This window comes from Pristiophorus japonicus, unplaced genomic scaffold, assembly GCF_044704955.1.
Source record: "Pristiophorus japonicus isolate sPriJap1 unplaced genomic scaffold, sPriJap1.hap1 HAP1_SCAFFOLD_1243, whole genome shotgun sequence".
Classification (NCBI taxonomy): Eukaryota; Metazoa; Chordata; class Chondrichthyes; family Pristiophoridae; genus Pristiophorus; species Pristiophorus japonicus.
The window spans coordinates 10,708-82,796 of NW_027250908.1; the positions used below are offsets into that span (position 1 = coordinate 10,708).

Below are 72,089 nucleotides of genomic sequence, written 5' to 3' on the forward strand. Positions count from 1 at the left end.
GAGGCCCAACCTACTCAACCATTCCTCATAAGTCAACCCCCTCATCCCCGGAATTAACCCAGTGAACCTGCTCTGAACTGCCTCCAAAGCAAGTGTATCCTTTTGTAAATATGGAAACCAAAACTGCACGCAGTATTCCAGGTGTGGCCTCACCAATACCCTGTATAACTGTAGCAAGACTTTCATACTCCATTCCCTTTGCAATAAAGGCCAAGATACCATTGGCCTTCCTGATCACTTGATAGAGCTGGATGTCATCAGCGTACATGTGGAAACTGAGGCCACGTTTCCGGATGATGTCACCGAGGGGCAGCATGTAGATGAGAAATAGGAGGGAGCCAAAGACAGATCCTTCGGGGACACCAGAGGTAACGGTGCGGGGGTGGGAAGAGAAGTCATGGCAGGTGATTCTCTGGCTACGATTCGATGGATAAGAATGGAACCAGGCGAGTGCAGTCCCACCCAGCTGGACGACGGTGGAGTGGCGTTGGAGGAGGATTGATGGTCAACTGTGTCAAAGGCTACAGACAATCCAGCAGGACGAGGAGGGATAGCTTACCTTTGTCTCACTCACAAAGGATGTCATTTGTGACTTTGATGAGAGCCGTTTCGGTACTGGGGCAGGTGGGGAGACCTGATTGGAGGGATTCAAACACGGAATTGCGGGAAAGATGGGCACGGATTTGGGAGGCAACAACACGTTCAAGGACGAGAGAGGGAAAGGAGGTTGGAGATGGGGCAGCCGAGTTTTGGATGACCAACTTTACGGAGGGCAGAATGTGGGAGGCCAGCCAGGAGTGCGTCAAGTCTAAACACCAGCACAGCGCGGTTGGGTCGAATAAGAACATAAGAAATAGGAACAGGAGTAGGCCATACGGCCCCTTCAATAAGATCATGGCTGATCCGATCATGGACTCAGCTCCACTTCCCTGCCCTCTCCCATAACCCTTTACTCCCTTATCACCCAAAAATCTGTCTTATCTCCGCCTTAAATATATACAATGTCCCAGCCTCCTCAGCTCTCTGAGGCAGCAAATTCCACATATTTACAACCCTCTGAGAGAAGAAATTCCTCCTCATCTCAGTCTTAAATGGGCGGCCCCTTATTCTAAGATTATGCCCTCTAGTTCTAGTCTCCCCTATCAGTGGAAACATCCTCTCTGCGTCCACCTTATCAAGCCCCTTCATAATCTTATGTTTTGATAAGATCACCTCTCATTCTTCTGAACAATGTGTATAGGCCCAACCTACCCAATATTTCGTCATAAGTCAAGCCCCTCATCTCCAGAATCAATCGAGTGAACCTTCTCTGAACTGCCTCCAAAGCAAGTATATCCTTCCTTAAATATGGAGACCAAAATTGTATGCAGTATTCCAGGTGTGGCCTCAACAATACCCTGTATAGCTGTAGCAAGACTTCCCTGCTTTTATACTCCATCCCCTTTGCAATAAAGGCCAAGATACCATTGGCCTTCCTGATCACCTGCTGTACCTACATACTAACCCTTTGTGTTTCATGCACAAGTACCCCCAGGTCCAACTGTATGCGGCACTATGCAATCCTTTGCCATTTAAATTATAATTTGCTTTTCTATTATTTCTGCCAAAGTGGATAACCTCATATTTTCCCACGTTATACTCCATCTGCCAAATTTTTGCCTACTCGCTGAGCCGGTCTATATCCCTTTGCAGATTGTGTGTGTCCTTCTCACAATGTGCTTTCCGTGTATCTGTGCTGTTGTGTTGGTCTTGTCTTCTGAGTGCACGGTACGGCTAACATCGAGCAATTGCTGCAGCACGCTGCGACTGTAACACTGAGCTTTCTGTCACCACACACCCACTGCTCAGAGGAGACAACTCACTTCAACCCAAGACCTTATTGGACTCGGTCTGGTCATGTGCGTGTCGAGCGTGGATGAAATGTTTAACACTTCCCTCTGGGATTCTGCCACAAACATTTCACACCATCACTTCCAGACCGCTGCACTGCACTGTCGGAGGGGCAGTACTGAGGGAGCGCCGCACTGCGCTGTCGGAGGGGCAGTACTGAGGGAGCGCCGTACTGCACTGTCGGAGGGGCAGTACTGAGGGAGCGCCGTACTGCACTGTCGGAGGGGCAGGACTGAGGGAGCACCATACTGCACTGTCGGAGGGGCAGTACTGAGGGAGCGCCGCACACGCTGTCAGAGGGGCAGTACTGAGGGAGCGCCGCACTGCACTGTTGGAGGGGCAGTACTGAGGGAGCGCCGCACTGCGCTGTCAGAGGGGCAGTACTGAGGGAGCGCCGTACTGCACTGTCGGAGGGGCAGTACTGAGGGAGCGCTGTACTGCGCTGTCGGAGGGGCAGTACTGAGGGAGCACCATACTGCACTGTCGGAGGCGCAGTACTGAGGGAGCGCTGTAATGCGCTGTCGGAGGGGCAGTACTGAGGGAGCGCCGCACGCGCTGTCGGAGGGCCAGTACTGAGGGAGTGCCGCACTGTCGGAGGGGCAGTTCTAAGGGAGCGCCATACTGCGCTGTCGGAGGGGCAGTATTGAGGGAGCGCCGTACTGCACTGTCAGAGGGGCAGTACTGAGGGAGCGCCGCATTGTCGGAGGGGCAGTACTGAGGGAGCGTCGTACTGCGCTGTCGGAAGGGCAGTACTGAGGGAGCACCGTACTGCGATGTCGGAGGAGCAGTACTGAGGGAGCACTGTACTGCGCTGTCGGAGGGGCAGTACTGAGGGAGCACCGTACTGCGCTGTTGGAGGAGCAGTATTGAGGGAGCACTGTACTGCGCTGTCGGAGGGGCAGTACTGAGGGAGCACCGCCCTGTCGGAAGGGCAGTACTGAGGGAGCGCCGTACTGTCGGAAGGGCAGTACTGAGGGAGCACCGCGCTGTCCAAGGGGCAGTACTGAGGGAGCACCGCATGCCGGAAGGGCAGTACTGAGGGAGCGCAGCCCTGTCGGAGGGGCAGTACTGAGGGAGCGCCGCGCTGTCGAAGGGGCAGTACTGAGGGAGCGCCGCACTGTCGGAAGGGCAGTACTGAGGGAGCACCGCTCTGTCGGAGGGGCAGTACTGAGGGAGCGCCGCCCTGTCGGAGGGGCAGTACTGAGGGAGTGTCACACTATCGTAGGGGCAGTACTGAGGGAGCACCGCACTGTCGGAGGGGCAGTACTGAGGGAGCGCCGCACTGTCGGAGGTGCTGTCGTTAGGATGAGACGTTAAACCGAGACCCCGTCTGCCCTCTCAGGTGGACATGAAAGATCCCATGGCACTATTTCAAAGAAGAGCAGGGGAGTTTTCTCCGGTGTCCTGGGGCCAATATTTATCATTCAATCAACATGGCGAAGAAAACAGATTATCTGGATCATTTATCACATTGCTATTTGCGGGATCTTGCTGTGCACAATTATTCCGTCATGTTTCCTACACTACAAAAAAAGTACTTCATTGGTTGTGAAGCGCTTTGGGACAAATCACTAAAAGTTGCGACACAGGATAACAAAGCTATTAAAAAAAAACAAGCACGAGAGTTTATTTCTCGAGGTATCGAACTGAAAAGTAGGGAAGTTACGCTGAACCTGTATCGAACATTGGTTAGAACACACTTGGAACACTGCATACAGTTCTGGTCACCATATTATAAAAAGGATATAGAGGCACTGGAGAGGGTGCAGAGAAGATTTACAAGGATGATACCAGAAATGTGAGGGTATACATACCAGGAAAGGATGAAGAGGTTGGGTCTCTGTTCTCTTGAAAGGAGAAGGCTGATGGGTGACCTAATAGAGTTCTTTAAAATGATGAAAGATTTTGATAGAGTGGATACAGAGAGAATGTTTCCACTTGTGGGGAAGAGTTGACATCGGTGGTGAGGAAAATGCTGGAATCAATTATTAAAGATGAAATAGCAGCACATTTGGAAAGCAGTGACAGGATCGGTCCAAGTCAGTATGGATTTATGAAGGGGAAATCATGCTTGAAAAATCTTCTGGAATTTTTTGAGGATATAACTAGCAGAGTGGATAAGGGAGAACCAGTGGATGTGGTGTATTTGGACTTTCAAAAGGCTTTTGACAAGGTCCCACACAAGAGACTGGTGTGCAAAATTAAAGCACATGGTATTGGCGGTAATGTACTGACATGGATAGAGAACTGGTTAGCAGACAGGAAGAAAAGAGTGGGAATAAACGGGTCCTTTTCAGAATGGCAGGCAGTGCCTAGTGGGATGCCGCAGGGCTCAGTGCTGGGACCCCAGCCACATCAATGATTTAGACGAAGGAATTAAATGTAATATCTCCAAGTTTGCAGATGACACTAAGCTGGGTGGCGGTGTGAGCTTTGAGGAGGATATTAAGAGACTGCAGGGTGACTTGGACAGGTTAGGTGAGTGGGCAAATGCATGGCAGATGCAATATAATGTGAATAAAGGTGAGGTTATCCACTTTGGTGGCAAAAACAGAAAGGCAGAATATTATCTGAATGGTGACAGATAAGGAAAAGGGGAGGTGCAACGAGACCTGGGTTTCATGGTTCATCAGTTATTGAAAGTTGGCACGCAGGTACAGCAGGCGGTGAAGAAGGAAAATGGTATGTTGGCCTTCATAGCGAGAGGATTTGAGTATAGGAGCAGGGAGGTCTTACTGCAATTATACAGGGCCTTGGTGAGGCCACACCTTGAATATTGTGTTCAGTTTTCTTCTCCTGATCTGAGGAAGGACATTCTTGCTATTGAGGGAGTGCAGCGAAGGTTCACAGACTGATTCCCAGGATTGCAGGATTGACATTTTGAAGAAAGACTGGATCGACTGGGCTTATATTCACTGGAATTTAGAAGAATGAGAGGGGATTTCATAGAAACATATAAAATTCTGACGGGATTGGACAGGTTAGATGCAGGAAGAATGTTCCCGATGTTGGGGAAGTCTAGAACCAGGGGTCACAGTCTAAGGATAAGGGGTAAGCCATTTGTCGTGGTGCATATAGGTACCAACGGTATAGGTAAAAAAATGGGATGAGGTTCTACGAGACGAATTTAGGGAGCTAGGAGCGAAATTAAAAAGTAGGACCTCAAAAGTAGCAATCTCAGGATTGCTACCAGTGCCACGTGCTAGTCAGAGTAGGAATCGCAGGATAGCTCAGATGAATATGTGGCTTGAGGAGTGGTGCAGAAGGGAGGGATTCAAATTCCTGGGACATTGGAACCGGTTCTGGGGGAGGTGGGACCTGCACCTGGGCAGGACCAGAACCAATGTCCTAGGGGGAGTGTTTGCAAGTGCTGTTGGGGAGGAGATAAACTAACATGGCAGGGGGATGGGAACCGATGCAGGGAGGCAGAGGAAAATAAAAGGGAGACAGATACAAAAGATAAAAAGGAGAATAGTAAAAGTGGAGGGCAGAGAAACCCAAGGCAAAAAACTAAAAGGACCACATTACAGCAAAATTCTAAAGGGGCAAAGTGTGTTAAAAAGACAAGCCTGAAGGCTCTATGTCTCAATGTGAGGTGTATTCGGAATAAGGTGGACAAATTAACTGCACAGATAGCAGTTAATGGATATGATGCAGTTGCCATCATGGAGACATGGCTCCAGGGTGACCAAGGCTGGGAACTCAACACCCAGGGGTATTCAACATTTAGGAAGGATAGACAGAAAGGAAAAGGAGGCGGTGTGGCGTTGCTGGTTAAAGAGGAAATTAATGCAATAATAAGGAAGGACATTGGTTTGGATGATGTGGAATCAGTATGGGTGGAGCTACGGAATACCAAAGGGCAGAAAACGTTGGTGGGAGTTGTGTACAGGCCACCAAACAGTAGTAGTGAGGTTGGGGACAGCATCAAACAAGAAATAAGGGATGTGTGCAATAAAGGTACAGCAGATATCATGGGTGACTTTAATTTACATATAGATTGGGCTAACCAAACTGGTAGCAATGCGGTGGAGGAGGATTTCCTGGAGTGTATTAGGGATGGTTTTCTTGACCAATATGCCGAGGAACCAACTAGAGAGCTGGCCATCCGAGACTGGGTGATGTGTAATGAAAAGGGATTAATTAGCAATCTTGTTGTCTGAATCCCCTGGGGGAAGAGTGACCATAATATGGTAGAATTCTTTATTAAGATGGAGAGTGTCACAGTTAAATCAGAAACTTGGGTCCTGAACTTAAGGAAAGCTAACTTCGACAGCATGAGACATGAATTGACTAGAATAGACTGGCGAATGTTATTTAAAGAGTTGATGGTAGATAGGCAATGGCAAACATTTATAGATCACATGGATGAACTTCAACAATTGTACATCCCTGTCTGGAGTAAAAATAAAACAGGGAAGGTGGCTCAACCATGGCTAACAAGGGAAATTAAGGCTAGTGTTAGATACAAGGAAGAGGCATATAAATTGGCCAGAAAAAGCAGCAAACCTGAGGACTGGGAGAAATTTAGAATTCAGCAGAGGAGGACAAAGGGTTTAATTAAGAGGGGGAAAATAGAGTATGAGAGGAAGCTTGCCGGGAACATAAAAACTGACTGCAAAAGCTTCTATAGATATGTGAAGAGAAAAAGATTAGTGAAATAAACGTAGGTGCCTTGCAGTCAGAGTCAGATGAATTTAGAATGGGGAACAAAGAAATGGCAGACCAATTGAACAAATACTTTGGTTCTGTCTTCACGAAGGAAGACACAAATAACCTTCCGGATATACAAGGGGACCGAGGGTCTAGTGAGAAGGAGGAATTGAAGGATATCCTAATTAGGCAGGAAATTGTGTTGGGGAAATTGATGGGATTGAAGGCCGATAAATCCCCGGGGCCTGATTGTCTGCATCCCAGAGTACTTAAGGAAGTGGCCCCAGAAATAGTGGTTGCATTGGCAATCATTTTCCAACAGTCTATCGACTCTGGATCAGTTCCTATGGACTGGAGGGTAGCTAATGTAACACCACTTTTTAAAAAAGGAGGGAGAGAGAAAATGGGTAATTATAGACCGGTTAGCCTGACATCAGTACTGGGGAAAATGTTGGAATCAATTATTAAGGATGAAATAGCAGCGCTTTTGGAAAGCAGTGACAGGATTGGTCCAAGTCAGCATGGATTTATAAAAGGGAAATCATGCTTGACAAATCTTCTCGAATTTTTTCAGGATGTAACTAGTAGAGTGGACAAGGGAGAACCAGTGGATGTGATGTATTTGGACATTCAAAAGGCCTTTGACAAGGTCTCACATAAGAGATTGGTGTGCAAAATCAAAGCACATGGTATTGGGGGTAATGTACTGGCATGGATAGAGAATTGGTTGGCAGACAGAAAGCAGAGAGTCGGGATAAACGGGTCCTTTTCGGAATGGGAGGCAGTGACTAGTGGAGTGCCGCAGGGCTCAGTGCTGGACCTCAGCTCTTTACAATATACATCAATGATTTGGATGAAGGAATTGAGTGTAATATCTCCAAGTTTGCAGATGACACTAAACTGGGTGGCAGTGTGAGCGGTGCGGAGGATGCTAAGAGGCTGCAGGGTGACTTGGACAGGTTAGGTGAGTGGGCAAATGCATGGCGGATGCAGTATAATGTGGATAAATGTGAGGTTATCCACTTTGGTGGCAAAAACACGAAGGCAGAATATTATCTGAATGGCGGCAGATTAGGAAAAGGGGAGGTGCAACGAGACCTGGGTGTCATGGTTCATCAGTCATTGAAAGTTGGCATGCAGGTACAGCAGGCGGTGAAGGCGGCAAATGCTATGTTGGCCTTCATAGCTAGGGGATTTGAGTATAGGAGCAGGGAGGTCTTACTGCAATTGTATAGGGCCTTGGTGAGGCCTCACCTGGAATATTGTGTTCAGTTTTCGTCTCCAAATCTGAGGAAGGACATTCTTGCTATTGAGGGAGTGCAGCGAAGGTTCACCAGACTGATTCCAGGGATCGCTGGACTGACATATGAGGAGAGACTGGATCAACTGGGCCTTTATATACTGGAGTTTCGAAGGATGAGAGGAGATCTCATAGAAACGTATAAAATTCTGATGGGATGGGACAGGTTAGATGCGAGAAGAATGTTCGCGATGTTGGGGAAGTCCAGAACCAGGGGACACAGTCTTAGGATAAGGAGTAGGCCATTTAGGACTGAGAAGAGGAGAAACTTCTTCACTCAGAGAGTTGTTAACCTGTGGAATTCCCTGCCGCAGAAAGTTGTTGATCCAGTTCATTGGATATATTCAAGAGGGAGTTAGATATGGCCCTTACGGTTAAAGGGATCAAGGGGTATGGAGAGAAAGCAGGAAAGGGGTACTGAGGGAATGATCAGCCATGATCTTATTGAATGGTGGTGCAGGCTCGAAGGGCCGAATGGCCTACTCCTGCACCTATTTTCTATGTTTATATTTAGGACTGAGATGATGAGAAACTTCTTCACTCAGTGAATTGTGAACCGTGGAAGAGTGGTGGGGGGAGAGGGGTGAGGGGCCAGTCAGAGACTGAGAGATTTGAACAGATGATCAAACTCCCATCAATGGGTTCCATCCAGCCCTCAGTAACATCGTCCACCACCCCGACACCAGACCAACTCCTTCAACTTCAGCGCCTCCGAAATTTAGCGGCCCGGTATCTTCACCCCCTCCAGTCCCTACACCCCTCCCTATCTCTGTAAGCTCCTCCAGCCCCTACACCTCCCTATCTTTGTAAGCTCCTCCAGCCCCTACACCTCTCCCTATCTCTGTAACCTCCTCCAGCCTCTACACCTCTCCCTATCTCTGTAACCCCCTCCAGCCCTTACACCCCTCCCTATCTCTGTAAGCTTCTCCAGCCCCTACATCCCTCCCTATCTCTGTAACCTCCTCCAGCCCCTACACCCCTCCCTATCTCTGTAACCTCCTCCAGCCCCGACATTCCCCCCATCTCTGTAACCTCCTCCAGCCCCTACACCCTTCCCTATCTCTGTAACCTCCTCCAGCCCCTACACCCCTCCCTATCTCTGTAACCTCCTCCAGCCCCTACACCCCTCCCTATCTCTGTAACCTCCTCCAGCCCCGACATTCCCCCCCCATCTCTGTAACCTCCTCCAGCCCCTACACCCCTCCCTATCTCTGTAACCTCCTCCAGTCCCTACACCTCTCCCTATCTCTGTAACCACCTCCAGTCCCTACACCCCTCCCTATCTCTGTAAGCTCCTCCAGCCCCTAGACCTCTCCCTATCTCTGTAAGCTCCTCCAGCCCCTACACCTCTCCCTATCTCTGTAACCTCCTCCAGCACCTACACCTCTCCCTATCTCTGTAACCTCCTCCAGCCCCGACATTCCTCCCTATCTCTGTAATCTCCTCCAGCCCCTACACCCCTCCCTATCTCTGTAACCCCCTCCAGCCCCTACACCCCTCCCTATCTCTGTAACCTCCTCCAGCCCCTACACCTCTCCCTATCTCTGTAACCCCCTCCAGCCCCTACACCTCTCCCTATCTCTGTAACTACCTCCAGTCCCTACACCCCTCCCTATCTCTGTAACCTCCTCCAGCCCCTACACCCTTCCTTATCTCTGTAACCTCCTCCAGCCCCTACACCCCTCCCTATCACTGTAACCTCCTCCAGCCCTTGCACCCCTCCCTATCTCTGTAACCTCCTCCAGCCACTACACTCCTCCCTATCTCTGTAACCTCCTCCAGCCCTTACACCCCTCTCTATCTCTGTAACCTCCTCCAACCCGCACCTCTCCCTATCACTGTAACCTCCTCCAGCACTACATCCCTCCCTATCTTTGTAACCGCCTCCAGCCCCTACAACCCTCCCTATTTCTGTAACCTTCTCCAGCCTCGACAACCCTACCTATCTCTGTAACCTCCTCCAGCCCCTACAACCCTCCCTATCTCTGTAACCTCCAGCCCCTACACCCCTCCCAATCTTTATAACCTCCTCCAGCCCAGACAACCCTCCCGATCTCTGTAACCTTCTCCAGTCCCTACAACCCTCCCTATTTCTGTAACCTTCTCCAGCCTCGACAACCCTCCCTATCTCTGTAACCTCCTCCAGCCCTTGCACCCCTCCCTATCTCTGTAACCTCCTCCAGCCCCTACACTCCTCCCTATCTGTAACCTCCTCCAACCCCTACACCCCTCCCTATTTCTGTAACCTCCTCCAGCCCCTAAAACCCTCCCTAGCTCTGTAATCACCTTCAGCCCCTGCACACCTCCATATCTCTTTATTCTCCTCCAGCCCGACAACCCATCCTATCTCTGTAACCTCCTCCAGCCCTTCAAACCTCCCTATCTCTGTAACCTCCTCCAGATTCTACATCCCTCCCTATCTCTAACCTTCTCCAGCCCCTACAACCCTTCCTATTTCTGTAACCTCCTCCAGACCTAAGACCCTATCTTTGTAACCTCCTCCAGCACTACACCCCTCCCTATCTCTGTAACCGCCTCCAGCCCCTACACCCTTCCTTATCTCTGTAACCTCCTCCAGCCCCTACACCCCTCCCTATCACTGTAACCTCCTCCAGCCCTTGCACCCCTCCCTATCTCTGTAACCTCCTCCAGCCACTACACTCCTCCCTATCTCTGTAACCTCCTCCAGCCCTTACACCCCTCTCTATCTCTGTAACCTCCTCCAACCCGCACCTCTCCCTATCACTGTAACCTCCTCCAGCACTACATCCCTCCCTATCTTTGTAACCGCCTCCAGCCCCTACACCCCTCCCTATCTCTGTAACCCCCTCCAGCCCCTACACCCCTCCCTATCTCTGTAACCTCCTCCAGCCCCTACACCTCTCCCTATCTCTGTAACCCCCTCCAGCCCCTACACCTCTCCCTATCTCTGTAACTACCTCCAGTCCCTACACCCCTCCCTATCTCTGTAACCTCCTCCAGCCCCTACACCCTTCCTTATCTCTGTAACCTCCTCCAGCCCCTACACCCCTCCCTATCACTGTAACCTCCTCCAGCCCTTGCACCCCTCCCTATCTCTGTAACCTCCTCCAGCCACTACACTCCTCCCTATCTCTGTAACCTCCTCCAGCCCTTACACCCCTCTCTATCTCTGTAACCTCCTCCAACCCGCACCTCTCCCTATCACTGTAACCTCCTCCAGCACTACATCCCTCCCTATCTTTGTAACCGCCTCCAGCCCCTACAACCCTCCCTATTTCTGTAACCTTCTCCAGCCTCGACAACCCTACCTATCTCTGTAACCTCCTCCAGCCCCTACAACCCTCCCTATCTCTGTAACCTCCAGCCCCTACACCCCTCCCAATCTTTATAACCTCCTCCAGCCCAGACAACCCTCCCGATCTCTGTAACCTTCTCCAGTCCCTACAACCCTCCCTATTTCTGTAACCTTCTCCAGCCTCGACAACCCTCCCTATCTCTGTAACCTCCTCCAGCCCTTGCACCCCTCCCTATCTCTGTAACCTCCTCCAGCCCCTACACTCCTCCCTATCTGTAACCTCCTCCAACCCCTACACCCCTCCCTATTTCTGTAACCTCCTCCAGCCCCTAAAACCCTCCCTAGCTCTGTAATCACCTTCAGCCCCTGCACACCTCCATATCTCTTTATTCTCCTCCAGCCCGACAACCCATCCTATCTCTGTAACCTCCTCCAGCCCTTCAAACCTCCCTATCTCTGTAACCTCCTCCAGATTCTACATCCCTCCCTATCTCTAACCTTCTCCAGCCCCTACAACCCTTCCTATTTCTGTAACCTCCTCCAGACCTAAGACCCTATCTTTGTAACCTCCTCCAGCACTACACCCCTCCCTATCTCTGTAACCGCCTCCAGCCCCTACAACCTTCCCTATCCCTGTAACCTCCTCCAGCCCCTACAATCCTCCCTATCTCTGTAACCTCCAGCCCCTACACACCTCCCTATCTCTGTAACCTCCTTCAGCCCCGACAACCCTCCCTATCTCTGTAACCTCCTCCAGCCCTACACCATCCCCCCACCAATCTCTGTAACCTCCTCAAGCCCTACAACTCTCCCTGTCTCTTTCACCTCCTCCAGCCCTTACACCCCTCCCTATCTCTGTAACCTTCTCCAGCCCTTCAAACCTCCCTATTTTTGTAACCTCCTCCAGCCCCTACACACCTCACTATCTCTGTAACCTCCTTCCACGCCTACAACCCTCCCTATCTCTAACCTTCTCCAGCCCCTACAACCCTTCCTATTTCTGTAACCTCCTCCAGGCCTAAGACCCTATCTATAACCTCCTCCAGCACTACACCCCTCCCTATCTCTGTAACCTCCACCAGCCCCGATACCCCTCCCTATCTCTATAACCTCATCCAGCCCCTACACCTCTCCTTATCTCTGTAACCTCCTCCAGCCCCTATATCCCTCCTTATCTCTGTAACCTCCACCAGCCCCTACACCTCTCCATATCTCTGTAACTGTTATGTATTTAACCCTTTGTAACTTGCATCACACCTGACCACCAGAAAACCCACCTGTTGGAATACCAAGGGATCCCAGCACCCCTTGGGAGCATAGTATCTAAGCAGGCCACCCACACGATACCTGCACTCTGGAACCTTAATAAAGGAGCCAAGGTTACACTTGCTCATTACACACAGTACTAAGTCTCACCATTTATTGTGAATATAACAATTGGTGACGAGGTAATGAACAACCGCACGAAAATGCAAAGAACAGTTGGCATCCTGGAGAAGTTCTTAGAAAGGGACGTTTGGCAGGCCTTCGTGGAGAGACTCGACCAATATTTTCTGGCCAACGAGCTGCAAAGGGATGAGAATGCGATCAAATGAAGGGCGATCCTTCTGACTGTCTGTGGGGCAACAACCTCTGGCCTCATGAAGAATCTCCTGGCCCCGTCAAAACCAACAGAGAAATCTTACGAAGAATTGTGTACGCAGGCCCGGGAGCACCTAAATCCTAAGGAAAGCGTTTTGATGGTGAGATATCGGTTCTACACGTGTCAATGGTTGGAGGGCCAGGAAGTGGCGAGCTACATCACCGAACTAAGGGCCTCGCAGGACATTGTGAGTTTGAGGGATTCCTAGAATAAATGCTCAGAGACTTTTTTGAACTGGGCATTGGACATGAGACAATCCTTCGCAAACTGTTGACTGTAGAAACTCCGAATCTGAGTAAAGCCATAACGATAGCCCAGGCATTTATGTCCACCAGCGACTACACCAAGCAGATTTCGCAGAACAAAGACATTTCGGCCAGTACTGTGCATAAAATAAGGTCGGGTTTGAGCAGAAATGTACACGGCACAACGTACACACCGGCTGCTGTGGCCTGACTTCAATTGACCCAGAGTCCGCCATCATCTGTTAATGCGAGGCAGTTAACACCCTGTCGGCGCTGCGGAGGTGATCATCAGCCCCATCAATGCCGCTTTAAGCACTATGTGTGCAATGGTTGCAGAACAATGGGACACCTACAGCGAATGTGCAGGCGAGCTGCAAACCCTGTAAACCACCACGTTGCAGAGGAAAATCGATCCATGGTGGATCAGACTGAATTGGAAACTCGTACGGAGGAGGCAGAAGTGTACGGGGTACACATGTTCACGACAAAATGCCCACTAATAATGCTGAAAGTTGAACCGAACGGTATTCCAGTATCTATGGAGCTGGACACGGGGGCAAGTCAGTACATAATGAGTAAAGAGGCCTTCGACAGACTGTGGGGAAAGAAGGCACATAGGCCCAAGCTCAGCCCCATTCACACCAAACTAAGGACTTACACCAAGGAACTAATCCCTGTAATTGGCAGTGCAGAAGTCAAAGTCTCCTGTGATGCAGCAGAACATGAACTCCTGTTGTGGATTGTACCAGGGGATGGCGACATTGTTTGGCAGAAGCTGGCTGGGAAAATCCGCTGGAACTATGACGACATCCGAGCGCTTTCGTCCGTCAACGATGCCTCATGCGCCCAGGTTCTGAGCAGGTTTCCATCATTGTTCAAGCCAGGCATTGGAAACTTCTCAGGGCGAAAGTACAGATCCATTTGGTTCCCGGTACGCGACCCATTCACCACAAGGCAAGGGCGGTACCATATATGATGCATGAGAAAGTGGAAATTGAGCTGGACAGGCTGCAGTGAGAAGGTATCATCGGTGGAATTCAATGACTGGGCTAGTCCGATTGTCCCGGTATTTAAAGAGGACAGCACGGTCAGAATTTGTGGGGACTATAAAGTAACAATTAACCGTTTTTCGCTACAGGACCAGTACCTGCTACCCAAGGCAGATGATGTATTTGTGACCCTGGCTGGGGGAAAAGATGTTCACCAAGCTGGACCTGACCTCGGCCTACATGATGCAGGAGCTGGAAAAGTCTTGGAAAGGCCTCAACTGCATCAACCTGCACAAAGGTCTGTTCATCTATAACCAATGCCCGTTCGGGATTCAGTCGGTGCGGCAATCTTCCAACGGAACATGGAAAGCCTGCTAAAGTCGGTTCCTCGCACCGTGGTTTTAAGGACGATATACTGCTCACAGGTCGGGACACCATTGAGCACTTGAAGAATCTGGAAGAGGTTCTTAGTCGGTTGGATCATGTGGGGCTCAGGTTGAAATGTTCAAAGTGTGTTTTCCTGGCGCAGGAGGTCGAGTTCTTGGGAAGAAGAATCGCAGCAGACGGCATCAGACCCACCGACGCCAAGACGGAGGCCATGAAGAACGTGCCGAGACCACAAAACGTGATGGAGCTGCGGTCCTTCCTGGGACTCCTTAACTATTTCGGTAATTTCCTACCTGGGTTAAGAACCTGCTAGAACCCCTACATGTGCTACTGCACAAGGGAGATGACTGGGTGTGGGGGAATTCACAAGAGGCTGCCTTTACGAAAGCCAAAAATCTGTTGTGCTCAAACAAACTGCTTGTCCTGTATAACCCTTGTAAAAGATTAGCACTAGCTTGCGATGTGTCGTCATATGGGGTCCGATGTGTGTTACAACAGGCTAACGAATCGGGGATTTTGCAACCGGCGCTTATGCATCCAGGAGTTTTTCCAAGGCCGAAAGGGCCTACAGCAGGATTGAAAAAGACGCTCTGGCGTGCGTTTACGGGGTAAAGGAAATGCACCAGTACTTATTTGGCCTCAAGTTTGAGCTTGAAACTGACCACAAGGCGCTCATATCGCTGTTCTCTGAGAGCAAAGGGATTAACACCAATGCCTCTGCCCGCATCCAAAGATGGGCGCTCACGCTGTCGGCATACAACTATATAATCCGCCACAGACCGAGCACAGAGAACTGTGCAGATGCTCTCTGTCGGCTGCCATTGCCCATCACCGGGGTGGAAATGGCACAGCCAGTGGACTTGCCCATGGTAATGGATACATTTGAAAACGAAAAGTCCTCCATTACGGCCCGTCAGATCAGAATCTGGACTAGCCACGATCCTTTACTGTCCTTGGTTAAAAAAAACTGTGTCCTCCATGGAAGCTGGTCCAGTGTCCCAGCGGAGATATAGAAGATGATTAAGCCATTCCACAGGCGCAAAGACGAAATATCCCTGCAGGCAGACTGTCTGTTGTGGGGCAATCGCATGGTCTTGCCCAAGAAAGGCAGAGATACGTTCATTTGTGAACTGCACAGCACCCACCCAGGTATTGTAATGATGAAAGCCATAGCCAGATCACATGTGTGGTGGCCCGGCATCGACTCAGATTTAGAGTCATGCGTGCACCAGTGCAACACTTGCTCTCAGCTGAGCAATGCACCCAGAGAGGCAGTGCTAAGTTTGTGGTCGTGGCCCTCCAAACCGTGGTCGAGGATCCACACGGTCGATGCGGGCCCACTTCTAGGCAAAATGTTTTTGGTTGTCGTGGACGCTTACTCAAAATGGATTGAATGTGCTGTAATGTCTGTAAGCACGTCCACGGCCACTATTGAAAGCCTACGAGCCATGTTTGCCATGCACAGCCTGCCTGATGTCCTAGTCAGTGACAATGGGCCGTGTTTCACTAGTGTTGAATTCAAGGAATTCATGACCTGCAATGGGATCAAGCACGTCACATATGCCCCGTTCAAGCCCGCGTCCAACAGCCAGGCAGAACGGGCAGTTCAGACCTTCAAGCAAAGCCTGAAACATGTGTCGGAAGGCTCCCTGCAGACCCGACTATCCTGAGTGCTGCTCAGCTAGTGCACCAGACCCCACTCACTCACCGGCATTCCCCCAGCATGAAAAGGGTGCTCAAAACAAGGCTCTCTCTTGTCCACCCTGATCTCCATAATCACGTGGAGGGCAGGCGGCATCAACAAAGTGTGTACCATGACCGCGCAAATTTGTCACGCGATATTGAGATCAATGATCCTGTGTGTCATGTATTCAACTGTCATTGTAACCCATGTATAAACTGACCTAAGTTGTACACTGTGGGAACATTGACCACAAGGGGTGAACTTGTGGGAGGCACTCCTAACCTGGACTTTCAGGTATAAAAGAGGAAGCTCCACCCATTTTCATCACTTCAGTGCTGGCTAATAAAGGTTACTGGTCACAGAGTGACCTTATCTCAAGTATGGGCCTCGTGTGCATTTATACTGTATAGTAAGGACATATTATTGGCGATGAGAAACTGGGATTTAAACCAAGCGAGCATGGCCAATAGCAGCACAGACGAGAGGTACTGTGTTGGTGATGAGTGGGACGATTTTATTGAGAGACTACAGCAACGTTTCGTCATTAAGGAATGGCTGGGACAGGATTCAGCCGACAAACGCAGGGCTCATCTCCTGACGGTTTGTGGACCCAGGACGTACTCCCGATGAAGGACCTTCTAGCGCCAGAGAAGCCGGCGGACAAGACTTTTGAAGAGCTCAGTAAGTTGGCACACAGTTCTCCAGGAACACTTTAAACTGGCGAGCAGCATGCACATGGCGAGACACCGGTTTTACATGCACCGGTGGCGAGAAGGGAAAAGCGTTCCAGACTTCGTGGCAGACCTCCGGCGACTGGCGAGCCTATGTAAGTTCCCAGATGCATGCAGAACGGAGATGCTGCGAGACTTTTTTATTGAGGGCAGCGGGCACGCTGGGGTTTTCAGGAAACTGATTGAGACCAAAGACTTGACCCTGGAAACGGCGGCTTTGATGGCCCAAACATTTATCTCAAGGGAGGAAGAGACCAGAATGATGTTTGCCAAAAATCTTGGTTTAAATGCAGCAAATGGACAGGGAGTCAACATTGTTAACATGGCACACAGTTCTCAAGGCTGACAGGGGCAACCGGACATGCTCGAGCATGTAGTCGAACCCAAAGGGGGAATTCAACAGAGACAATGGCTAGCTGAACGGCGATTCATGCCATCCCAAGTGACAATGGGGCCACCAACACCTGTCAATGGTGCACTTAAGGACAGTTACAGAGACAGTCAGAGACGATCGACTGGTAATGGACCTTTAGTTTCCAACAACGGCTCATGCCACAGCTTGCAGGTATCAGCAATATACCTGCAGAAACTGCAACGTCAGCAGTCACTTGGCACGTATGTGCAGGAAGCCTGCAGCCATGTTGATGTACGAGGAGGACGGGTCCGATGTAAGCCCTACGGGGCCAAATGGACACTGGGGGAAATCGCTGGAAGCTGAAGTTCAGCGAGTTCATGTGGAGCACATATGCAGTTCATACACCAGGACGCCACCGATAATGATGAAAGTGCTCTTCAACAATATCCCAGTATCAATGGAGGTAGACACGGGGGACAGCCAGTCCCTGATGAGTATCAAACAGTTCGACAAGTTGTGGGCGTCCAAAGCTAGGAGGCCAAAATTATTGCCAAATGACGCACAGCTACGGACATATACAAAGATCATTCCGGTGCTAGGCAGCGCCACAGTAGTCGTGACCCACAAAGATTCAGAGAACAGGTTGCCACTCTGGATTGTCCTGGGGGATGGTCCCGCACTGCTGGGGAGGAGTTGGCTTGCTGCCATGAACTGGAAATGTGGCAATGTCAATGCAATTTCTTCTGTGGAGCGAATACCATGCTCACAGGTCCTGGACAAATTTGACTCACTATTTCAACCCGGCATTGGCATTTTCATGGGGACCAAGGTAGTGATTCACATAAACCCGGACGCCAGGCCAGTACACCACAAGGCCAGAGCGGTGCCGTACATGATGCGGAAAAAGATAGAAGGCGAATTGTACCGCCTGCTGAGGGAAGGCATCATCTCGACAGTCGAATTCAGTGACTGGGCGTGTCCGATTGTGCCGAAGCTCAAGGCGGATGGGTCGGTCAGGATATAGAAAACATAGAAACATAGAAAATAGGTGCAGGAGCAGGCCATTCAGCCCTTCTAGCCTGCACCACCATTCAATGAGTTCATGGCTGAACATGAAACTTCAGTACCCCCTTCCTGCTTTCACGCCATACCCCTTGATCCCCCGAGTAGTAAGGACTTCATCTAACTCCCTTTTGAATATATTTAGTGAATTGGCCTCAACTACTTTCTGTGGTAGAGAATTCCACAGGTTCACCACTCTCTGGGTGAAGAAGTTTCTCCTCATCTCGGTCCTAAATAGCTTACCCCTTATCCTTAGACTGTGACCCCTGGTTCTGGACTTCCCCAACATTGGGAACATTCTTCCTGCATCCAACCTGTCCAAACCCGTCAGAATTTTAAACGTTTCTATGAGGTCCCCTCTCATTCTTCTGAACTCCAGTGAATACAAGCCCAGTTGATCCAGTCTTTCTTGATAGGTCAGTCCCACCATCCCGGGAATCAGTCTGGTGAATCTTCGCTGCACTCCCTCAATAGCAAGAATGTCCTTCCTCAAGTTAGGAGACCAAAACTGTACACAATACTCCAGGTGTGGCCTCACCAAGGCCCTGTACAACTGTAGCAACACCTCCCTGCCCCTGTACTCAAATCCCCTCGCTATGAAGGCCAATATGCCATTTGCTTTCTTAACCGCCTGCTGTACCTGCATGCCAACCTTCAATGACTGATGTACCATGACACCCAGGTCTCGTTGCACCTTCCCTTTTCCTAATCTGTCACCATTCAGATAATAGTCTGTCTCTCTGTTTTTACCACCAAAGTGGATAACCTCACATTTATCCACATTATACTTCATCTGCCACGCATTTGCCCACTCACCTAACCTATCCAAGTCACTCTGCAGCCTCATAGCATCCTCCTCGCAGCTCACACTGCCACCCAATTTAATGTCATCCGCAAATTTGGAGATACTACATTTAATCCCCTCGTCTAAATCATTAATGTACAACGTAAACAGCTGGGGCCCCAGCACAGAACCTTGCGGTACCCCACTAGTCACTGCCTGCCATTCTGAAAAGTACCCATTTACTCCTACTCTTTGCTTCCTGTCTGACAACCAGTTCTCAATCCACGTCAGCACACTACCCCCAATCCCATGTGCTTTAACTTTGCACATTAATCTCCTGTGTGGGACCTTGTCGAAAGCCTTCTGAAAGTCCAAATATACCACATCAACTGGTTCTCCTTTGTCCACTTTACTGGAAACATCCTCAAAAAATTCCAGAAGATTTGTCAAGCATGATCTCCCTTTCACAAATCCATGCTGACTTGGACCTATCATGTCACCATTTTCCAAATGCGCTGCTATGACATCCTTAATAATTGATTCCATCATTTTATCCACTACTGAGGTCAGGCTGACCGGTCTATAATTCCCTGCTTTCTCTCTCCCTCCTTTTTTAAAAAGTGGGGTTACATTGGCTACCCTCCACTCGATAGGAACTGATCCAGAGTCAATGGAATGTTGGAAATTGACTGTCAATGCATCCGCTATTTCCAAGGCCACCTCCTTAAGTACTCTGGGATGCAGTCCATCAGGCCCTGGGGATTTATCGGCCTTCAATCCCATCAATTTCCCCAACACAATTTCCCGACTAATAAAGATTTCCCTCAGTTCCTCCTCCTTACTAGACCCTCTGACCCCTTTTATATCCGGAAGGTTGTTTGTGTACTCCTTAGTGAATACTGAACCAAAGTACTTGTTCAATTGGTCTGCCATTTCTTTGTTCCCCGTTATGACTTCCCCTGATTCTGACTGCAGGGGACCTAAGTTTGTCTTTACTAACCTTTTTCTCTTTACATACCTATAGAAACTTTTGCAATCCGCCTTAATGTTCCCTGCAAGCTTCTTCTCGTACTCCATTTTCCCTGCCCTAATCAAACCCTTTGTCCTCCTCTGCTGAGTTCTAAATTTCTCCCAGTCCCCAGGTTCGCTGCTATTTCTGGCCAATTTGTATGCCACTTCCTTGGCTTTAATACTTTCCCTGATTTCCCTAGATAGCCACGGTTGAGCCAGCTTCCCTTTTTTATTTTTACGCCAGACAGGAATGTACTATTGTTGTAATTCATCCATGCGGTCTCAAAATGTCTGCCATTGCCCATCCACAGTCAACCCCTTAAGTATCATTCGCCAATCTATCTTAGCCAATTCACGCCTCATACCTTCAAAGTTACCCTTCTTTAAGTTCTGGACCATGGTCTCTGAATTAACTGTTTCATTCTCCATCCTAATGCAGAATTTCCATATTATGGTCACTCTTCCCCAAGGGGCCTCGCACAATGAGATTGTTAATTAATCCTCTCTCATTACACAACACCCAGTCTAAGATGGCCTCCCCCCTAGTTGGTTCCTCGACATATTGGTCTAGAAAACCATCCCTTATGCACTCTAGGAAATCCTCCTCCACCGTATTGCTTCCAGTTTGGCTAGCCCAATCTATGTGCATATTAAAGTCACCCATTATAACTGCTGCACCTTTATTGCATGCACTCCTAATTTCCTGTTTGATGCCCTCCCCAACATCACTACTACTGTTTGGAGGTCTGTGCACAACTCCCACTAATGTTTTTTGCTCTTTAGTGTTCTGCAGCTCTCCCCATATAGATTCCACATCATCCAAGCTGATGTCTTTCCTAACTATTGCATTAATCTCCTCTTTAACCAGCAATGCTACCCCACCTCCTTTTCCTTTTATTCTATCCTTCCTGAATGTTGAATACCCCTGGATGTTGAGTTCCCAGCCCTGATCATCCTGGAGCCACGTCTCCGTAATCCCAATCACATCATATTTGTTAACATCTATTTGCACAGTTAATTCATCCACCTTATTGCGGATACTCCTTGCATTAAGACACAAAGCCTTCAGGCTTGCTTTTTTAACACCCTTTGTCCTTTTAGAATTTTGCTGTACAGTGGCCCTTTTTGTTCTTTGCCTTGGGTTTCTCTGCCCTCCACTTTTCCTCATCACCTTTCTGTCTTTTGCTTTTGCCTCATTTTTGTCTCCCTCTGTCTCCCTGCATAGGTTCCCATCCCCCTGCAATATTAGTTTAACTCCTCCCCAACAGCACTAGCAAACACTCCCCCGAGGACATTGGTTCCGGTCCTGCCCAGGTGCAGACCGTCCGGTTTGTACTGGTCCCACCTCCCCCAGAACCGGTTCCAATGCCCCAGGAATTTGAATCCCTCCCTGCTGCACCACTGCTCAAGCCACGTATTCATCTGCGCTATCCTGCGATTCCTACTCTGACTAGCACGTGGCACTGGTAGCAATCCCGAGATTACTACTTTTGAGGTCCTACTTTTTAATTTAGCTCCTAGCTCCTTAAATTCTTTTCGTAGGACCTCATCCCTTTTTTTACCTATGTCGTTGGTACCAATGTGCACCATGACAACTGGCTGTTCTCCCTCCCATTTCAGAATGTCCTGCACCCGCTCCGAGACATCCTTGACCCTTGCACCAGGGAGGCAACATACCATCCTGGAGTCTCGGTTGCGGCCGCAGAAACGCCTATCTATTCCCCTCACCATCGAATCCCCTATCACTATCGCGCTCCCAATCTTTTTCCTGCCCTTCTGTGCAGCAGAGCCAGCCACGGTGCCATGAACTTGGCTGCTGCTGCCCTCCCCTGATGAGTCATCCCCCCAACAGTACTCAAAGCAGTGTATCTGTTTTGCAGGGAGATGACCACAGGGGACCCCTGCACTATCTTTCTTGTACTGCTCTTCCTGCTGGTCTTCCATTCCCTATCTGGCTGTGGACCCTTCTACTGCGGTAAGACCAACTCACTACATGTGATACTCACGTTATTCTCAGCATCGTGGATGCTCCAGAGTGAATCCACCCTCAGCTCCAATTCCGCAACGCGGACCATCAAGAGCTCGAGGCGGATACACTTCCCACACATGTAGCGCCCAGGGACACCGGAAGTGTCCCCTAGTTCCCACATGGTACAGGAGGAGCATATCACGTGACCGAGCTCTCCTGCCATGTCTTAACCCTTAAATACCCTTAAATTGGTAGTAACAATGCTAAAGTTCACTTACTGATATAAAAAATAAAAAGAAAAGCTACTCACCAATCATCAGCCAATCACTTACCCCATTGGCTGTGACGTCACTTTTTGATTCCTTTCTACTTCTATTTTGCTTTCTCTCCCGCTGTAGCTGCACCGGTCGCCTTTGATAGGTCGCTCCGACACTGCTCCCCTCTCACCAACTGCCGCTGGCTCTCGATCACCCGCTGGGCCTTTTATAGGCCGCTCCAACACTGCTCCCACCTCTCACCAACTGCCGCTGGCTCTCGATCTCCCGCTGGGCCTTTTATAGGCCGCTCCGACACTGCTCCCACCTTTCATCAACTGCCGCTGGCTCTCGATCTCCCGCTGGGCCTTTTATAGGTCGCTCCCCTCTCGCCAACTGCCGCTGGCTCTCGATCTCCCGCTGGGCCTTTTATAGGCCGTTCCCGCCTCTCACCAACTGCCGCTGGCTCTCGATCTCACGCTGGGCCTTTTATAGGTCGCTCCGACACTGCTCCCCTCTCATCAACTGCCGCTGGCTCTCGATCTCCCGCTGGGCTTTTTATAGGCCGCTCCCGCCTCTCACCAACTGCCGCTGGCTCTCGATCTCCCGCTGGGCCTTTTATAGGTCACTCCTCTCTCACCAACTGCCGCTGGCTCTCGATCTCACGCTGGGCCTTTTATAGGTCGCTCCCCTCTCACCAATTGCCGCTGGCTCTCGATCTCCCGCTGGGCCTTTTATAGGTCGCTCCCCTCTCACCAACTGCCGCTGGTGATTACAAGGCCACCATCAATCGGGTGTCACTCCAAGACCAGTACCCGCTACCGAGAGCGGAGGACCTCTTTGCGAAGCTATCCGGTGGCAAACTTTTTTCAAAATTGGACCTGATCTCAGCTTACATGACCCAGGAGCTGGCAAGTGAGTCGAAGAAGCTGACCACCATCACGACACATAAGGAGTTATTTGAGTACAACAGATGTCCGTTTGGGATTCGCTCGGCCGCCGCGATCTTTCAACGAAATATGGAAAGCCTCCTCAAGTCGATTCCAAGGACAGTGATTTTTCAAGATGACATCCTCATCACGGGTTGCGATATTGAAGAACACCTCCACACCTGAAGGAGGTGCCACGCAGACTGGACCGGGTAGGTCTGCGACTGAAAAAGGCAAAGTGCGTCTTCCTAGCTCCAGAGGTAGAATTCCTGGGGATGAAGGTAGCAGCAGACGGGATCAGACCTACGGCGTCCAAAACAGAAGCGATCCAGAAAGCACCCAGATCCCGTAACACGACGGAGCTGCGTTCGTTCCTGGGGCTCCTGAACTATTTTGGAAACTTTCTTCCCAAATTGAGCACGCTGTTAGAGCCACTACACGTGCTCCTACGCAAAGGTCGTGATTGGGTCTGGGAGGACAGCCAGGAAAGGGCTTTTGATAGAGCACGCAATTTGTTATGCTCCAACAATTTGTTAACGCTATATGACCCATGTAAAAACTTGTCCTATGGGGTCAGGTGTGCGTTGCAGCATATTAATGCCAAGGGTCAGTTACAGCCGGTAGCTTATGCCTCCAGAAGTCTGTCCCAGGCAGAAAGGAGCTACGGGATGGTAGAAAAGAAAGCGCTTGCATGTGTATATAATGTAAAAAAAATGCACCTGTACCTGTTTGGCAAGAAATTTGAGCTGGAGACAGATCACAAACCCCAAATGTCCCTTTTGGCCGACAACAAGGCCATAAATGCAAATGCATCGGCCCACATACAGAGGTGGGCACTCATGATAGCCACCTATGACTATACAATTCGGCACAGACCGGGCACCGAAAACTGCGCCGATGCACTCAGCAGGCTCCCACTAGCCACCACCTAGGGGGCAACTGAGCATGCTGTTGAGATGGTCATGGCTGTTGAAGCTTTCGAAAGCAAAGGCTCACCCGTGACAGCCCGTCAGATCAAAGTCTGGACAAATAGAGACCCGCTACTGTCTTTAGTCAAGAAATGTGTCCTGAATGGGAACTGGGCAGCCACGTACAGGGCATGCCCTGAGGAATTCAAACCATTTCACAGGCGCAAGGATGAACTCGCGATTCAGGCCGATTGCCTACTATAGGGAAACTAAGTAGTTATGCCCCAGATGGGCAGAGAGATGTTCATCAGAGAACTCCACAATGAGCACCCGGGCATTGTCATGATGAAGGCAATTGCCAGGTCACACGTTTGATGGCCAGGGATAGATGCAGACCTGGAACTTTGTGTTCGCAGGTGCAACACATGTGCTCAGCTGAGCAATACGCCCAGGGAAGCCCCCCTTAGCCCCTGGTCCTGGCCCGCCATCCATGGTCACGCATCCATGTGGACTACGCAGATCCTTTCATGAGAAAAATGTTTTTGGTTGTAGTAGACACCTACTCTAAATGGATTGAATGTGACATTCTCAATTCAAGCACATCCTCTGCCACGGTAGAAAGTCTATGGGCAATGTTCGCTGCCCATGGTCTACCGGATGTCTTGGTCAGCGACAATGGCCCGTGCTTCACAAGCATTGAATTCCAGGACTTCATGGCAGGCAATGGAATCAACCATGTCAGAACGGCACCGTTCAAGCCGGCCTCAAACAGCCAGGCAGAACGAGCAAGGGATAATCAAACAGGGGATGCTCAGAATCCAAGGGGGTTCCCTACAAAGCCGCTTATCACGCCTCCTGATGGCCAATAGATCCCGACCACACTCGTTCACAGGGGTTCCACCCGCAGAGCTGCTAATGAAAAGGATGCTCAAAATTAGGTTATCCCTTATACACCCCACCATGAAAGAAATTGTTGAGTGCAGGCGCTAGTCACAATGTGACTACCATGACGGGAAAGCGAGGGCGCGATGTATTGATGTCAATGACCCTGTCTTTGTTCTCAACTATGCTGCAGGGCTTAAATGGCTCGCAGGCACTGTGATTGCCAAAGAGGGGAATAGGATTTTGGTAGTTAAACTTACCAATGGACAAATCTCCCGCAAACACGTGGATCAAACAAAAAGGAGGTTCAGCAACCCCATAGAAGAAGCAGAGGAAGAACACGATGTAGAGTTCACTCCACCACAGGTGACAAAACACCGGAACCAAGTGGAGGAGAGCCCAGTCACTGTGGGCAGTCCGGACAGGCCTGAGGCACCACAAACAGCAGACACTCAGGCCAACGCCCAACAACCGGAGCCCCAACTCAGGCGCTCTACAAGGGAGCATAAACCACCAGAGAGACTTAACCTGTGATCCCAATAAGACTTTGGGGGGGGTGGTGGGGAGAGGTGATGTCATGTATTCAACTGTCATTGTAACCCATGTATAAACTGATCTAAGATGTAGACTGTGAGAACAATGACCACAAGGGGTGAACTTTGGGAGACACTCCTAACCTGGACTTTCAGGTATAAAAGGGGAAGCTCCACCCACTTTCATCACTTCAGTGCTGGCTAATAAAGGTTACTGATCAAAGAGTGACGATCTCTCAAGTATGGGCCTCGTGTGCATTTATACGGTATAGTAAGGACCTATTACTGTGACTGTACTCAATTATGGACAGGGTCCCAAATGGCTTGCTGGCACGGTCACAGCCCAAGAGGGGGTAGGGTGTTTCAGGTCAAATTGGCCAATGGACTAACATGCAGAAACCATTTGGACCAAATCAAATTGCGGTTCAACAGCTACGAGCAACCCGAAGAGGACACCACCAACTTTGACCCTCCAACAAACTGACATCACGGTTGTTCATGAAGCTGAACTCACCATCCCCAGCAGCCCGAAAAGACCAGCTGCCCAGCAGCCCAGCGAAGAACCAACCAACTCACCCACACCTGCATTTGTAGCGAGACGATCGACAAGGGAGTGAAAAGCCCCAGATCGTCTCACCTTGTAAGTAATTGTACTATTGACTTCACGGGGGAGTGATGTTATGTATTTAACTCCTTGTAACCTGTATTATGCTACCACCAGAGGGCCGACCTGTTGAGAGTTCCAAGGGATCCCAGCATCCCTTGGGCGCACGGTATATAAACAGCACACCCACTCTGGAGTCTTATTAAAGGAGCTAAGGTCACACTTGCTCATTGTACACAGAACTCAGTTTCATCCTTTACCACGAACGTATCAGAGGGAGTGCAACGAAAGTTCATCAGACTGATTCCTGTGATGGGGGGATTGTCCTATGAGAGATTGAGTAGACCAGGCCTGTAAAGTCCTGTCCCCTCAGTACAGATTCACACGAGGCATGTCGTGAAGTCAAGGTCACTCTGGACCTGCACCTTTATTTCACAGTTCTCGAATGCTGCACTTGCCTGAGACCTGTGCTTATAAACCTGTCTCTTGCAACTGCACCCCCGGTGGTAAGGTATGCTGGTGGTTACAGGTCATATCTTATTACAGTCATGTATAGCATGTTGGGATACAGTTATATATAATAATGTAAGATACATGACAAGGCCTATATTCTCTAGCGTTTAGAAGAATGAGGTGTGAGAGGCGATGCCCACATCCCATGAACAAATGTTTAAAAAGCGTTGAGGTGGTTAGATTTGATCAAGGACACCAGGCAAATGATTAGAAACACTCCCTGTCCTTCTAAGGATAAGGGGCAAGCCATTTAGGACTGAGATGAGGAGAAACTTCTTTACTCAAAGAGTTGTTAACCTGTGGAATTCCCTGCCGCAGAGATTTGTTGCTGCCAGTTCATTGGATATATTCAAGAGGGAGTTAGATATGGCCCTTACAGCTAAGGGGATCAAGGGGTACGGAGAGAAAGCAGGAAAGGGGTACTGAGGGAATGATCAGCCATGATCTTATTGAATGGTGGTGCAGGCTCGAAGGGCCGAATGGCCTACTCCTGCACCTATTTTCTATGCTTCTATGTTTCAGGACCTGTGTCCAGGGGAGGAGCTGATGGGTTTATCTGATCATCTTTGGGTTAAATGTTGTGCTCATCGAGCTGAGCACCTCGTGCCAGCATCAAACACTCTCCAGTTGGGCACAGCATGGGTTAGATACAGAGTGAACCCATCAGTCACTCCCCAACACAGATACTGAGGGACAGGGAGTGTCCGCGACACTGACATTTCTCACTCAATAAGGTAGAAATTGATCCTGTACCTCTCTCCCCATTAATCCTGGGCTCCACACAGGTCGAATCCTGCTCCTGTTTCCCTTCCTGTAACAGCACTGAGCTCAACCCAGCCCATAATGAGCAGGGCTCAGGGAGGTTGGTTGCTCGGCACTGCAGTGATGTCATAAAGCAGGGCCATTCAGCCCAGCTGGTCCTCTCCTTGTCCCTTTAAAGGTGGAGAGCTGGGACATCCTGTCTCAACACACATCCCCCTGTTCATACTGAGAATCCCCGGGGAAGGGCCAAGGCCCAGAGTGTGGAACACAACCCAGGGGGAAAGAGGAGGAGAGCTGGGATATCCTGTCTCTACACACATCCCCCCTGTTCATACTGAGAATCCCCGGGGAGGGCCCAAGGCCCAGAGTGTGGAACACAACCCAGGGGGAGGAGAGCTGGGACATCCTGTCTCAACACACACCCCCCTGTTCATACTGAGAATCCCCGGGGAAGGGCCAAGGCCCAGAGTGTGGAACACAACCCAGGGGGAAAGAGGAGGAGAGCTGGGATATCCTGTCTCTACACACATCCCCCCTGTTCATACTGAGAATCCCCGGGGAGGGCCCAAGGCCCAGAGTGTGGAACACAACCCAGGGGGAGGAGAGCTGGGACATCCTGTCTCAACATACATCCCCCTGTTCATACTGAGAATCCCCAGGGAAGGCCCAAGGCCCAGAGTGTGGAACACAACCCATGGGGAAAGAGGAGGAGAGCTGGGACATCCTGTCTCAACTCACATCCCCCTGTTCATACTGAGAATCCCTGGGGAAGGGCCAAGGCCCAGAGTGTGGAACACAACCCAGGGGGAGGAGAGCTGGGACATCCTGTCTCAACACAAATCCCCCTGTTCATACTGAGAATCCCCAGGGAAGGCCCAAGGCCCAAGGCCCAGAGTGTGGAACACAACCCAGGGGGAAAGAGGAGGAGAGAAGCGGAGGTAAATCAAGGAGTAGGGACTGAGGGCCACCAAGCTTCAGTTTTAGAGCCTGTAGACTTCAGGAGGGGAAGAGTGAGTTCTGTAGTTTCAGGATCCAGGGAGAGAACAAGGAGCAGATGGGGAGACTGGTGTGAATTCCAGCAGTGAGGATATAGGGGGAGGGAGATTGTGTCGGGCCGTGTATTAGGGGTGTAGGAGGGACAAGAGAGGAAAGGTCAGAGGAGCAATTACTGCAGCAGTGTCCATCAATAGTGAGAGAGAGAAGGTGGGGGTCAGAGTGGGCCCTGGACAGGCCGGTAAACTGTTTGTTTGCTGTGACCAGCTTTCCCTCTGTCACAAATAGCCTCCTGTAGCCCAGTGACACAAACAGGCCATTAAACGCCACCAATGTCCTTTGGTCTGGTGAGATCTCCCTTTGTGAAACATCGGCTGTTGTTAAAGCTTCTCATTCTGACTCGCTCACAGTGAGACAGTATCCACTGTCCCTTTTATTCCATGGGCTTCATCTTTGCTGGTATTGGTAAAACACAAAACCCAGTCTGTTAATCACTTCCAGTTACTGGACTTAGGGCCTCACAGCATCTCTTTCACCTTCAATGTGTGAATGGAGCATCACACCTGCAAACCTGGGGGTTTACGTCATTGAAACATAGAAACACAGAAAATAGGTGCAAGAGTAGGCCATTCGGCCCTTCGAGCCTGCACCACCATTCAATATGATCATGGCTAATCATGTAACTTCAGTGCCCCATTCCTGCTTTCTCTCCATACCCCTTGATCCCTTTAGCCGTAAGGGCCATATCTAACTCCCTTTTGAATATATCTAACGAACTGGCCTCAACAACTTTCTGTGGTAGAGAATTCCACAGGTTCACAATTCTCTGATTGAAGAAGTTTCTCCTCATCTCGGTCCTAAATGGTTTACACCTTATCCTTAGACTGTGACCCCTGGTTCTGGACTTCCCCAACATCGGGAACACTCTTCCTGAATCTAACCTGTCCAATTCCGTCAGAATTTTATGTTTCTGAGATCCCCTTTCATTCTTCTAAATTCCAGTGAATATAAGCTTAGTCAATCCAGTCTTTCTTCATAGTCAGTCCTGCCATCCCAGGAATCCACTCAGCAAATCTATTTAAGAAAAGCCTGTAGACCGATGAGACACTGTTCAGGTGCAGTGTGCTGCTGGTTTGCCCGGCATTTTGCCTGTAATGGGAAATAACTGAACATTTCTCCCAGTGTAACCTTTGCTGTAATGAAATGTGTCTTTTAATAAGCCTCATGTCCTTGCTCATGTCTGCTGCAATTGTGTAGAAAGGGGATGTGTGAAGTGATGGTGTTTGTATGGAGATGTGAAACAAGGAAACGCTATCTGTGTGTGGCAGTGACGCAGCCTTGTGGTCACAGGCAGAACCATGCACCGATATCCTTGTGGTTATAGTTTGAGCAGGGTCAGTTCATGAATGCTCGAGCTAAGAGGTGCCAGGGATCGGGAGCAGCGGCAGTAAATAAAAGCTAAATGTAAATTCTGATGTAGTTTATCTTCATTTATTCCTATTTTAATAGCTTTTGCTGAATGTGGCCCATGCCAAGTGCCAGGATATTGGATCAGGCCCACCATATAAAATGAGTTTGACACCCTGAGGTAGACAATGTCAACCGGATTCCCCCATCCACCAACCTAACAACTTCTTTACAAACTCAAGCTAGTTAGTAAGATGTGGCCTTGTTTACTGGAATCCGTGTTCAGTATCTCTAATGGCCCCTTCCCTTTCCCCATGATGGAAAACAGCATCTCTCAGGATCCCTTCAAGCACCTTCCCGGTGATCGAGGTCACGTTGATGGGCCTTCAGTTCCCGAGCTCTGATTTGTGCCCAATTTGGAAAATGGAACTACGTGTGCTACCTTCCAATCTCAGGGAACAACCCCTGACTCTACTGAGCTGTTGGAAATATGGGCAAGGGGCTGGCAGAGCACCCGTCCCATCTCTTTAAACACCCCTGGGTGGATATCATCCGCACCTTACACGCGTCAAGATTAACCCGCACGGTGACTTTGCTGTCAGTGAAGAGAGATGAGAAAGACCAAAGTGCCGTTTGGCCCTCTCAGTGTGGCCCTGAAGGACTGTGTCCAGGCTGAAGTTCTCCCCCGATACGATCCTCCCCCCAGATTGTACTCTCTGAGCTCCAGCCAGGTGATGCTAAACACTTGGTTGGGAAAGACAAAAATCTACAGCAATGTGTTGAAAACAACACTAATTTATGTGTCTGTATCCCAAATATTAAACTCCAGTCCAGTTACAGGAGTTATTAACATCAGCAGAAACAAACCCCAACTGTCAGAATGAACATGGTTCAGTCGGGATGTGATTAACAGCAGCAATAACAACAGAATCCAACCCCTGCAGCTACTTGTGAACTTGCTGGTGTGTCAGCAGGTGGATGACTGAGTGAATCCCTTCCCAAACTCAGAGCAGGTAAACCGCCTCTCCCCAGTGTGAACTCGCTGGTGTTTCAGCAGGGTGGATGAAGTAGTGAATCCCTTCCCACAGTCGGAGCAGGTGAACAGCCTCACCCCAGTGTGAACTCGCTGGTGTGTCAGCAGGTTCGATGATGTAGTGAATCCCTTCCCAGAGTCGGAGCAGGTGAACGACCTTTCCCCAGTGTGAATTCGCTGGCGTATCAGCAGGTGGGATGATGTAGTGAATCCCTTCCCACAGTTGGAGCAGGTGAACGGCCTCTCCCCAGTGTGAACTCACCGATGTGTTTCCAGCTGGGATGGGGAGTTGAAACGTTTCCCACAGTCCCCACATTTACACAGTTTCTCCCCAGTGTGACTGCACTTGTGTCTCTCCAGGTTGGATGATCGGCTGAAGCCTTGTCCACACACAGAGCACGTGTACTGTTTCTCCCCGCTGTGAACGGTGCTTTTTGCTTCCATGGTCTAAGGCCGATGATATTCAGGTCCTGATGAATCGAGTGACTCCATCAGATCTTAATGTGATGTTTGGTTTGAGCCTCCGGTCGACAAACCCTCCACTTTTAATACCCTGTAAAGTGAATTTCAAACAGATAAAAGGATAGGTGAGAGAACCCACAAAAACACAAAGGCAGGTTGTGAAATTGAGCTGAATGAACCTGGTTATTTGTGCGGCCGTCAGCAGGAAAAAAGTGACCATGAAAGCTGTCGGATTGTGGTAATAACCCAACTGGTTACTAATGTCCTTCAGGGACGGGAACCCAGCATCCGGTCTGGGCCTACACAAGACTCTATGGGCGGAGGGAGAGGTGGCCACAGCAAAGGTGAGGGACTTTATACATCTGCAACTCGACCAGAACTTTGACAGAACCTCCCAAACCCACAACCTCTCCCTGGACATGGACCAGGGCAGCAGGTGCTTGGGAAATCCATCACCTCCAAGTTCCCCTCCAAGTCTCACACCATCCTGACTTGGGCATATATCGCCGTTCCTACATCGTCACTGAGTGAAAATCCTGGAACTCCTCACCTAACAGCATTGTGGGAGGACCGTCACCACACGGACTGCAGCGGTTCGAGAAGGCCCACCATCACATTGTCAAGAGGCAAATGGAAATTGGAAATATATTCTGGCCTTACTAGCGACACCCACATCCCAAGAATGGATTAAAACAAATCTGTACATTGAAAGCCTCTACAGAAATACTTGTTCCGAAAACAATGCTCTTCTACATTGTGCGGACAGTGTGTGTTTAGCAACCTAATCTCCCTAGAATCCACTGCCGTTGACAGTCTCTTATCGGAAATTGTTGGGCCCTACTGGGCTCAGAGGTACTGGGGGTGAAACCCAGCAGCTTCTCCCCCCTCTCCACTGATGCAACAAACAGACCCACACAGGAGGCCAGGGAGCGACTTCCGCATCCAGTGCCCACCCTGATAGAGCGGCTCTGGATTGGTCGCTCTGTGTTTCCAGTATCGATGCACTTAGGATCAGTATATGAGGGAGAAGGGAATAGAGGCTTATGCTGACAGAGTTAGAACCATAGAATCAGAGAGGTTACAGCACGGAACAAGACCATTCGGCCCATCGAGCCCATGCCAGCTCTCTGCAAGAGCACCTCAGCTAGTCCCACTCCCCCTGTCCTTTTCCCCCGGCCCTGCAAATGTTTTTCCTTCAGATACTTATCCAACTCCCTTTTGAAAGCCGTGATTGAGTCTGCCTCCACCACCCTTTCAGGTCGTGCATTCCAGATATTAACCACTCGCTACGCAAAAAGGTTTTTTCTTGTGTCGCCTTTTGTTCTTTTGCCAATCACCTTCAATCTGTGTCCTCTGGTTCTCGACCCTTCTGCCAATGGGAACAGTTTCATTCTATGAAAGTATATACTTCCTTAAATATGGAGACCAAAACTGCACGCAGTACTCCACGTGTGGCCTCACCATTACCTTGTACAGTTCTAGCAGGACTTCTCTGCTTTTATACTCTATCCCCCTAGCAAACTCAGCTTCTCCAGTCTGTCCAGATAACTGAAGTCCCTCATCCCCGGAATCATTCTTGAAAATCTTTTCTGAACCCTCTCTAAGGTGCTCACATCATTCCTAAAGTGTGGTGCCCGGAATTGGGCACAATACTCCAGTGTTTTCTACAGGTTCATCATAATATCCACGCTTTTGTACTCTTATACCTCTATTTATAAACAGAGATACTGTCTAGTGTAATATAAACAGAGACAGGGTCTAGTGTAATATAAACAGGGACAGGGTCTAGTGTAATATAAACAGGGACAGGGCCGAGTGTAATATAAACAGGGACAGGGTCTAGTGTAATATAAACAGGGACAGGGCCGAGTGTAATATAAACAGGGACAGGGCCGAGTGTAATATAAACAGGGACAGGGTCTAGTGTAATATAAACAGAGACAGGGCCTAGTGCAATATAAACAGAGACAGATTCTATTGTAATATAAACAGGGACAGGGCCTAGTGCAATATAAACAGAGACAGATTCTAGTGTAATATAAACAGAGACAGGGTCTAGTGTAATATAAACAGAGACAGGGTCTGGTGTAATATAAACAGAGACAGATTCTAGTGTAATATAAACAGGGACAGGGCCTAGTGTAATATAAACAGGGACAGGGCCTAGTGTAATATAAACAGGGACAGGGTCAAGTGCCATAATAACAGAGACAGGGTCTAGTGTAATATAAACAGAGACAGGGTCTAGTGTAATATAAACAGGGACAGGGTCAAGTGCCATAATAACAGAGACAGGGTCTAGTGTAATATAAACAGAGACAGGGCCTAGTGTAATATAAACAGGGACAGGGTCAAGTGTAATATACGCAGAGACAGGGTCTATTATAATATAAACAGAGACAGGGTCTAGTGTAATATAAACAGAGACAGGGTCTGGTGTAATATAAACAGAGACAGGGTCTAGTGTAATATAAACAGAGACAGGGTCTGGTGTAATATAAACAGAGACAGATTCTAGTGTAATATAAACAGAGACAGGGTCCAGTGTAATATAAACAGAGACAGGGTCTGGTGTAATATAAACAGAGACAGATTCTAGTGTAATATAAACAGGGACAGGGCCTAGTGTAATATAAACAGGGACAGGGCCTAGTGTAATATAAACAGGGACAGGGTCAAGTGCCATAATAACAGAGACAGGGTCTAGTGTAATATAAACAGAGACAGGGTCTAGTGTAATATAAACAGGGACAGGGTCAAGTGCCATAATAACAGAGACAGGGTCTAGTGTAATATAAATAGAGACAGGGTCTAGTGTAATATAAACAGAGACAGGGCCTAGTGTAATATGAACAGGGACAGGGTCTAGTGCCATAATAACAGAGACAGGGTCTAGTGTAATATAAACAGAGACAGGGTCTAGTGTAATATAAACAGGGACAGGGTCAAGTGTAATATACGCAGAGACAGGGTCTATTGTAATATAAACAGAGACAGGGTCTGGTGTAATATAAACAGAGACAGGGTCTAGTGTAATATAAACAGAGACAGGGTCTGGTGTAATATAAACAGAGACAGGGTCTAGTGTAATATAAACAGAGACAGGGTCTAGTGTAATATAAACAGAGACAGGGCCTAGTGTAATATAAACAGAGGCAGGGTCTGGTGTAATATAAACAGAGACAGGGTCTAGTGCAATATAAACAGAGACAGGGTCTAGTGTAATATAAACAGAGACAGTGTCGAGTGTAATATAAACAGAGACAGGGTCTCGTGTAATATAACAGAGACAGGGTCTCGTGTAATATAGACAGAGACAGGGTCTAGTGTAATATCAACAGAGACAGGGTCTAGTGTAATACGGTGCAAACTGGTTTAAAAGCTCTGCAGATCTGATTCAAAATGAGTGAGTTCACTCTGATGGGAAACAGTTCAGTCGCTCTCACTGTGGGAAGAGGTTCAGTCATTCACCCTCATTGCACACCAACGCACTCACACTGGGGAGAGGCCATTCACTTGCTCCATGTGATGGAAGGGATTCACTTGCTCATCCATGCTGCTGACACACCAACGCACTCACACTGGGCAGAGGCCATTTACCTGCTCCATGTGTGGGAAGGGAGTCACTTGCTCATCCATGCTGCTGAATAAGGGGTCAGACATTCAGGACTGAGATGAGGAGAAATTTCCTCACTCAGAGGATGGTGAATCTTTGGAAATCTCTCCTCCAAAGAGCTGTAGGTGCTCAGCCATTGAGTAGATTCAAGACAGACGGTGATCATTTTTTGGAAACTAAGGGAATTAAGGTATATATGGATAGTGCAGGAAGATGGAGTTGAGGTAGACGATCAGCCATGATCTTGTTGAATGGCAGAGCAGGTCTGAAGGTCTACTCCGGCTCCTATCTGTTATGTTCTTATGTACCGGTGGACACGGCCTGATCCCTCTCCAGGGCCACCCGGCACAGACCAGACCGCAGGAAGAGAGGCAGGCAGCCAGAGTGACCCCCCAGGCCCCGTCCATCCTGGACCTGCAAATTGCTGTTCTAGCCAGGCCCAAGAGCAGGTCCAGGAGAAGATCCTCTGATTACCCACACCCTCCACACCAAAGATTAGGAACATGGGGCTAAATTGTAACCAAACATCGAAGAGCAAGTTATTATTTAAATGGAGAAAAATTGCAAAGTGCTGCAGTACAGCATGACCTGGGGGTACTTGTGCATGAAACACAAAAGGTTAGTATGCAGGTACAGCAAGTGATCAGGAAGGCCAATGGAATCTTGGCCTTTATTGCAAAGGGGATGGAGTATAAAAGCAGGGAAATCTTGCTACAGTTATACAGTTATTGGTGAGGCCACACCTGGAATACTGCATGCAGTTTTGGTTTTCATATTTAAGAAAGGATATACTTGCTTTGGAGGCAGTTCAGAGAAGGTTCACCAGTTTGATTCCGGAGATGAGGGGATTGACTTATCAGGAAAGGTTGAGTCGTTTGGGCCTCTACTCATTGGAATTCAGAAGAATGAGAGGTGATCTTATTGAAACGTATAAGATTATGAGGGGGCTTAACAAGGTGGATGCAGAGAGGATGTTTCCACTGATAGGGGAGATTAGAACTAGAGGGCATAATCTTAGAATAAGGGGCCGTCCATTTAAAACTGAGATGAGGAGGAATTTCTTCTCTCAAAGGGTTCTAAATCTGTGGAATTCACTGCCTCAGAGCTGTGGAAGTTGGGTCATTGAATAAATATAAGACAGAGATAGACAGTTTCTTAATCGATAAGGGGTTATGGGGAGTGGGCAGGGAAGTGGACCTGAGTCCATGATCGTATCAGCCAAGATCGTATTAAATGGTGGAGCAGGCTCGAGATGCCGTATGGCCTATTCCTGCTCCTATTTCTTATGTTCTTATGTAAAATAATGACAAATGTTAAACTGCTTTGCTGACAAAAGAAATCTTGATTTAACTTTTAAAAGATAAATTGTTTAACAGGAGTTCACACTGACTCACCTGACTGGCCGACTCAGGATCCACCCCTCAAGCACCGCGATTGGTTGCAGAACACGTTGCTCCCTGGGCCCTCCGGCCTCTGAGCTCTCTTCCTGTTGGTTCCCAGGGCAATCAATCACCACTCGCCAACATTACGCTGCCAGATGAAGTTGAGGGGCTCAGAGGAAGAAATAAAATGAGGCCGTGAATCTGAGTTAAGTAAAATTAGAGAAGCATGAGTAAATTTACAAACAAAACTATTTAAAGTCAAATCAAATGAATTGTTGCATTTAATATATTCCTTTTGGGCCAAGTGGGAAACAAGTGATGCCTGGGTTGTGCAGAGTGTCTGTGCCCGGTTACACAGTGTGTCCCTGGCTCTCCGCTCCAAGTGCACATGTTTCAGCTCACATCCAACTGACTGGATAAACCTCACCCGTCTAAACCCCATCACACAAATACAGCATTTGATGTTTAGTTATGCCAAACCTTTATAAAACACTGGTTAGGCCTCGGCTGACACATTGTGCTCAATTCTGGGCACTACACTTTCAGAAGGATGTCTAAACCTTAGAGAGGGTGCAGAAGAGATTTACTAGAATGATACGAAGGATGAGGGACTTCAGTTATGTGGAGATACTGGAGAAGCTGCAGTTATTCTCCTTGAAGCAGAAAAGATATAGAGGAGATTTGATAGAGTGTTCAAAATCATGAATGGTTTTAATAGACTAAATCAGGAGAAACACTTTCCAGTGGCAGAAGTGTCAGTAACCAGAGGACACAGAGTTCAGGTGATTGGCAAAAGAAGCAGAGGCGACATGAGGAAACATTGTATAAGCAGCGAGTTGTTGCAATCTGGAATGCACTGCCTGATCGGGTGGTGGAAGCAGATTCAATAGTAACTTTCAAACGTGAATTGGATAAATACTTAAGGAACAATATTTGCAGAGCTATGGGGAAAGATCAGGGGAGTGGACCTAACTGGATAGCTCTACCATAGAGGAAACAAGGAGGATCGATGAGGGTAGTGCATTTGATGTAGTGGATATGGATTTTAGCAAGGCTTTTGATAAGGTCCCACATGGCAGACGAGTCACGAAAGTAAAAGCCCATGGGATCCAAGGCAAAGCAGCAAGTTGGATCCAAAATTGGCTCAGAGGTGGGAAGCAAAGGGTAATGGTCGATGTGTGTTTTTGTGATTGGAAGGCTGTTTCCAGTGGGGTTTTGCAGGGCTCAGTACTAGGTCCCTTGCTTTTTGTGGTTTATATCAATGATTTGGACCTGAATGCAGGGGTATGACGAAGAAGTTTGCAAATGATACAAAAATTGGCTGTGTGGTTGATAATGAAGAAGAAAATTAAATTAAAAAGTAGGACCTCAAAAGTAGTAATCTCGGGATTGCTACCAGTGCCACGTGCTAGTCAGAGTAGGACTCGCAGGATAGTGCAGATGAATACGTGGCTTGAGCAGTGGTGCAGCAGGGAGGGATTCAAATTCCTGGGGCATTGGAACCGGTTCTGGGGGAGGTGGGACCAGTACAAACCGGACGGTCTGCACCTGGGCAGGACCGGAACCAATGTCCTAGGGGGAGTGTTTGCTAGTGCTGTTGGGGAGGGGTTAAACTAATATGGCAGGGGGATGGGAATCAATGCAGGGAGACAGAGGGAAACAAAAAGGAGACAAAAGCAAAAGACAGAAAGGAGATGAGGAAAAGTGGAGGGAAGAGAAACCCAAGACAAAAAACAAAAAGGGCCACTGTACAGCAAAATTCTAAAAGGAATAAGGGTGTTAAAAAAACAAGCCTGAAGGCTTTGTGTCTTAATGCAAGGAGTATCCGCAATAAGGTGGATGAATTAACTGTGCAAATAGATGTTAACAAATATGATGTGATTGGGATTACGGAGACGTGGCTCCAGGATGATCAGGGCTGGGAACTTAACATCCAGGGGTATTCAACATTCAGGAAGGATAGAACAAAAGGAAAAGGAGGTGGGGTAGCATTGCTGGTTAAAGAAGAGATTAATGCAATAGTTAGAATGGACATTAGCTTGGATGATGTGGAATCTATATGGGTAGAACTGCAGAACACCAAAGGGCAAAAAACGTTAGTGGGAGTTGTGTACAGACCTCCAAACAGTAGTAGTAATGTTGGGAAGGGCATCAAACAGGAAATTAGGGGTGCATGCAATAAGGGTGCAGCAGTTATAATGGGTGACTTTAATATGCACATAGATTGGACTAACCAAACTGGAAGCAATACGGTGGAGGAGGATTTCATGGAGTGCATAAGGGATGGTTTTCTAGACCAATATGTCGAGGAACCAACTAGGGGGGAGGCCATCTTAGACTGGGTGTTGTGTAATGAGAGAGGATTAATTAGCAATACCGTTGTGCGAGGCCCCTTGGGGAAGAGTGACCATAATATGGTGGAATTCTGCATTAGGATGGAGAATGAAACAGTTAATTCAGAGACCATGGTCCAGAACTTAAAGAAGGGTAACTTTGAAGGTATGAGACGTGAATTAGCTAGGATTGATTGGCGAAAGGGGTTGACTGTGGATGGGCAATGGCAGACATTTAGGCCCCAAGTTTCCACATGATTTGCTCCTGATTTTTAGGAGCAACTGGTGTAGAACGGAGTATCTTAGAAATCGGAATTCTCCACATTTAGTTTTCTGCAGTTCTCGTCAGGTAGAACAGTTTCACTTTGGAACAGAATTTTTTTTTCAAAAGGGGGCGTGTCCAGCCACTGACGCCTGATTTGAAAGTTTCCACAGTGAAAACGTACTCCAAACTAACTTAGAATGGAGCAAGTGAAGATTTTTGTAGGCTTCAAAAAATCTTGTCTACTCATTAAAAAATCAGGCGCAGGTTACAAATTAGGCGTCAGGAACGAGGTGGGGGGGGGGGAAAGGGAAGTCATTACATTCTACAATAAATCCTTAGTTATACTTATACAAATATTATACAAATAAATCCAACCTGAATAAAAATTTATAAGCAAAGAAAAGATTAAATAAATCATGTTCCTACCTGTGTGAAAGTGCTTCAGGCAGGCCTTTCAGGCAGCGGTTTGCCGTCGGGACCGAAGGCTGAACGGGCCGGGCCCGAGACTTCGGGCAGGGCCCGTCCCCAGCATCAGATTTACAGGTAGGTGGCGTTGGGTCGGGTCGGGGAGGGAGGTTCGGTTCGGGTCGGGGAGGAGAGGGAGGGAGGGAGGGGGAGAGGAAGGGGGAGGGAGTGAGAGAGAGGGAGGGAGAGAGAGAGGGAGGGAGGGAGGGGGAGAGGGAGGGAGCTAGGAAGGGGGAGAAGGAGGGAGGGAGGGGAAGAGGGAGGGAGGAAGGGGGAGGTCAGGTCGGGGAGAGGGAGGTCAGGTCGGATCCAGTCCGGGGGCGGGGGCGGGAGTCGGGTCGGGTCCAGTCGGGGGGGAGCGGGAGCGGGAGCAGGAGTAGGGTCGGGTCGGGTCCAGTCGCGGGGGAGCGGGAGCGGCAGTCGGGTCGGGTCCAGTCGGGGGGGAGCGGGAGAGGGAGCAGGAGTGGAGTAGGGTCGGGTCGGGTCCAGTCGCGGGGGAGCGGGAGCGGGAGTCGGGTCGGGTCCAGTCGGGGGGGAGCGGGAGCGGCAGTCGGGTTGGGTCCAGTCGGGGGGGAGCGGGAGCGGGAGCGGCAGTCGGGTCAGGTCCAGTCGGGGGGGAGCGGGAGAGGGAGCAGGAGTAGGGTCGGGTCGGGTCGGGTCCAGTCGCGGGGGAGCGGGAGCGGGAGTCGGGTCGGGTCCAGTCGGGGGGGAGCGGGAGCGGGAGCGGGAGTCGGGTCGGGTCCAGTCGGGGGGGAGTGGGAGCGGGAGCGGCAGTCGGGTCGGGTCCAGTCGGGGGGGAGCGGGAGCGGGAGCGGGAGTCGGGTCGGGTCCAGTCGGGGGGGAGTGGGAGCGGGAGCGGGAGTCAGGTCGGGTCCAGTCGGGGGGGAGTGGGAGCGGGAGCGGGAGTCAGGTCGGGTCCAGTCGGGGGGGAGTGGGAGCGGAAGCGGCAGTCAGGTCGGGTCCAGTCGGGGGGGAGCGGGAGCGGGAGCGGCAGTCGGGTCGGGTCCAGTCGGGGGGGAGTGGGAGCGGGAGCGGCAGTCGGGTCGGGTCCAGTTGGGGGGGAGCGGGAGCGGGAGCGGGAGTCGGGTCGGGTCCAGTCGGGGGGGAGCGGGAGCGGGAGCGGGAGTCAGGTCGGGTCCAGTCGGGGGGGAGTGGGAGCGGGAGCGGCAGTCGGGTCGGGTCGGGTCGGGTCCAGTCGGGGGGGAGTGGGAGCGGCAGTCGGGTCGGGTCCAGTCGGGGGGGAGCGGGAGCGGGAGCAGCAGTCGGGTCGGGTCCAGTCGGGGGGGAGCGGGAGCGGGAGTAGGGTCGGGTCGGGTCGGGTCCAGTCGGGAGGGAGCGGGAGCGGGAGCAGCAGTCGGGTCGGGTCCAGTCGGGGGGGAGCGGGAGCGGGAGCAGCAGTCGGGTCGGGTCCACTCGGGGGGGAGTGGGAGCGGGAGCGGCAGTCGGGTCGGGTCCAGTCGGGGGGGAGCGGGAGCGGGAGCGGGAGTCGGGTCGGGTCCAGTCGGGGGGGAGTGGGAGCGGGAGCGGCAGTCGGGTCGGGTCCAGTTGGGGGGGAGCGGGAGCGGGAGCGGGAGTCGGGTCGGGTCCAGTCGGGGGGGAGCGGGAGCGGGAGCGGGAGTCGGGTCGGGTCCAGTTGGGGGGGAGCGGGAGCGGGAGCGGGAGTCGGGTCGGGTCCAGTCGGGGGGGAGCGGGAGCGGGAGCGGGAGTCGGGTCGGGTCCAGTCGGGGGGGAGTGGGAGCGGGAGCGGGAGTCAGGTCGGGTCCAGTCGGGGGGGAGTGGGAGCGGGAGCGGCAGTCGGGTCGGGTCCAGTCGGGGGGGAGCGGGAGAGGGAGCAGGAGTAGGGTCGGGTCGGGTCCAGTCGGGGGGGAGCGGGAGCGGCAGTCGGGTCGGGTCCAGTCGGGGGGGAGCGGGAGCGGGAGCGGGAGTCGGGTCGGGTCGGGTCGGGTCCAGTCGGGGGGGAGCGGGAGCGGGAGCAGCAGTCGGGTCGGGTCCAGTCGGGGGGGAGCGGGAGCGGGAGCGGGAGTAGGGTCGGGTCGGGTCGGGTCCAGTCGGGGGGGAGCGGGAGCGGCAGTCGGGTCGGGTCCAGTCGGGGGGGAGCGGGAGCGGGAGCAGCAGTCGGGTCGGGTCCAGTCGGGGGGGAGCGGGAGCGGGAGCGGCAGTCGGGTCGGGTCCACTCGGGGGGGAGTGGGAGCGGGAGCGGCAGTCGGGTCGGGTCCAGTCGGGGGGGAGCGGGAGCGGGAGCGGCAGTCGGGTCGGGTCCAGTCGGGGGGGAGCGGGAGCGGGAGCGGCAGTCGGGTCGGGTCCACTCGGGGGGGAGTGGGAGCGGGAGCAGGAGTAGGGTCGGGTCCAGTCGGGGGGGAGTGGGAGCGGGAGCGGGAGTCGGGTCGGGTCCAGTCGGGGGGGAGCGGGAGCGGGAGTCGGGTCGGGTCCAGTCGGGGGGGAGCGGGAGCGGGAGCGGCAGTCGGGTCGGGTCCAGTCGGGGGGGAGCAGGAGCGGGAGCGGGAGTCGGGTCGGGTCCACTCGGGGGGGAGTGGGAGCGGGAGCGGCTGTTGGATCGGGTCGGGTCCAGTCGTGGGGGAGCGGTGTGAATGTATGTGGAAGAATCATGAAAGGGTTAATAAAATGGTTCTAGGAATCAATAAGAAAATAAGAAAAGACAGACTTGGTTTCCCGTGAGAAAGCAGTGGACAAAGTAGCTTGTGTGACCATCACTGATAAACAAGGGTTTATGGCCATGACTTGATAAGGTGCAAATTTGCTTTGTGTGATTAAGCTGGGCTATTCCACTCGTAAAAGCATAAAGTGTTCTCAAGATAAACAGGCTATCAATTCATGAAGCCCTAGTAACACAGTGTGATTGATGAAGCAGGCCATACCTCCTCTAGTTTGTAAGAATAAAAAGGATGCGTCTGTGAGGATAGACAGACCTTTTGTCTGCCTGCCCCGGAATCTGTAGACTCTGTGCTGGCAGTTTGGTAACAGGTCCGAAGTTGCTTCAATAAAGACGTAAAGATTGAAGGTATCTGACTCGATTATTGTCGATTGCAGCTGACCACCCGAACTAGGACTTAACAGCGGGAGCGGGAGTCGGGTCGGGTCCAGTCCGGGGAGGGAGGGGGGGGGGGATAGCGGGAGCGGAGCGGAGCGGGAGTCGGGTCGGGTCGGGTCCGGCAGGGGAGAGAAGCAGGAGCGGGAGTCAGGAGGAAGCAGCAGCTGGCCGTGGGAGGAGCCTTATTCACGCAGCCCCAGTGAGGCCATTCGGCCAGGGCTAGGGGCTGCGTGCTTCGGGCCCCTTCCACACAGTTTCGGGTGCCTGGAGCTACTGCACTTGCGTGCCCACTGTAGCGTGCATGTGCAGAGGTCCCGGCACTGTTTTCAGCGCAGGGACCTGGCTCCGTCCCCCCTACAGCTCGTGCTGTGCTGCGCCGAGGGCCAGAGGACCTGCAGGGAGGTGGAGAATATGGAGGGTTTTTTTAGGCGCACTTTGTGGCGCGAAAAACGGGCGTCCAGGTTGGGACTGCGCCGTTCTAGGCGCGGCTCGAAACTTGGGCCCTTAGAGACCGCATGGATGAACGACAACAATTGTACATCCCTGTCTGTCGTAAAAATAAAAAAGGGAAGGTGGATCAACCGTGGCTATCAAGGGAAATCAGGGATAGTATTAAAGCCAAGGAAGTGGCATACAAATTGACCAGAAATAGCAGTGAACCCGGAGACTGGGAGAAATGTAGAACTCAGCAGAGGAGGACAAAGGGTTTGATTAGGGCAGGGAAAATGGAGTACGAGAAGAAGCTTGCAGGGAACATTAAGACGGATTGCAAAAGTTTCTATAGATATGTAAAGAGAAAAAGGTTAGTAAAGACAAACGTAGGTCCCCTGCAGTCAGAATCAGGGGAAGTCATAACGGGGAACAAAGAAATGGCAGACTAATTGAACAAGTACTTTGGTTCGGTATTCACTAAAGAGGACACTAACAACCTTCCGGATATAAGAGGGGTCAGAGGGTCTAGTAAGGAGGAACTGAGGGAAATCCTTATTAGTCGGGAAATTGTGTTGGGGAAATTAATGGGATTGAAGGCCGATAAATCCCCAAGGCCTGATGGACTGCATCCCAGAGTACTTAAGGAGGTGGCCTTGGAAATAGCGGATGCATTGACAGTCATTTTCCAACATTCCATTGACTCTGAATCCGTTCCTATCGAGTGGAGGGTAGCCAATGTAACCCCACTTTTTAAAAAAGGAGGGAGAGAGAAAACAGGGAATTATAGACCGGTAAGCCTGACATCGGTAGTGGGTAAGATGATGGAATCAATTATTAAGGATGTCATAGCAGCGCATTTGGAAAGAGGTGACATGATAGGTCCAAGTCAGCATGGATTTGTGAAAGGGAAATCATGCTTGACAAATCTTCTGGAATATTTTGAGGATGTTTCTAGTACAGTGGACAAGGGAGAACCAGTTGATGTGGTATATTTGGACTTTCAGAAGGCTTTCGACAAGGTCCCACACAAGAGATTAATGTGCAAAGTTAAAGCACATGAGATTGGGGATAGTGTTCTGACATGGATTGAGAACTGGTTGGCAGACAGGAAGCAAAGAGGAGTAAATGGGTACTTTTCAGAATGGCAGGCGGTGACTTGTGGGGTACCGCAAGGTTCTGTGCTGGGGCCCCAGCTGTTTACATTGTACATTAATGATTTAGACGAGGGGATTAAATGTAGTATCTCCAAATTTGCGGATGACACTAAGTTAGGTGGCAGTGTGAGCTGCGAGGAGGATGCTATGAGGCTGCAGAGCGACTTGGATAGGTTAGGTGAGTGGGCAAATGCATGGCAGTGAAGGATAATGTGGATAAATGTGAGGTTATCCACTTTGGTGGTAAAAACAGAGAGACAGACTATTATCTGAATGGTGACAGATTAGGAAAAGAGGAGGTGCAACGAGACTTGGGTGTCATGGTACATCAGTCATTGAAGGTTGGCAGGCGGTTAAGAAAGCAAATGGAATGTTGGCCTTCATCGCGAGGGGATTTGAGTACAGGGGCAGGGAGGTGTTGCTACAGTTGTACAGGGCATTGATGAGGCCACACCTGGAGTATTGTGTACAGTTTTGGTCTCCTAACCTGAGGAAGGACATTCTTGCTATTGAGGGAGTGCAGCGAAGGTTCACCAGACTGATTCCCGGGATGGCGGGACTGACCTATCAAGAAAGATTGGATCAACTGGGCTTGTATTCACTGGAGTTCAGAAGAATGAGAGGGGACCTCATAGAAACGTTTAAAATTCTGACGGGTTTGGACAAGTTAGATGCAGGAAGAATGTTCCCAATGTTGGGCAAGTCCAGAACCAGGGGTCACAGTCTAAGGATAAGGGGTAAGCCATTTAAGACCGAGATGAGGAGGAACTTCTTCACCCAGAGAGTGGTGAACCTGTGAAATTCTCTACCACAGAAAGTTGTTGAGGCCAATTCACTAAATATATTCAAAAAAGAGTTAGATGTAGTCCTTACGACTAAGGGGATCAAGGGGTATGGTGAGAAAGCAGGAATGGGGTACTGAAGTTGCAAGTTCAACCGTGAACTCATTGAATGGCAGTGCAGGCTAGAAGGGCCGAATGGCCTACTCCTGCACCTATTTTCTATGTTTCTGTGTTTCTAAAACTGTAGACTGCAGGAAGATATCAATGGACTGGTCAGGTGGGCAGGACAGTGGCAAATGGAATTCAACCCAGTGTGAGATAATGCATGTGGGGAGGGCTAACAAGACAAGGGAATACACAATAAATGGTAGGACACTGAGAAGTGTCGAGGAACAGAACGACCTTGGAGTGCTTGTCCACAGATCCCTGAAGGGAGCAGGAGAAGTAGATAAGGTGATAAAGGCAAGTATCCTGAATGTTTTCATAATTAGCCAAGGCATAGAATACAAGAGCAGGGTGATTATGCTTGAACTGTATAAACCACTAATTAGGCCACAGTGAGAGTACTGTGTGCAGTTGTGACGACCACATTACAGGAAAGATGTGACTGCACTAGACGGGTATAGAGATTTACGAGGATGTTGCCTGGACTGGAGAATTTTAGCTATGAGGAAAGATTGAATAGGCTGGGGTTTTCTTAGGAAAAGAGGATGCTGAGAGGAAACCTCATCAAGGTGTATAAAATTATGAAGGGCCCAGATAGAGTGGATAGGAAGGACCTATTTCCCTTAGCAGAATGGTCAATAATTGGGGGGGGGGGGGCATAGATTTAAAGTAATTGGAAAAAGGTTTAGAGGGGAGACCTAATTGAAATATATAAAATTATGAGGGCCTGGATAGAGTGGATAACAAGGACCTATTTTGCTTAGCAGATGGGTCAGCTGTGGCTCAGTGGGTAGCACTCTCGCGAGAACCATCAGCACAGGCCGGGGAGCGGAAGGAGTGGTGACCACTCCAGAGAGCAGCACGTGCTGGTGCAGGAGAGCAACGGCAGTGAAAAGGGACATCACCAAGATCCAGGTCGGTGACTGGAGTGTGGGCAGATACAGCAGGAGGTCGGGGCGAAGGAGCGGCGAGAGATTGTAGAGGGATGAGATCGGGGCCCAGGAGAGGCGAGGGCCCAGGGGCAGCAAGGGCAGCCCACACTGCGATATGTGTGCACACTGGGTCCATGCAGCAGAGCAGGTCTCTACTCGTCTTGCCACTGGACCAAGACTTACCTCTGTCAAGCTTGTGTGATGGCTGGTGTGCAACAGCCACCACACGTTAAAAAAAATCCACGCACAGGCATCTTCTATCCTTCAAGATTTAGTTCGGGACCTGGAATTTTACTCCTTCATTGAAACACCTGTGAACTTTTTGACGTGGAAACAAGTCATCCTCGATTCGAGGGACTGCCTATGATGATGGAGCACTCTTGCCTTGGAGTCAGAAGGTTGTGGGTTCAAGTCCCACTCCAGGGACTTGAACACAGAAAGTGTAGGCTGACACTGCAGTGCAGTGCTGAGGGAGTGCTGCACTGTCGGATGAGACGTTAAACCGAGGATCTGTCTGCTCTCTCTCTCTCTCTCTGGTGGCTGTAAAAGATCCCATGGCACTAATTCGATCAAGAGCAGGGGAGTTATCCCCGGTGTCCTGGCCAATATTTATCCCTCAACCACATGGCTGTTTGTGGGAGCTTGCTGTGCGCAGATTGGCTGCCGTGTTAACCACATTACAACAGTGACTACGCTCCAACAGAACTTCATTCTCTGTAAAGAGCTTTGAGACGTCTGGTGGCGGTGAGAGGCACTATATAAATGTAAGTCTTATATCAATGTAAGCCAAGAGCTGTACAGTGGGATTAGGCTGGAGAGCTCTGTGCCGGCCGGCAGGGACACGATGGGCCGAATGGCCTCCTTCTGTGATGTCACTGTCTGGGGTTCTATGACGTCACAGGTCTCACCAGCAGCCGCACTGACTGATGGGTGATTGACAGCCCAGCGCCTGCGCACCGGGAACCGCGCCCCGCACAGCGCCCCCTCTTGATCACTGACGGTAATAACCGCGCATGCCCAGAGGACACAGACCGCCCCTCCCCCCTACACTCGGAGCTGCGCCTGCGCGATCGGATCCTGCGGCGCGGAGTCGGGTCGGCACGGGGCCTTCCGGGGAAAGATGTCAGTGAGGTCCGTGAAAGAGCCGCGATCGGTGACGTAAAGTGAGTTTTCTCCGCTCCGATTGGGTAGAGAATCGCGCGGGGGGGGAGGGGGAGAATAAAGGGAAATCCAAACCTGAGAGTCCGCACATCCGGGTCCCCGACACCACTTTACACAGTTTGGCGGAGCGCGCTCGAGGGACACGTGACCCGGGCCCACGGCCTGATTGACGGGAGCTTCCGACCAATGGGGAGCGAGCGGGGCGGGGCTGGAGGAGCGAGCCGGCGGCGGGTCCTCCAACCAATCGGGGAGCCCGAGGGGCGGGACCTGTGCCGCTGATTGGCTGAGCCGCAACAACAACAACTTGTATTTATACAGCGCGCGGTGTGAGAGTGTTCCAGGACAAATACATTGGGCCCCGAGACACAACAATCAATGAAGGCCGGGGAGCGACAGGCCGCTCAAAGAGGCCGCTTTTAAACTGAGAAAATAGGTGCAGGAGTAGGCCATTCGGCCCTTCGAGCCTGCACCACCATTCAATAAGATCATGACTGATCATTCCCTCAGTACCCCTTTCCCGCTTTCTCTCCATACCCTTTGATCCCTTTAGCCGTAAGGGCCATATCTCACTCCCTCTTGAATATATCCAATGAACTGGATCAACGACTCTCTGTGGTAGGAATTCCACAGGTCAACAACTCTCTGAAAGAAGTTTCTCCTCTTCTCAGTCCTAAATGGCCTGCCCCTTATCCTTCGACTGTGTCCCCTGGTTCTGGACTTCCCCAACATCAGGAACATTCTTCCTGCATCTAACCTGTCCAGTCCTGTCAAAATTTTATATGTTTTCATGAGATCCCCTCTCATCCTTCTAAACTCTAGTGAATACATAAGAACATAAGAATTAGGAACAGGAGTAGGCATCTCGCCCCTCGAACCTGCTCTGCCATTCAACGAGATCATGGCTCATCTGGCCGTGGACTCAGCTCCACTTACCCGCCCGCTCCCCATAACCCTTAATTCCCTTATTGGTTAAAAATCTATCTATTATGATTTGAATATATTTAATGAGCTAGCCTCAACTGCTTCCCTGGGCAGAGAATTCCACAGATTCACAACCCTCTGGGAGAAGAAATTCCTTCTCAACTCGGTTTTAAATTGGCTTCCCCCGTATTTTGAGGCTGTGCCCTCTAGTTCTTGTCTACCTGGTCAGTGGAAACAACCTCTCTGCCTCTATCTTGTCTATCTCTTTCATTATTTTAAATGTTTCTGTAAGATTACCCCTCATCCTTCTGAACTCCAACGAGTAAAGACCCAGTCTACTCAATCTGTCATCATAAGGTAACCCCCTCATCTCCGGAATCAGCCTAGTGAATCGCCTCTGTATCCCCTCCAAAGCTAGTATATCCTTCCTTAAGTAAGGTGACCAAAACTGCACGCAGTACTCCAGGTGCGGCCTCACCAATACCTGTACAGTTGCAGCAGGATCTCCCTGCTTTTGTACTCCATCCCTCTCGCAATGAAGGCCAACATTCCATTCGCCTTCCTGATTACCTGCTGCACCTGCAAACTAACTTTTTGGGAAAAATCCGGACACGCCATGGCGTACCATCTTGCTGTCCGGAGGAGGCGGGGGTCCCCGATGGAGGGCACTCTATGCGGGAGTCCTCCCACTATTCATCGGGGACTTGGCCTGGAGGGTGGTGCACGGAGCAGTACCGTGCAACAAATTTTTAAGCCGGTTCACGGACTCCCAGGCCGCCTGCAATTTCTGCGGTCTGGAGGAGTCCGTGTTCCATGTTTTTATTGAGTGCACGAGGTTGCAGCCCCTGTTCCATTATTTGAAGGGGCTGCTCCTGAAATTCTGACTGCACTTCAGTCCCACTCTCCTGATCTTTGGGCACCCTGTGCGGAGGGGAGCGGGTAGGTCCGAGGGCCTCCTCGTAGGACTGCTCCTGGGCACGGCCAAGGGTGCCATCAGCCGGTCCAGGCAGCGGGCGGTCGAGGGGGTCGTTCAACCTGACTGCCTGCCTCTCTTCCGCTCTTACATCCGGTCCAGGGTGTCCTTGGAGATGGAGGCCTTCCGCGAGAGGTGAGCACCGGAGGGACTGGAGTGCATCATCACGCCCGGCAACCAAATTTTAATTTGATTTTACGTTTTAAAGTTTAATTTGTTTTAATTGCCGGTGCTTTTAGTGTCCCCCTTCCCTTTTATAGGGGGCACTGGGGAAAATAATGTGATTTTAGTGCCCAAAAAAACCCCCCAAAAAAAGTAAAAAAAAGGGCCTTGTAAATGTTTGGTGTGTCATCCAGGAGGGTGGCACGGAGTAATGTTATGTTTTACAGATAAACTCCAAAAAGAGTTTCATGCACAAGGACCCCCAGGTCTCTCTGCACCGCAGCATGTTGTAATTTCTCCCCATTCAAATAATATTCCCTTTTTCAGACCCAGTCGATCCAGTCTCTCCTCATATGTCAGCCCTGCCATCCCAGGAATCAGTCTGGTGAACCTTTGCTGCACTCCCTCAATAGCAAGAATGTCCTTCCTCAGATTAGGAGATCAAAACTGAACACAATATTCCAGGTGTGGTCTTACCAAGGCCCTGTACAACTGCAGTAAGACCTTCCTGCTCCTATTCTCAAATCCCCTCGCTATGAAGGCCAGCATGCCATTTGCTTTCTTCACCGCCTGCTGTATCTGCATGCCGACCTTCAATGACTGATGTACCATGACACCCAGGTCTCGTTGCACCTCCCCTTTTATTAATCTGTCACTATTAAGGAGCATCTTGAAGGAGGAAAGAGAGGTGGAGCGGTTGAGGGAGCGAGTTTCTGAGCTTGGGGCCCAGACAACTGAAGGCATGGCCACCGATTGTGGAGCGATTATAATCAGGGATACTCAAGAGGCCAGAATTAGAGGCTATGTCAGGGTGGGCGGTGTGAGACTGAAGGAGATCACAGAGATAGGGAGGGGCGAGGCCGTGGAGGGATTTGTAAACAAGGATGAGAATTTTGAAATCGAGGCGTTGCCTAACCGGGAGCCAATGTAGGTCAGCGAGCACTGGGGTAATGGGTGATCCTTACCAACGGATCCATTACAGACACCCTCAAAGCCTCCCTGATAAAGTGCAACATCCCCACTGACACCTGGGAGTCGCTGGCCAAAGACCGCCCTAAGTGGAGGAACTGCATCCGGGAGGGCGCTGAACATATCGAGTCTCATCGCCGAGAGCATGCAGAGACCAAGCGCAGGCAGCGGAAGGAGCGTGCGGCAAACCAGTCCCACCCTCCCTTACCCTCAACGACTATCTGTCCCACCTGTGACAGGGACTGTGGTTCCTGTATTGAACTGTTCAGCCACCTAAGGACTCATTTTTAGAGTGGAAGCAAGTCTTTCTCGATTCCGAGGGACTGCCTATGATGATGATGATGATGATCCTTCAGGATCTGTCCTTTCCCAACACTCTCCAGTTGTGACGAACTGTTAACTCTGTTGCTGCCCACAGATGCTGCCTGAGCCGCGGACACTTCCACCATCTTCTGTTTGTGTCGCCAGAGACACTTCCCCTTCAGCACCGCGCGCCCTGGATTGTTCGCTGATTGATTGATTTGGTGCTGCAGCCCCGCCTCCCGCCGCTGATTGGCACGGAGCAGCGCGCGCTGGGTGGGCTGGTGCCCCGCGCCACCTTGCCATTGGCTGCGGGCTGAGTGTTGCGCGCGGGCGAGTGGTTGGAGGTTTGTTGGTGGGCTCCGCTCGTGGCCTTTGAGCTCGGTGGCCCGGGTGAGGCGGGGGGGAGTTGTGTGCAGGCACGGGACCAGCCTATTGTGGGAGATTACCCGCGGACGGACGATGTCTCGCTGCCACCGTGGAGGATGGAGGAGCGGCCCGGGCAGCGCGCCCAGTCTCCCTGCGGACTCACAGACTCACGTACACGCGCGGGCAGCGAGATTTCGTCGCCGAGTCGGTGGCGGATGCAGGGCACCTTCGGGCGTGGACGGGCCTTGGTTACTGTCGGGGAGTTCGGCCGCCATCTTTGGGCAGCACGGGTCCATCCGCCGCGGGGAGCAGGGAGTGACAGGGCGGGGCTTCCTGACATCACAATCCTTTCCATTGTCCCATTGCAGGGCAGGGAGCATGCGCGGCGGCCATCTTACTGCAGAGAGGCCATCAGGTGCAGGATGGGGACCAGTGACATGAATACATGAGAACATAAGAAATAGGAGATGAGTCGGCCATTTGGCCCCTTGAGCCTGCCGCCATTAATAAGATGATGGCTGCAGCATCTGGGGTGGTTCTCCTTGGAGCAGTGAAACTCTTTCTGAGTTTATCTGTGAAACAAAAAAAACATTAAACCGTGCCACCCGCCCTGGATGACACAGCAGACATTTACAAGGCCCTTTTTTTTTTTCTTTTTTTTGGGGTTTTTTTTTTTGGGCGCTAAAATCACATTTTTCCCAGCGCCCCCTCTAAAAGGGGAGGGGGACACTAAAAGCACCGGCAATTAAAACAAATTAAACTTTAAAACGTAAAATCAAATTAAAATTTGGTTGCCGGGCGTGATGATGCACTTCAGTCCCTCCGGTGCCCACCTCTCGCGGAAGGCCGCGAGCGTACCGGTGGACACCGCGTGCTCTATCTCCAAGGACACCCTGGACCGGATGTAAGAGCGGAAGAGAGGCAGGCAGTCAGGTTGAACGACCCCCTCGACCGCCCGCTGCCTGGACCGGCTGATGGCACCCTTGTCCGTGCCCAGGAGCATCCTTGGAGCAGTGAAACTCTTTTAGAGTCTACCTGCAAAACATAAACATTAAACTGTGCCACCCGACCTGGGTGACACACCAGACATTTACAAGGCCCTTTTTTTCCTTTTTTTTTGGTTTTTTTTGTGTTTTTTTTTTTTTTTTTGGGCACTAAAATCACAATTTCTCCGGTGCCCCCTATAAAAGGGAAGGGGACACTAAAAGCACCGGCAATTAAAACAAATTAAACTTTAAAACGTAAAATCAAATTAAAATTTGGTTGCCGGGCGTGATGATGCACTCCAGTCCCTCCGGTGCCCACCTCTCGCGGAAGGCCGCGAGCGTACCGGTGGACACCGCGTGCTCCATCTCCAAGGACACCCTGGACCGGATGTAAGAGCGGAAGAGAGGCAGGCAGTCAGGTTGAACGACCCCCTCGACCGCCTGCTGCCTGGACCGGCTGATGGCAGCCTTGGCCGTGCCCAGGAGCATCCTTGGAGCAGTGAAGGTGTAGGGCAGGTTTAACAGGTGCTCACAATCAGGAAGGCTTTTGATTGAGTCAGGGAACAGAGTGGTTCTGCTCACACAATCAGAGAATGGTTACAGCACCGAAGGCCATTCGGCCCGTCGAGCCCTTGCCGGCTCCCAGCGAGTCCCACTGCCCCGCCCTTTCCCCCAGCCCTGCAAATGTTTTCTTTCAGATACTTATCCACCTCGCTTTTGAAAGCTGTGATTGAGTCTGCCTCCACCTCCCTTTCAGGCCGTGCATTCCAGATCCTAACCACTCGCTGTGTAAAATAGATTTTTCTCACGTCGCCTTTGGTTCTTTTGCCAATCACCTTAAATCCGTCTCCTCTGGTTCTCGACCCTTCCGCCAATGGGAACAGTATCTCTCTATCAACTCTGTCCGGACCCCTCATGATTTTGAACTCTATCAATTCTCCTCTCAACCTTCTCTGCTCCAAGGAGAACAACTCCAGCTTCTCCAGTCTACCCACGTAACTGAAGTCCCTCATCTCGTGAATCATCCTTGTAAATCTTTTCTGCACCCTCTCTAAGGCATCACATCCTAATGTGCGGTGCCCAGAATTGAACACAATGCTCCAGTTCAGGTCGAACCAGTGTTTTACAAAGGTTCATCATAACCTCCTTGCTTTTGTACTCGATGATGCCCAGGATCCTGTAAGTTTTTTAACTGTTTTCCCAACCTATCCTGCCACCTTCAGCGATTTGTGCACATGTTCCCGCAGGTCTCACTGTTCATGCATTCCCTTTTGGATTGTACCCTTTAGTTTATATTGCCCCTCCTCGTTCATTTAATCATGCTTCTCTAATTTTATTTCTTAACTTAGATTCACGGCCTCAATTTATTTCTTCCTTCGAACCTCTCAACTTCATCTGGCAGCGTAATGTTGGCGAGTGGTGATTGATTGCCCTGGGAACCAATAGGAAGAGAGCTCAGAGGCCGGAGGGCCAAGGGAGCAGCGTGTTCTGCAACCAATCGCGGTGCTTGAGGGGTGGATCCTGAGTCGGCCTGTCAGGTGAGTCAGTGTGAACCCATTGAACAATTTTTTTTTAAGTTAAATCGAGATTTCTTTTGTCAACAAAACAGTTTAACATTTGTCAGTATTTTATTTCTATGGAGTTCCTATTATGAGTTTCAGACACTTCAGTGCCAAGTGGGCCAGGTGTTTAAAGGTCATTCATTTCCCTCTTTCCATGTCGCTGTTAGTTAAAGGGACAGAGATTGATTTTCCTCTCATAGAAACATAGAAAATCGGTGCAGGAGTAGGGCATTCGACCCTTCGATAAGATCATGGCTGATCATTCCCTCAGTACCCCTTTCCTGCTTTCTCTCCATACCCCTTGATCCCTTCAGCCGTAAGGGCCATACCTAACTCCCTTTTGAATATATCCAATGAACTGGCATCAACAACTCTCTGCGGCAGGGAATTCCACAGGTTAACAACTCTATGAGTGAAGAAGTTTCTCATCATCTCAGTCCTAAATGGCCTACCCCTTATCCTAAGACTGTGTCCTCTGGTTCTGGACTTCCCCAACATCGGGAACATTCTACCCGCATCTAACCTGTCACGTCCCATCAGAATCTTTTTTGTTTCTATAAGATCCCCTCTCATCCTTCTAAACTCCAATGTATAAAGGCCCAGTTGATCCAGTCTCTCCTCATATGTCAGTCCTGCCATCCCGGGAATCAGTCTGGTGAACCTTCGCTGCACTCCCTCAATAGCAAGAACGTCCTTCCTCAGATTAGGAGACCAAAATTGAATACAATATTCTAGGTGAGGCCTCACCAACTGCAATAAGACCTCCCTGCTCCTATACTCAAATCCCCTATGAAGGCCAACATACCATTTGCCTTCTTTACTGCCAACTTTCAATGACTTATGAACCATGACACCCAGGTCTTGTTGCACCTCCTAATCTGCCACTCATTCAGATAATATTCTGTCTTCGCGTTTTTGCTCCCAAAGTGGATAACCTCACATTTATCCACATTATACTGCATCTGCCATGCATTTGCCCACTCACCTAACCTGTCTAATTCACCCTGCAGCCTCTTAGCGTCCCCCTCACAGCTCACACCGCCACCCAGTTTAGTGACATCTGCAAACTTGGAGATATTATACTCAATTCCTTCATCCAAATCATTGATATATATTGTAAAGAGCTGGGGTCCCAGCACTGAGCCCTGTGGAACTCCACTAGTCACTGCCTGCCATTCTGAAAAAGACCCGTTTATCCCGACTCTCTGCTTCCTGTCTGACAACCAATTCTCTATCCACGTCAGTATATTACCCCCAATACCATGTGCTTTGATTTTGCACACCAATCTCTTGTGTGGGACCTTGTCAAAAGCCTTTTGTAAGTCCAAATATACCACATCCACTGGTTCTCCCTTGTCCACTCTACTAGTTACATCCTCAAAAAATTCCAGAAGATTTGTCAAGCATGATTTCCTCTTCATAAATCCATGCTGACTTGGACCGACCCTGTCATGCTTTCCAAATGCGCTGCTATTTCATCCTTAATAATTGATTCCAACATTTTCCCCACCACTGATGTCAGGCTAACCGGTCTATAATTACCCGCTTTCTCTCGCCCTCCTTTTTTAAAAAGTGGTGTTAGATTAGCGACCCTCCAGTCCATAGGAACTGATCCAGAGTCGATAGACTGTTGGAAAATGATCACCAATGCGTCCACTATTTCGAGGGCCACTTCCTTAAGTACTCTGGGATGCAGACTATCAGGCCCCGGGGATTTATCGGCCTTCAATCCCATCAATTTCCCTAACATAATAAGGATATCCTTCAGTTCCTCGTTCTCACTAGACCCTCGGTCCCCGAGTATTTTCGGAAGGTTATTTGTGTCTTCCTTCATGAAGACAGAACCAAAGTATTTGTTAAATTGGTCTGCCATTTCTTTGTTCCCCATTATAAATTCACCTGAATCCGACTGCAAGGGAACTACATTTGTCTTCACTAATCTTTTTCTCTTTACATATCTATTGAAGCTTTTGCAGTCACTTTTTATGTTCCCGACAAGCTTCTTCTCGTACTCTATTTTCCCCCACTTAATTAAACCCTTTGTCCTCCTCTGCTGAATTCTAAATTTCTCCCAGTCCTCAGGTTTGTTCCTTTTTCTGGCCAATTTATGTGCCTCTCCCTTGGATTTAACACTATCGTTAATTTCCCTTGTTAGCCACGGTTGAGCCACCTTCCCCGTTTTATTTTTACTCCAGACAGGGATGTACAATTGACCCATTATGCATTCGTAGTAGTTAAAGTAACATCCCCCTGTTGGTAGTGAGTCACGTTCTCTGCTGGGCGAGACGGCTGGTAGCATCAGTCTTTAAAATTCTCATCCATTTGTTCAAATCCCTCAAGCCTCATCCCTCCCTATCTCTGTAACCTCCTCCAGCCCACCAACCCTCTTAATAGTTTGTTTTCTTTGGAACAGAGGAGGCTGAGGGGAGACCTTAATGAGGTGTATAAAATTATGAGGGGCCTAGATAGAGTGGATAGGAAGGACCCATTTCCCTTCACAGAGGGGTCAGCGACCAGGAGAACTTTTTAGCCAGTCCCTAGCAAGCCCAACAAGAGAGGGGGAAGTTCTGGACTTAGTATTAGTGACTGAAGCTGGGCAGATGGAAGGGCTATCAGTGGGACAGCTTTTTTGGTGCTTTAATTCAGTTAGGTTTAGGATAATTGTGGAAAAGGACAAAGATAGACCAGGAATAAAAGTTCTCAATTAGTGAAAAGCCAATTTTACTAAACTGAGATGTGATTTAGCCAAAGTGGACTGGAAACAGCTACTTGAAATGGTGAGAGATTGGGAAATGTTGGTGTTCAGGGGGACCTTGGTGTCCTTGTACACGAATCACAAAATTAATATTCAGGCACAGCAAGTAATTAAGAAAGCAAATGGTATGTTGGTCTTTATTACAAGAGGATTTGAGTATAAGAGTAAAGATGTCTTACTGCAATTATATAGGGCCCTGGTGAGACTGCAGCTGAGTATTGTGCACAGTTTTGGCTGCTTACCGAAGGAAGGATATACTTGCCATTGAGGATGCCAAGGAAGGTTCACCAGACTGATGGAGGATTGTCCAATGAGGAGAGATTGAGTAGACTAGTCCTATATTCTTTAGCGTTTCGAAGAATGAGAGGTGATCTCATTGAAACATTGAAAAATTCTTACAGGGCTTGACAGTGTAGATGCAGGGAGGATGTTTCCTCTGGCTGGGGAGTCTAGAACCAGGGGTCCCAGTCTCAGAATAAGGATTTGGCCATTTAGGACTGAGATGAGGGGAAACATCTTCACTCAGAGGGTGGTAAATCTTTGGAATTCTCTACCCCAGAGGGCTGTGGAAGCTCTGTCTTTGAGAATATTCAAAACAGAGATCGATAGATTTTTGGATATAAAGGGAACCAAGGGATATGGGAATAGTGCAGGAAAGTGGAGTTGAGGTAGAAGATCAGCCGTGATCTCATTGAATGGCGGAGCAGGCTCGAGGGGCCGAATGGCATACTCCTGCTCCTAATTCTTATGTTCTTATGTTGAAGCTAAATCAGTCTCAGAGCAGTGGGAGGTTTTCAAGGAGGAGATAATGAGGGTTCAGAGGAAGTATGTTACCTTAAAGAAAAAGGGTGGGACTAATAAATCTAGAGCCCTCTGGATGTCAACATAAGAAATAGGAGCAGGAGTCGGCCATAAGGTCCCTCGAGCCTGCTCCACCATTCAATAAGATCACAGCTGATCATCGACCTCAACTCCACTTTTCCGCCTGATCTCCATATCCCTTGATTCACCGAGAGTCCAAAAATCTATCTATCTCAGCCTTGAATAGACTGAGCATCCACAGCCCTCTGGGGAAGAGAATTCCAAAGGTTCACAACCCTCTGAGTGAAGAAATTCCTCATCTCTGTCTTAAATGGCCTACCCCTTATCCTGAGACAGTGCCCCAAGTTCTAGACATTCTCGTCAGGGGAATCAACCTCTCAGCATCTAACCTGTCAATCCCCTTTAGAACCTTGTATGTTTCAATGAGATCACACCTCATTATTCTAAACTCCAGAGAGTACAGGCCCATTCTACACCATCTCTCATCATAAGACAGCCCTCTCATCCCAGGGATCAATCTTGTGAACCTTTGTTCACCGTCTCCGAGGCAAGTGTTTCCTTCCTTAGATAAGGAGACCAAAACTGTGCCCAGTACTCCAGGTGTGGTCTCACCAAGGCCCTGTACAATTGTAGCAAGACTTCCTTACTCTTATACTCCAACCCCTTGCAATAAAGAACAACATACCATTTGCCTTCCTTATTGCTTGCGTACCTGCACGCTCACTTCCTGTGTTTCTTGCACGAGGACTCAAATCTCTCTGAACACCAACATTAAAAAGTTTCTCACCATTTAAAAGATATTCTGTTTTTCTATTGTTCCTACCAAAGTGAATAACCTCACATTTCCCTACATTATACTCCATCTGCCACCTTACTGCCCACTCACATTGTCTATCGATATATCTTGCAGACTCTTGTGTTCTCACAGCTTACTGTCCCACCTCGTTTTGTATCATCAGCAAAGTTGGATACATTACACTTGGTCAATTCATCTTGGTTATTAATCATAAAATCATTGAAATTTACAGCATGGAAGAAGGCCATTTCAGCCCACTGTGTCCGTGCCAGCCGACAAAGAGCTATCCAGCCTAATCCCACTCTCCAGCTCTTGGTCCGTAGCCCAGTAGGTGATGATACTTTAAGTGCACATCCAAGTATTTTTAAATGTGGTGCGTGTTTCTGCCTCTGCCACCCTTCAGGCAGTGAGTTCCAGACCCCCGCCATCCTGTGGGTGAAGAAATTTCCCTTTGTATCTCTAAACCAATTACTTTAAATCTATGCCCCCTGGTTGTTGCCCCCTGGTTGTTGACCCGTCTGCCAAGGGAAACCGGTCCTTCCTATCCACTCTATCCAGGCCCCTCATAATTTTATACACTTCAATCAGGTCTTATGTCAGCCTCCTCTGTTCCAAAGAAAACAGACCCAGCATCTCCAATCTTTCCTCATAGCCAAAATTCTCCAGTCCAGGTAACATTCTTGTAAATCTCCTCTGTACCCTTTCCAGTACAATCACATCTTTCCTGTAATGTGGTGACCAGAACTGCACGCAGTATTCAAGCTGCGGCCTAACCAGTTCAAGCATAACCTCCCAGCTCTTGTATTCCATGTCTCGACTATTAAAGGAAAGTATTCCATATGCCTTCTAAACCACCTTATCTACCTGGCCTGCCACCTTCCGGGATCTGTGGACCTGCACCCCAAGGTCCCTCTGTTCATCTACAATTCTCAGTGTCATACCATTTAATGTGTATTCCCTTGCCTTGTTAGACCATCCCAAATGCATTACCTCACACTTATCCAGATTGAATTCCATTTGCCACTGTTCTGCCTCCCTGACCAGTACATTGATATCTTCCTGCAGTCTGCAGCTTTCTTCTTAATTCTAAACCACACAACCTATTTTAGTATCACCTGCAAACGTCTTAATCATACCCCCAACATTCAAGTCCAAGTCATTGATATATACCAAAAAAAAACAAGGGACCCAGCACTGAGCCCTGCGGAACCCCACTGGATACAGCCTTCCAGTCACAAAAACACCCATCAACCATTACCCTTTGCTTACAGCCTGAGCCAATTTTGGATCCAAATTGCCACTTTGCCCTGGATCCCATGGGCTTTTACTTTTGTGACCGGTCTGCCATGTGGGACCTTATCAAAAGCTTTGCTAAAATCCATATACACTACATCATATGCACTACCCTCATCAACCCGCCTTGTTACCTCCTCTTAAAATTCAATCAAGTTAGTCAGACATGACCTTCCCTTAATAAATCCATGCTGACTGTCCTTGATTAATCCATATCTTTCCAAATGAAGATTTATCCTGTCCCTCAGAATTTGTTCCCAATAATTTTCCCACCACTGAGGTTCCGGGATGATGTCAGGAAGCACTTCCTCACACAAATGGTGAGAATCTGTTTCTCTTGACTCGAGAGTCTAGAACTAAGGGTTATAATCTCAGGATACGGGGTCAGCCAGTTAGGACTGAGCTGATGAGAAATTTCTGCACTCAGAGGGTCATCAATCTTTAGAATTCTCTACCCCAGAGGACTGTGGATGTTGAGACATTGAGTATATTCAGGGCTGAGATAGAACGCTGTTTGGACACTAAAGGAATCATGGGATACGGGGATAGTACGGGAAAGTGGAGCTGAAGTACAAGATCATCCTGAATCTTATTGAATGGTGCAGCAGGCTCGAGGGGCCGTATGGCCTACTCCTGCTCCTATTTCTAATGTTCTTAAAAGTGTTGTGGAAATCCAGAACTCTGTTCACCATAAAACTGAGGCTGGGGGCCAATTGAAAATTCCAAAACAGTGATTGATAGATTCTTCTTAGGCAAGGGTATTAAGGGCGATGGAACCAAGGCAGGTAGACGGAGTTAAGATACAGATCAGCCACGATCTAATTGAATTGCGGAACTATGACTCAGTCACACTGGGTGCAAGAGATTCCGTAACCCCTCACCAACAGTTCTTGACTTCAGGAACAAAATACTCTCGGCTCAGGGTTTTGGCTCAACCTTAAACTTGTACGTTTATTGAACTTGTGTTATTCCCCAGTACACAACCTCCCTGAGATTTAACCGGAATAACACAGAACCCACAATACAAAACCCCGACACGAGGTTACCTGAAACCTAACATGAAATATCACACTTTAAAACCCTTCCGCGATCAGACTGCGATTACAAAACTACTCGGACGAATTCCCCTACAGTCTGACTGAAACTTATAATCACCCACACAGCTGGTTGTTCCGGTGTCGATTGTAGGCCGGGACCAGGTGACCACCCTGCATCCTCCTTCACTGCACTGCCCTCGCTCCGAAGTGGTCCTCTTTTGATGCGACTTCATAATCACAGCATCAAACATATTTCCTGCTGTTCCCCTGGCGACTCTTCCGATGGTTAATTACCTCTGGATCATCAGTGTATTCCACCCCCTGGCCCAGACAGGGACATGATCAGCTCTCCTGCTGTGTAGTACAATGCAAACTATCCTTGGGAACAGATCTGGCTCCACAGTTGAGGAATGTGTGAATGTCCCTCTTCCTTCTTGACGGGGACCAGGGACCATTGAAGGTGTGCATGGCCGGCGTCTGGTGCTATTGCCTGTGTTGATTCGATTGATGGCAGGTATCCTGTATCATTGTCTCTGATGATGTCCTTCCAGTCTCTCAATGAGTCATCGTTTCGCTGCAATGTTTGAATGAAGCCCTTACTGTATAGCCCACCCTCTGGGTGTTTGTACTGAGGTTTGGTTTTATTAACCAGTCCCACCATCCGTGGGTTTTATATTCTATTCTACAATCCATTTTACAGTTGGGGTGGGGATGGTGGGGGACAGACCCTACATGCCTTTACACACTGAGCCATTGGGAGGAGTGTCCAGTGACCCTGCTGGAAAATGCATGTGTGAGGCCTCAGGTGAGGACACTGAAATACCCTGTCGACACTCACTGTCGAGGTTCACACATGGAGTTTGGGCACATGGGTCACATAGTGGCGAGAAACTGGTGAGCGTAGAACTGAACCCAGCCAGAGTCAGCACTTCAGGGAGGAGAGGGAGGGGAACCAGTGAATGTAGAACTGAACCCAGCCAGAGTCAGCACCTTCAGGGAGGAGAGGGAGGGGAACCAGTGAATGTAGAACTGAACCCAGCCAGAGTCAGCACCTTCAGGGAGGAGAGGGAGGGGAACCAGTAAGTGTAGAACTGAACCCAGCCAGAGTCAGCATCTTCAGGGAGGAGAGGGAGGGGAACCAGTGAATGTAGAACTGAACCCAGCATAGGATATTAAGGGAATCAAGGGACATGGGGATAATGCAGGAAAGTGTATTTGCGATAGAAAATCAGCCGTGATCTTATTGAATGGCGGAGCAGGCTCGAGGGGCTGAATGACCTACTCCTGCTCCTCATTCTTGTGTATGTTCTTGTGTTCATTCACGACTGGATGTGGCAAGACTGCAGAGATTTGATCTGATACATTGATTGTGGGATTGCTTAGCTCTGTTTATACCATGCTGCTTCCACTGCTCAGTATGCATGTAGTCCTGTGTTGCAGCTTCCCCAGGCTGGTACCTCATTTTAAGGTACACCTGGTGCTGCTCCTGGCATGCTCTTCTGCACTCCTAATTGAGCCAGGTTTGATGGTAATGTTAGTGAGGGATATGCCGGGCCATGAGGTTACAGATTGTGGTGGATACAATTCTGCTGCTGCTGATGGCCCACAGCACCTTATGGATGCCCAGTTTTGAGCTGCTAGATCTGTTCTGAATCTATCCTGTTTAGCACGGTGATAGTGCCACACAACACATTTGAGAGTGTCTTTGGTGTGACTTTGTCTCCACAATGACTGTGTGCGGTGATCACTGCTACCAATGCTGTCATAGACAGATGTATCTCCATGTGGGACAGACTCGATACACCAGATGGTCTTTACCTGTCCGTCATTGTTGGTATCTGCGACAGGTAGATTGGTGAGGACGAGGTCAAGTAGGTTTTTTCCTCGTGTTGGTTCTCTCACCATCTGCTGCAGGCCCAGTCTGGCAGATATGTCCTTCAGGACTTGGCCAGCTCAGTCAGTAGTGGTACTACCGAGCCACTCTTGGTGATGGACATTGAAGTTCCTCACCCAGAGTACATTCTGTGCCCTTGCTACCCTCAGTGCTTCTTCCAGCTTAAACCAGTGAGAGTAATAGAGTAGATTAGATCATAATGTGAGATGTTTTACCTGTAATTGTGAAACTATAAGAATTAGCAGCAGGCAGGTAGTTTAGGAATAATGAGAAAATTACTGAAGAAAAGTAACTGCTGGGAACCAGGGAAAGTGTCCTTGTAAATCACAGATTAGAGAAGTTCCAGCTGTCTTTTCCTCACTTCCTGCCCAAACCCAGCAGAGAAGACAAAGAAGAGTCTGGTGCCAGAGGTGGATCAGTGCAGGGTATAAAAGTGAGGGGAGACTGATGTAAGGGGGCAGTGGGGACTGGAGACACCGGAGATCAAGCTCAGGGCCCCCGAGGTTCCATCCAGCGGGCTGACCTGGTGTCAGTTACTGTGGATACGTGGGACTTGCATCTTTACTCTGATTGATGGGTCAGTATAAGGTACGGCAGTCGACTGAGAAACTGCTCATCTTATATTTCTTATTAAGGTATTAAAGTTGCTGACACTGGAGTCTCGAACTTGCGAATTAATAAGACATGGCATTAGCTAGAATCTTGCACCCCAAAATCTCTCTACCCCTCCACACCTTTTAAAATGTTACCATTTAATGTACATTTCCTCCCAAAATGTATCGCATCAGATTTCTCTGCACTAAATTTCATCTGACATCTACCTGTCTCATTTACAAACCTGTACATTCAGACTGAACTCACTCACAGTCCTCTTCACAGTTCCCCACGCTCCCCATTTTTGGCGTTCCCTGGAGATTTTGATCTTTTGCCCCATATACCCAAGCCCAGATCATTTCTCTATATTGAGCAGAACAATGGTCCCAACACTGACCCTGGGGACACCACTGTTTACATCCCTCCAGTCTGAAGAACATCCATTAACCGCTACTCTCTGTTTTCTGTCCTTTACCCAACTTCCTCTCCATCTGCCCCATTCCCTTTAACACCGTGTGTTATATATGTGGACTTGTATTTACTCTGTACAGCCAGCAGAGGGCTAATCCCCTGGAATCCCAAGGGATCCCATAATCCCTTGGGAGCACAGGTATTTAAGGAGGCGTCACAGGTTGGAGAGGCACTCTGGAGACCTGCAATAAAAGATTACGGTCACACTTTACTTTGAGCTCACAGTGTTCTGTCTGACTCTTTACTCCATACACAACAACTGGTGACGAGATACAGATAGCGTACCCAATGATGCAGAGAACAGTGGGCATCCTGGAGAAATTCTCGGAGGGAGATGATTGGGAAACTTTTGCGGAACAACTCGACCAATACTGTGGCCAACGAGCTAGATAGGGAAGAGAACGCTGCCAAACGAAGAGCGATCGTCCTCACCGTCTGTGGGGCACCAACGTATGGCCTCATGAAGAATCTGCTCTCCAGTGAAACCCACAGAGAAATCGTACGATGATTTGTGCACGCTGGTCCGAGAGCATTTGAACCCGAAGGAAAGCGTTCTGATGGTGAGGTACCGGTTCTATACCGACAAAAGATCTGAAGGCCAGGAAGTGGCGAGTTATGTCCCGGAGCTAAGAAGCCTTGCAGGACATTGCAAATTTGAAGGACATTTGGAGCACATGCTCAGAGACTTTTTCGTACGTGCCATTGGCCACGAAACCATACTTCACAAACTTTTGACTGTAGAGACCCCAACCTTGAGTAAGGCCATAGCATTAGCCCAGGCATTCATTGCCACCAGTGACAATACGAAGCAAATCTCTCAGCACACAAGTGCTGCTGCAAGTACTGTGAACAAAGTGATGTTGTTTTTGAATCGTAACGTAAGGGCAGGTCACACGTACCTGCAGCTGCCTGTCCACAGATGACTCAGAGTCCACCATCAAGGGTGATGAATGCAAGGCCGTTAACACCTTGTTGACGCTGCAGGAGTGATCATCGTTTCCATTCATGCCGATTCAAAGAGTACGTTTGCAAGGGCTGTGGAACAATGGGAGACCTCCAAAGAGTGTGCAGGCAAGCTGCAAAGCCTGTTAAACCTGCAAACCACTACGTTGCAGAGGAGGACAGATCCATGGAGGATCACGATGAACCAGAGCCTCAGACCGAGGAGGCAGAGGTACATGGAGTGCACACATTCACCACGAACTGTTCCCCGGTAATGCTGAATGTTGAACTAAATGGACTTAAAGTGTCAATGGAGCTGGACACAAGGACGAGCCAGTCCATCATGGACAAAAAGACTTTCGAAAGGTTGTGGTGCAACAAGGCCTCTAGGCCAGTCTTAACTCCAGTTCGCACGAAACTAAGAACTTACATGAATAACTGATTCCTGTAATCGACAGGGCTACCGTAAAGGTCTCCTACGATGGAGCAGTGCACAAGCTACCACTCTGGGTAGTACCGGGCAATGGTCCCATGCTGCTCGGCAGGAGCTGGCTGGGAAAGATACGCTGGAACTGGGATGACGTCCAAGCGCTATCACCCGCTGACAACACTTCGTGTGTCCAGGTCTTAAACAAATTTCCTTCGCTGTTCGAACCAGGCATTGGGAAATTCCAAGGAGCAAAAGTGCAGATCCACCTAATTCCAGGAGCATGACCCATCCATCACAAGGCGAGAGCAGTACCGTACATGATGAGAGAAAGAGTAGAGATCGAGCTAGACCGGCTGCAACGAGAGGGCATCATTTCACTGATCGAGTTCAGCGAGTGGGCCAGTCCTATCGTCTCAGTCCTCAAGAGAGTCGGCACCGTCAGAAACTGTGGCGATTACAAAGTAACTATCAATCGTTTCTCCCTGCAGGACCAATACCTACCACCAAAAGCCGACAACCTCTTTGCAACTCTGGCAGGAGGAAAGACGTTCACGAAGCTGGATCTGACTTCAGCCTACATGATGCAGGAACTGGAGGAATCATCGAAGGCCCTCACCTGCATCAACACGCACAAAGGTCTCTTTGTTTATAACAGATGCCCATTTGGAATCCGATCAGCAGGAGATATTCCAGAGAAACATGGAAAGTTTACTGAAGTCAGTCCCTCACACCGTGGTCTTCCAGGACGACCCCTTAGTCACAGGTCGGAACACAGTCGAGCACCTGCAGAACCTGGAGGAGGTTCTTAGTCGACTCAACCGCGTGGGGCTCAGGTTAAAACGCTCGAAGTGCGTTTTCCTGGTACCTGAAGTGGAGTTCTTGGGAAGGAGGATTGCGGCGGACGGCATCAGGCCCACCAACGCGAAGGCGGAGGCAATCGAGAACGCACCGAGGCCACAGAACATGATGGAGCTGCGGTCGTTTCTGGGACTCTTGAACTACTTTGGTAACTTCTTACTGGGTCTCAGCACACTGCTAGAACCACTACATGTCTTACTATGAAAAGGGGGCGAATGGGTTTGGGGCAAAAGCCAAGAAAATGCCTTTGTAAAAGCGAGAAAATTGTTATGCTCAAACAAATTGCTTGTGTTGTATGATCCATGTAAGTGTTTGGTACTAGCTTGTGATGCGTCATCATATGGCGTCGGGTGTGTATTGCAACAAGCCAATGATTTTGGGAAACTGCAACTGGTTGTTTATGCATCCAGGAGTCTGTCTAAGGCTGAGAGAGCCCACAGCATGATTGAAAAAGAAGCGTTAGCGTGTGTCTGTGAGATAAAGAAAATGCATCAATACCTGTTTGGGCTAAAATTCGATTTAGAAACTGACCATAAGCCACTTATATCCCTGTTTTCCAAGAGTAAAGGGATAAATACCAACGCATCGGCCTGCATCCAGAGATGGGCGCTTACGTTGTCCGCATACAACTATGCCATCCGCTACAGGCCAGGCACAGAAAACTGTGCCGATGCTCTCAGTAGGCTGCCATTGCCCACCACGGGGGTGGAAATGGCGCAGCCCGCAGATCTAGCCATGGTTATGGAAGCATTTGAGAGTGAGCAATCACCAGTCACTGCCCAGCAGATCAAAACCTGGACAAGCCAGGACCCCTAATTATCTCTAGTCAAAAGCTCTGTGCTTCACGGGAGCTGGTCCAGTGTTCCAGTAGAAATGCAGGAAGAGATAAAGCCGTTCCAGCGGCGCAAAGATGAAATGTCTATACAGGCAGACTGCCTTCTGTGGGGCAATTGAGTAGTGGGCCCCAAGAAGGGCAGAGACACCTTCATCAATGACCTCCACAGTACCCACCCAGGCATCATAATGATGAAAGCGATAGCCGGATCCCACGTGTGGTGGCCCGGTATCGATGCGGACTGAGAGTCCTGCGTTCACAGATGTAATACATGCTCGCTGTTAAGCAATATACCCAGGGAGGCGCCGCTAAGTTTATGGTCTTGGGTACATGTCGACTATGTAGGCCCGTTCTTGGGTAAAATGTTCCTTGTGGTTGTAGACGTGTACTCCAAGTGGATTGAATGTGAGATTATGTCGGCTAGCATGTCCGCTGCCACTACAGAAAGCCTGCGGTCCATGTTTGCCACACATGGCTTACCCGATGTCCTGGTGAGCGACAACGGGTCATGTTTTACCAGTGCTGAGTTCAAAGAATTCATGACCCGTAACGGGATCAAACATGTCACATCTGCCCCGTTTAAACCAGTGTCCAATGGTCAGGCAGAGAGAGCAGTGCAAACCATCAAGCTTGAAGAGGGTAACTGAAGGCTCACTGCAAACTCTCCTATCCCGAGTCCTGCTCAGCTACCGCACAAGACCCCACTCACTCACTGGGATCCCAGTTGCTGAACTGCTCATGAAAAGAGCACTTAAAACAAGGCTCTCATTGGTTTACCCTGATCTGCATGAACAGGTAGAGAGCAGACGGCTTCAACAAAGTGCATGCCATAATAGCGCAAATGTGTCACACGAGATTGAAATCAATGATCCTGTATTTGTATTAAATTATGGACAAGGTCCCAAGTGGCTTCCCGGCACTGTCGTGGCCAAAGAGGGGAGCAGGGTGTTTCGGGTCAAACTTTCAAATAGGCTCATTCACCGTAAACACTTGGACCAAATCAAACTCAGATTCACGGACTATCCTGAGCAACCCACCTTGGACCCTACCTTTTTTGATCCCCCAACACACACACCAGTGGCAACCGGCACCATGGTTGATCACGAAGCAGAACCCATCATCCACAGCAGCCCTGCTGGGTCCAACACACCAGGCAGCCCAGCAAGGCCAGCTGCACAGCAGCCCAGCGAGGGCCCAACAAATGATTCAACAACACCAGCTTTCACACCGAGCCGATCAACTAGGGCAAGAAGGGCCCCAGATCGATTCACATTGTAAATAGTTACACTATTGACTTTGGGCGGTGGGGGGGGGGGGGCGGGGAAGTGTTATATATGTGGAGTTGTATTTACTCTGTACAGCCACCAGAGGGCTCATCCCCTGGAGTCCCAAGGGATCCCATAATCCCTTGGGAGCACAGGTATTTAAGGAGGCTTCACAGGTTGGAGAGGCACTCTGGAGACCTGCATTAAAAGACTTAAGGTTACACTTTACTTTGAGCTCAGTGTTCAGTCTGACTTTTTCTCCATACACAACACCGTGAGCCTTAATTTGATCAACAAGCCTCCTGTCCGGAACCATATCAAACACCTTTTGACAATCCATCTACACAACATCCACTGCATTTCCTTTCTCACTGCACTGTGTTACTTCCTGAAATAATCCCTGCTGTCTGTCCTGAATGAATCCATTTCACTCCCAAACGTTGCAATGTTTGCTCCACCCCACAGGGTTCCATCTGTTTAAAGCCACAACACAAAGGTCCAGTTTCCTCCTGGAGTTTAGAGAAATCAGCTTCAACAATGGGGCAGAGTTTCAGCCAATGAGGGAGATCTGGGTGCAGCCCCGCCCACTGGCTGCCACTAGCTCTGCCCCCTCACACTTTAATTGGTTGGAGGACCAACCACCTGCTTGGTCCTCCAGCCCCGCCCCCGCTCTTCCTATTGGTTCGGAGCTGTCGTCAATCACCCGGGTCAGTCTGAGGGTCCAGAGCTGCATTTAGAAAATAAACATTAATTGAACCCGTCAGTTACAACATTCAATTAATTGAAATTAATAGAAATCACCGGATAAAATATCTTCTGGAGTTTACTAAATGGGAGGCGAGTCTCCACTGAGGGTTTGTTCGGTTTTAGTCTCCAAATCCAATCCAAACGGCCTGATTTTGGTCAGCTTCTATATTGTACATACTGCAGGTCTGATCACCGATTTTTAAAATAATTTATTTATTAATATTATTTATTGTCCCTCTGGCCCCAATCTCGATGGGATGACAAAATAAGATTCAGTTCCCCCAATTTGGACTTTCAATTATTGGGAAAAAACTCTGAGGGACAGGATAAATCTTCATTCAGAAAGACCCGGATTGATCAGGGACAGTCAGCACGGATTGGTTAATGGAGGGTCGTGTCTGACTAACCTGATTGAATTTTTTGAGGAGGTCGCACGGAGGGTCGATGACGGTGTTGTGTTTGATGTCGTGTCTGTGGATTTTAGCAAAGCTTTTGATAAGGTCCCACATGGCAGACTGGTCATGAAAGTAACAGCCCACGGGATCCAGGGCAAAGTGGCAACTTGGATCCAAAATTGGCTGAGGTAGGAAGCAAAGGTTAAAGGTCAATGGGTGTTTGTGACTGGAAGGCTGTTTCCAGTGGGGTTCCACAGGGCTCAGTACTAGGTCCCTTGCTTTTTCTGGTATACATCAGTGATTTAGACTTGAATGTGGGGGGTATGACCACGAAGTTTTCAGATGATATGAAAATTGGCCGTGTGGTTGATAATGTAGAAGAAAGTTGTAGACTGCAGGAAGGTATCAATGGACCTATCAGGTGACAGAACAGGGGCAAATGGAATTCAATCCACAGAAGTGTGAGGTAATGCATCTGGTGAGGGCCAACAAGGAAAGGGAATACACAATAGATGGTAGGACACTGAGACGTGTAGAGGAACAGAGGGACCTTGGAGTGTACGTCCACAAATCCCTGAAGGTAGCAGGACAGGTAGATAAAGTGGTTAAGAAGGCATACGGGATACTAGACTTTATTAGCCAAGGCATAGAATACGAGCAGGGAGGTTATGCTTGAAACATAGAAACATAGAAAATAGGTGCAGGAGTAGGCCATTCGGCCATTCGAGCTTGCACCACCATTCAATAAGATCATGGCTGATTATTCACCTTAGTACCCCTTTCCTGCTTTCTCTCCATACCCCTAGATCCCTTTAGCCGTAAGGGCTATATCTAACTCCCTCTTGAATATATCCAATGAACTGGCTTCAACAACTCTCTGCGCAGGGAATTCCACAGGTTAACAACTCTCTGAGTGAAGAAGTTTCTCCTCATCTTATCCTAAGACTGTGTCCCCTGGTTCTGGACTTCCCCAACATCGGGAACATTCTACCCGCATCTAACCTGTCCCGTCCCATCAGAATTTTATATGTTTCCATGAGATCCCCTCTTATCCTTCTAAACACCAATGTATAAAGGCCCAGTTAATCCACTCTCTCCTCATATGTCAGTCCAGCCATCCCGGGAATCAGTCTGGTGAACCTTCGCTGCATTCCCTCAATAGCAAGAACGTCCTTCCTCAGATTAGGAGACCAAAACTGAACACAATATTCCAGGTGAGGCCTCACCAAGGCCCTGTACAACTGCAATAAGACCTCCCTGCTCCTATATTCAACTCCCCTAGCTATGAAAGCCAACATAGCATTTGAAGCCTTCACCGCCTGCTGTACCTGTATGCCAACTTTCAATGACTGATGAACCATGACACCCAGGTCTCATTGCACCTCCCCTTTTCCTAATCTGCCGCCATTCAGATAATATTCTGTCTTCGCGTTTTTGCTCCCAAAGTGGATAACTTCACATTTATCCACATTATACTGCATCTGCCATGCACTTGCCCACTCATTTAACCTGTCTAAGTCACCCTGCAGCCTCCTAGCGTCCCCTTCACAGCTCACACCGCCACCCAGATTAGTGTCATCTGAAAACTTGGAGATACTCCACTCAATTCCTTCATCTAAATCATTGATGTATATTGTAAAGAGCTAGGGTGCCATCACTAAACCCTGCAGCACTCCACTGGTCACTGCCTGCCATCTGAAAAGGACCCGTTTATCCCGACTCTCTGCTTCCTGTCTGCCAAACAGTTCTCTATCCACATCAGTATATTACCACCAATACCAAGTGCTTTGATTTTGCACACCAATCTCTTGTGTGGGACCTTGTCAAAAGCCTTTTGAAAGTCCAAATACACCACATCCACTGGTTCTCCCTTGTCCACTCTACAGGAGTTGGAGAGTAGGGGTAAAGGAGGGGTTGGGGTGAGGAGTTGGAGAGTAGGGGTGAATGAGGGGTTGGGGTGAGGAGTTGGAGAGTAGGGGTGAAGGAGGGGTTGGGGTGAGAAGTTGGAGAGTAGGGGTGAAGGAGGGGTTGGGGTGAGGGGTTGGAGAGTAGGGGTGAAGGAAGGGTTGGGGTGAGGAGTTGGAGAGTAGGGGTGAAGGGGGGGTTGGGGTGAGAGGAGTTGGAGAGTAGGGTGAAGGAGGGGTTGGGGTGAGGAGTTGGAATGTAGGGGTGAAGGAGGGGTTGGGGTGAGGAGTTGGAGAGTAGGGGTGAAGGAGGGGTTGGGGTGAGAGGAGTTGGAGAGTAGGGTGAAGGAGGGGTTGGGGTGAGGAGTCGGAGAGTAGGGGGGAAGGAGGGGTTGGGGTGAGAGGAGTTGGAGAGTAGGGTGATGGAGGGGTTGGGGTGAGGAGTTGGAGAGTAGGGGTGAAGGTGGGGTTGGGGTGAGGGGTTGGAGAGTAGGGGTGAAGGAGGGGTTGGAGAGTAGGGGTGAAGGAGGGGCTGGGGTGAGGGGGGTTGGAGAGTAGGGGTGAAGGAGGGGTTGGGGTGAGGAGTTGGAGAGTAGGGGTGAAGGAGGGGTTGGGGTGAGGAGTTGGAGAGTAGGGGTGAAGGAGGGGTTGGGGTGAAGAGTTGGAGAGTAGGGGTGAAGGAGGGGTTGGGGTGAGGAGTTGGAGAGTAGGGGTGAAGGAGGGGTTGGGGTGAGGAGTTGGAGAGTAGGGGTGAAGGAGCGGTTGGGGTGAGTAGTTGGAGAGTAGGGGCGAAGGAGGGGTTGGGGTGAGGGGTTGGAGAGTAGGGGTGAAGGAGGGGTTGGGGTGAGGAGTTGGAGAGTAGGGGTGAAGGAGGGGTTGGGGTGAGGGGGGTTGGAGAGTAGTGGTGAAGGAGGGGTTGGGGTGAGGAGTTGGAGAGTAGGGGTGAAGGAGGGGTTGGGGTGAGGAGTTGTAGAGTAGGGGTGAAGGAGGGGTTGGGGTGAGGGGTTGGAGAGTAGGGGTGAAGGAGGGGTTGGGGTGAGGGGGGTTGGAGAGTAGTAGTGAAGGAGGGGTTGGGGTGAGGAGTTGGAGAGTAGGGGTAAAGGAGGGGTTGGGGTGAGGAGTTGGAGAGTAGGGGTGAAGGAGGGGTTGGGGTGAGGAGTTGGAGAGTAGGGGTGAAGGAGGGGTTGGGGTGAGGAGTTGGAGAGTAGGGGTGAAGGAAGGGTTGGGGTGAGGAGTTGGAGAGTAGGGGTGAAGGGGGGGTTGGGGTGAGAGGAGTTGGAGAGTAGCGTGAAGGAGGGGTTGGGGTGAGGAGTTGGAGTGTAGGGGTGAAGGAGGGGTTGGGGTGAGGAGTTGGAGAGTAGGGGTGAAGGAGGGGTTGGGGTGAGAGGAGTTGGAGAGTAGGGTGAAGGAGGGGTTGGGGTGAGGAGTTGGAGAATAGGAGTGAAGGAGGGGTTGGGGTGAAGAGTTGGAGAGTAGGGGTGAAGGAGGGGTTGGGGTGAGGAGTTGGAGTGTAGGGGTGAAGGAGGGGTTGGGGTGAGAGGAGTTGGAGAGTAGGGTGAAGGAGGGGTTGGGGTGAGAGGAGTTGGAGAGTAGGGTGAAGGAGGGGTTGGGGTGAGGAGTTGGAGAGTAGGGGTGAAGGAGGGGTTGGGGTGAGGGGTTGGAGAGTAGGGTGAAGGAGGGGTTGGGGTGAGGAGTTGGAGAGTAGAGGTGAAGGAGGGGTTGGGGTGACGAGTTGGAGAGTAGGGGTGAAGGAGGGGTTGGGGTGAGGAGTTGGAGAGTAGGGGTGAAGGAGGGTTGGGGGAGGAGTTGAGAGT

General features: G+C 49.8%; 1 long non-coding RNA gene across 1 annotated transcript; it reads right to left on the minus strand.

Annotated features, from left to right (window-relative positions):
- Positions 1-29,204: 29,204 nt before the first annotated feature.
- LOC139242176 (uncharacterized) lies at positions 29,205-47,365 on the minus strand. The gene is made up of 3 exons (XR_011589140.1): positions 47,071-47,365; positions 36,270-36,458; positions 29,205-31,350 (listed from the first exon to the last, which is right to left on the minus strand). It is a non-coding gene; the product is annotated as an uncharacterized lncRNA (long non-coding RNA).
- Between the last annotated feature and the right edge of the window lie 24,724 nt (positions 47,366-72,089).